A 53,024-nucleotide genomic window follows, 5' to 3' on the forward strand; every position below is an offset into this window, starting at 1 on the left:
ACCAGCAGAGTCTTTGCTTTCATGTGACTCCTTGTTTGTGTGGTTTGCTTGAAGTGGAGAAATGAGCAGAAGCTCTAAAGTGGACAGAGCTGTTCTCATGTTTTTCCTATATTCATATATAACTGCTTGGGGTTTGAATTGTTTGGTTTGGGTTCTAATGCTTGGTAGAGTCGTTTAGCTGAGTTTCTCCACATCATTTTGCTGCTTCCTGGTGTCTGCAAACATCTTCTGTAATGCACGGATCTCATGCTGTGTCCTATGCAGACAGGGTCAATCCCTTTAAGTTGCAAGTTTGGTCACGGTTCAATGTTTAGACTCAGTGGATAATAATTTGATGCTTTTTGATTCAGGATCCAGAGATCAATATTAGACATGTGCTGATTTAACACGATCTCTTCCATTCAAATCCAATCACAAAAAGTAACTAAAATATTAAAATGTCATTTTCTTCCTGAGCTTAATCAGACATTAAATGAAAAACAATCAGTTCTTTTAAAAACAGTGATAACTGATAATTGAATGAATGTATCGATGCAGACTGATGGATTGATCAACCTTTAATCTTTACATGCATTCATTGGAACAGCTGAGACTCATCAGTTTTGCCACAAAAGCTGAATTTAAAGCAGAGGCATGAAATAAATCAAAGGAAATAAATAGATTTACCTAAAACACACAAAATCAATGCACCAGAAATGAATAGTGTCTGGATGTGAAAGTCTTAACAGATATAATACTGTTCTGACATCTCTTCCTCGCTTTTTCTATTTTTTTTTATTCTCAACAATTCCTTTAGAATTACACTTGCACAAGCACACACACACACACACACTACCACACACACATACACACTACCACACACACACACACACACACACACACACACACACACACACACACACACACACACACACACACACACACACACACACAAATATGTATTTGCTAACTGATGCATCAGTTGAGGTGTGGTGTCCAAAGGGCAAAGAGGAACACTTGGCAAACAGAGCACAGTATCCTCCTATCTGCTATAGTGTGTGTTCATGAGTCCACACTGAGACCTTTGTCCTTCTGGGCCCACTTTGCCTCCAACAACAGTCCTATCTTAAAACTGATAGAAGCTATCTGTGTGAGTCAGTTGACCACAATGATGGGCAAAACGCCATCTTGAACTTGCTGACAATAAAACCTGTAATCCCAAAGAAATTAAACATAAAACAAAAACTGGCACAGAAACAACTTATATCTTTCCAAGCAGATGTTATACTCTAAATTTATGCATTATCTATTGAATAAATATATTTTGTTGTGTTTCTCCAAACAAAATAAAACAAATATCAAACAAGCAAAAAAAAAAAAAAAAAAAAAAAAAGTCAAACAGAAGTGGCTCAAGAATCAAACCCTGGGGAACTCCAGTTAATCCTTTTTTTTTTTAAAAATGTTATTTTCTTTAAGATTTTGTATTGATTAAAACACACATGCCTGTCCTATTTGTCATAAAATAAAAATACAATATTGTCTAAAATCATACAGATATAGTCAGAAAGGCGTTATTCTAGAAACAGCCTGGACTGAGAGTCAGGATGTTTAATTACAATAACAGAAGAACTGTATCAGAGGAGACATCAATAACACGGCTTCACATCCAATCCTGTAAAGACAGAAGACTAACTCCATATTCAAAGGGGAATAAATGATAAATTATGAGTCAGAAATCATAAATGATACATTTTTTTGTAGTTGTGGACAGTAGAGCAGTTAGTGTATGTCCTCAAAGAGTTTCTCATTTTTGCTTGTCTAATGTGAACATTGGTGTTTATAGTGCAAAACCAAATGTAGTTATTGGCATCTGTTGTTCTTCTTTTTACATTTATTCAATTACTAAGAGTTTTTACAGACTGGTTATTTGTTTCCATTGCTAGACCTTTTACAAGTCACCATCTTAATTCTTTTGGGAATTCTTTATATTTGCTACTTTTTACTACATGAATTCAGACATAAAACTATCTTTTAAAAACTTGAACCTTTAGCAAGTTAGGGCCCATTTACACTTGCACTGTTAAATCCACTTTAAACAAACCCGAGTCCGCTTCCACAGATATATGAGTTCGTTTTAAAGGCTAAATAAGTAGCATTTTTCAGTAAAAGTAATTTAAAATGTCTTCATTTGTTGCGAGGGATAAAAGGAAGCTTCCCTATAAACAATCTGTCTCTCTATATCAACAATGTCTTTGTCAAGCTTTTATCCTTTCAAAATAAGAATTATGTGATGGAATAATTTTGGTGCACTGTGTAGCTCTTTCCTACTTCCTGGTTCCTTAACCAATCATATGTGACTCCCCACGGTTGCCAAACAAGCAGCGTTTGGTATTTTATGTCGGCAAAAGAGCAGCAGTGTGCAGGTATGGAAGCTAGTAAAAGAAGCGGACCAGAAATAGTTTCAGAAAAACCTAAAAAAACTTGGCATCCTGCTAAAAAAGCAAACGACCAAAAACGGAATAAAACGAGGATCAATATTGGAGAATCTTTTGAAAAGTGGAGAAGTCTGAGCTGGCAAAGTTTCTCCTCAACAGGTAAACACCCGAATTTTGCTTAAATTAACTGAAAAGTTTATCTTGATTTACAAAGATTTTAGTCTAATTTATTTCTCGGCACTCATTAAATAAACTTTTGTGACTGTATGGATATGTTAGTGGAGTAAATTGGTTGCCTATTAGTCTACAACAACAAATGTAATGATGTTTTGGCAAAGTGAATACTGTGTTTGTCCTTATAAACTTATGAAATTACTATCAATTTAATTTGTTAAGTGAGACTAAGGGAAAACTGCTGCTGCGTGGCATTTGTTAATTAATGTAGCTTTTGTTTACACTCTATTTTATGCTAACGTAAATTAGCACGTGAAATTAGCGCTAGCATTGCAAAGCATAGCAACTTACTGTGTGGGAATCATCTTCGCTCGTCATCGTCATGCTTGCTGGTGCTATATTCTCCGTCCTCCATAGACTGTATATAAAAGAACCGTCCGCTCACAAACCAGCAACCTGCATAAAACTCTCCGAGGGGGAGGAGGAAGAGAGGACAAACACTCTCCGTATTTTTCTCTTTCGACTGCAGTTCTGATTTGAAACACTAGGTGTTATTGTTACTTATTTCGCCTTTAAGTAGTGTAATTACTTATTTGCTCACCAAACAGACTGACTGCATCCACTCTATAGAGAATGTGCACTAGTGTCATCAAAGTACAGAATTGTGGGAGTATTTGCCATTTTGGGTGTATTGGTGGTCTGTTTAAATTGGTTCAGCAGTGACTCTCGTCTTTTTAATCTGTTGTATTCCAAATGTTGGCAAATATTTCATTTTCTCACTTTTCTTTCTCGAGTTGTGTCCTTGGCTGCAACAACAGCTTTGTGATCAGTGCACAGAAAGGAAACTAACCGGCGAATTTTTATCCTCTGTTTAGAGCAGTTAATATGGTGGATGAACACGTCTCATAGAACAGTAGACATCTGCAGAAACTTCTTCAGCTGATGTGCTTCAGGTTGAGCATGGGTTGATATAAAGAACAGTTTGGGTTACATGTGAGCAGAAGATGGCTGCATTTCCAAGGTGTCAGCTAGATGAACGGGAGGATAAAAGAACAGGTGAGGTGGTACACCTGAGAATCCAGGTAGAAAGGATTCCTGCTGCAGGGTTTTACAACAGGATGAAACTCCATGTACAGATGTGAACATCACTTTCCTCCACCAAGTTGGATGTTTGTTGTTCTCTGGTTAACATGAGTCCCAGTCTGGTTCTGTCACACATTCAGGACTGTTTATTGGTTTCACTGGTTTCAGAGAAGATGTAATAAATAAATAAATAAACTTCCTCATATTTTTGACTGCTTTCATATTTTTACGGCTACGTTTTTTAGCAAGATGTTTAATTTTTTCATCCTATACATTTAGACATCTTTTCCATTTATAATGCCCAGAATACATTCATTTATCAGACATTTCTCCACACAAATGAGCAGATAATGTATTTGATTTTCTGATAAAAATATGAGAACATTAAATATTTAATTAGCATGAAAAATTTCAGTATGGTGGTATAGTTGCAGCTGACAGTTTGTAGTCTTGCAGGCCTTCATCCATCTTGTTGTAAAATGGCTGCATGGACATTTAATGATCAATAGTTAATAGATTCATGACAGGTGTAGGAACTTCCAGCAAACACCTGGTAAACACTGATGTCTAAGACTGAAAGAGAAGGCGGTGGTGATGTTAAATGTGCATTCTCTCTTCTGATAAAACTTCACTGGCACCTGGTTCAGTACTGCGTCCAGTATAAAAACCTCCTCACATATGAAGCTCACACACCCTCTGCTCAACCAACTAACCATCTCCACGCCACATCTCAGTACCATGGGTACCCGAGCCTTCAGCTTCTCTGCACCCATACTATGGAACTCCCTCCCCCCACACATAGTCAGACTCCATCACAACACTCAAATCCAAACTCAAAACCCACCTGTTCAAATTGGCACACTCACTCTGACTGGACACTGATCCCTACATTTGTTTTTAGGCTGATTCTTGGTTTTAATATTCTCTGATGTTGTGTTTTTATTCTTTTAATATCTGTAAGGGGACCTTGGGTGACTTGATAGGCACCAGCATATAAAATGTATTATTATTATTTTTTTTTTGCACTCTGGTGAGGATCGAAGAAGCAAAATCGCTTCTAGTGTGAAAGCAAACGGAGCATCCAGAGAAGCAAAGAGAGGGAGTGTTGTAGATCAACATGGTGAATATCTGGCTGTCTCTCCTGCTGCTCATACTGGACAGATTTAAGTGAAAATCAGATCAGGTTTGAAATTACCAGTTCCATCTCTTCATCCAGGATTAAAACAGTGTTTTGTTTACTCTTATTCCTTCTGAAGTCAACAATCATGTCTTGTTTTGTTTGTGTTCAAGATGAGGTGATTGTTTCTGCTCCATGTCACAAACCAACTGACCAGTTCCCTGTACTCAGCTTCTTGTCCATCACTGATACTCCCCACAACTGCAGAGTAATCAGAGTATTTCTACAGATAGCAGGACTCAGAGTTGTATTGGAAGTGTGAGTGCAGTGTGAAGCGAAATGGTGAGAGTAGAGTCCTTTGTGGTACTCCAGGTCTGCTGACCATCATCTCAGACACACAACCTTTCAGTCACAAGCTGGTCAGTTTGTTAGCTGGGTTTATGCACTTATACAGCATTCTTTATCTATCTTGTTACTTAAAGCCCCAGTGTGTAAGAATTACTCCCAACTAGCGGTGCACTAAAATAATGAACACATTATTACAACTACGGAAGCCGCAGAGATCATGAATGTGAAAATGTCAACATCTCGTACAAGTTCATGTATACAGACAAATAGTGGAGTTTTTATTTACAGTAAGTTTTTTAAATTTTAAGTTTTTAGGTTTCCCTGTGGCTGAAGGGGGAGGAGTTTCAAAGTTAGAGAGTATAAAGAACCTGAAGTCTGAGGTGAAAGGGTAAACAGGAATGGGGACAGGATCGTGCCTTGTGGCACCCCGTGCTGCTCACAATGGTGTCCGATGTGATGTTCACCAGCCTCACATACTGTAGCCGGCCTGTGAGGTGGTTGTGGATCCAGGCTGCGAGTGGAGCATCCACCTCCATGTCCATGTTCCTGTTGAGCAGGGCTGGTTGAATGGTATTAAAAGCACTGGAGAAGTCAAAGAACATGACTCTCGCAGGGCTGCCTGTCTCCTCCAGGTGGGTGTAGGCGCTGTGCAGCAGGAAGATGACAGCGTCTTCCACCCCCATCTGGGACTGGTAGGCAAACTGCAGGGGGTTCAATGATGGTCCAAAAACTTCATGACATGTGACATCGGGGCCACTGGTTAAAAGTTGCTATGTGTGCTCGGATGTTTCTTCTTGGGCAGTGCTCACTTTGAGTAGACAAAGACCTGGAGGTTTTCCTTCCTGGTTCTGGGGTAGGTTTTCCTTCCTGTTTCTGGTTCTGGTGGAGGTTTTCCTTCCTGGTCCTGGTTCTGGTGGAAGTTTTCCTTCCTGGTCCTGGTTCTGGGGGAAGTTTTCCTTCCTGGTCCTGGTTCTGGATGAGGTTTTCCTTCATGTTAAAAGGCAGATTTTCCTGTCCTGTCTGGAGATTATTTATTTATAAATAAACTGAATCAAGGATTTGATTTAATGACAAGTTTAGGAAGAGTAGCACATAAAATATTTTCCTGATAACCTGTCATGAAAAAAAAAAAAAAAAAATGTGTAAATGAAAGATTTACAATGTTGTTCTGACAGAAGTAACTAGTATTTCACCTTCATGTTTAACAGCCCTTCTGGTAGAAAAACTCATCCTCTTGTACATATGTATCAGTGTTCATATGTTTTTTAAAATGAATAAATTAAATTTTTAAACTAAATTTCATTGATTGAATCAAATTTAGCAGAACTGAAGATAAAGAGGATGTAAATTTGCAGTAAAAGTCTCCTGTTACTCAACGTAATGTCAAACACCGGTCTGGAAAGCTCAAAACGATGGAAAACAATCTGCAACTCGTGTGGCAACACAGTTAAATCCTGAAGGAAACACACATTTCCACATCTTTATTTCTGTGAAGCTAGAAGGTGAGTGCATCCACACTGTTTGAAGCAACAGCTGCTCGTGTCTCATTTTTAGGTAAACAGAAGGTAATGAGAGCAGAGCTGCTCCGTCTCCCTCTTCACCACCATAAACTTTATTAGGGGGTGGATGCAGTAAAAATGGTTTCACCACAGAGACGCAGTCATGTTTGTAGAGGAGGCGTGATGAGCTCTGATAGCAGCGATGATCGACTGGCCGAGGATTTACCGCTGGAGCCCGGACATGTGGAGATGCAGACATGCAGCTTACCTCCACACAAAGATCCATCAGTTAAAGCTTGAAGCCAAGTTAGAAGTTATGAGGTAATTCATTATTTACCCAGCATTCATGGTTCAATTTTAGAAAGTTGCAAAGACATTATTAGGATACTGAAAGTAAATATTCTAATTTAGGTTTTAATTTATCCCAAAAATGGTAGATGCTTGATGCAGTTTTTTTATTTGTGTACACCTGCAAAATCAAGTTGATTCCACGCCCATCAGCAACATGTTTATCCATCTTACAGCTAGCTAATGTACACACACAAAAGTCATGTAAAATATCCAAATAAATATCCAAATAAATCCAATTCTTGTATTAGGTCAGAAGGAATTTTGTTGGCTGAATTGAATGTTAGTATTCTGGGTCAGAAACAATTAAATGCCATTATAAACATGCAGCTCTTACCTTTTCATGGGCTCTTTTATTTTATTTAGACTTTTTAATGTTTATTGAAAGAAATGACATGTTTCTGGTGGTACTTTGTGTCTGGGCTGACAGGCGCTCATCTTGATGTGTGTGGATGTCAGACCACTGAGCTACAAGGTTTCAACACATCCATGTTTCCCCATCTCGTGTTCTAGTAGCATGTGACGCAGACTTTTTCACGCTAAGAGTCTTCCCAAAGACCCAGACTGAAAGTTCATATTTACCATACATCCCTCTGATATTACAGTTTTAGAGACAGTAAAGTTGATCTGTTGATCCATGAGTTGTAATTTTCAGACCCTCCATGTGAGACTTTAGGGCTGGCAAATTTGTCTTTCAGTAAAGAAAAAAGAAACTTTGCCCAAAGTTGAAGAAGGGTGCATCATTGTCAGTGAAATTAGCATGTGCACCCAGGTGTTATGTTTCCATTAATACTGATTCAAGCCTCTGACATTTAATCTTACCCATCCAGATGTCATACCTCTACTTTCTGCACATGTGCACAACACAATGGGGGTTAAGGACACGCTCATAAATCCGTGCTATACTGTCAGCTAAGAACAGCTGGACCTCTGTTGTAAGACATTCATGTTGTCAGTAACGTTGATATATTTTAAATGGTGTTCATAGAAATGATAATATAAGTTATTTAAACCATTTTGAGATTTAAATTACTATATAATATGTGGATATATAAACTGTACAATTGTACTTGCATAAATATCTATACTGTTGAGGCATCCTACCTGCATTTATTGATTTTTGAACATCCATGTTATTTTTTAAGGTTGTACCTACAGATCTTCATTTAGTTTAAACTAAATATTTTTTAAAGTGCAATACTGTGGCTTGTTAGAAAAATTTGCCTAAATCGACTGATAAATCTCTAAATTGTAGGATGTTTTGACCCAGCATTCATTTTGCAGACAATCCATTTGTCCCTCCGTCCGTCCATCCATCGTCTGCACCCACCTATGCAGGGCCATAGGGTGGAGCCTATCCCAGCTGTTGTCAGGTGAGATGTATGTCAGAAGAGTTGAAACTGAAAGATTTAGCCCCATAAATATATTACTGCCATAAATTGTTCTGCAGAGGATCTTTTTATTGACATTTAATGATATGAACCAGAGAAAATATAGAGAGAAAATACAGTAAAACAAATGTGTAATTTATGTAAAATAAATAAATAAGATAAAAAAGAGATTTTATGAATTTGCCAGATTACATGTAGGGTCGATACTTGCAGTGGAGTCTGATGTGTGGAAAATAGTCAAACTGGGATGACGGGTCTGATGTTCAGTTTGCTTTGTAGATTATGTAAGAGTTTCTCCTTTTCCAGTCATAAATTATGTCGACTATAATTTAATTTTTAGCAGCTGCAGCAGTGTCTATTCTCATATTGGATATGTGTTGAATGATTGATCAATTAAGCCACAGAGACAGGTTGAAATGTGGCTCAGAAACTAAAATGTTTCACAAACTAACTCCAAACTTTTTCATGTTTTCCAGTGATTGAGAGTAAAACTGCTCAGTGAGAAGCACAAACAGGATTTTATGACTGAGTCTGGTGGCTAAGTGCTCTGTGTGAGCTGTTAATGAGGAACAACATCCTCATCTGTTATCACTGAGGTCAAATGTTTACCTGGCAGTGAGTCGGAGGCCACGGGGGAGCAGGATGTCAAGGACGACACCGCTGCTCCGTAAAATATCACCTAACTGATGATCAACCAACTTACATAACCCGCAAGTCCTCAGATTTACTTTGTTTTTAGATTTTCTCAAATTTTCCTCATAATCAAAGTGAAATGTACAGTCAGGGAACTTTCCGAGTCATTTTCCTTCCTGGAAACAAAAACAAACAGTATAAACTTCCGTACATTGAAGGGACGGACTGAATGTGGCGGCCATTTCGGGACACATTTAATCTCAAACAAAATGGCTGCCAACAGAAAACCACACAGTTGACCTGCAGAGCTCCTACAGGGTGAAACCGGAACAAAATGTTTCAAACAATCAGCAGAAAGAGCCGGTGGAATGTTGAATTCTGCCTTCTGCAACAGAGTTAATCTGCAGTTCGTTAAAATGTGTTTGTAGCTCATCTGCAATATTTATTACATTATCTCTGTCAACACACAATAATTAGAGCAAATAAATGGAAAAGACAACCAAACTGAGTAAATAACTCATCTATAAACATTCAGAGAATTGTGTGTCACAGCAGCTCATCCAGACTTATACAGCCATGTGTTTATGGGTCATTTTACCATAAACTTTCATTTACAATATACTTACTGCCCCTAATACGCCCCTGTATTGGCCACATTGATTGTGGATAAACAGTGCAGTTGTAAAGGAGCAGTGCTGGAACGGTAGTACGCTGTAAAGGTTCAGATAATACTGAAAACATGGCGGGGACTACTGGTATTCCCCCGAAACAGCTTTGCAAAATGCTGCATTGCTCAATGAGGTTTGGTGGAGCCGTGACTTCACGCGATGGCTTTATATGGCGGCTCAAGGTGTGAGCAAATAATAATAAAAATGGCATAAATCCTGTCCCTGAAGTTCTTTTCAAGTTGCATTCAAGTGAAACAGGAGGTTTATGAACAGGATTTATAGTCTATCAGTTGGACACATTATTGTCCGTAATTACAGCTCGTTGTACAGTAAACGTCTGCAGCCAATAACCTAAACTAGATCACACACTTTAATGTTGCTCCTTATCAGGCCGTTTTCTTTGTTATTATTATTATTATTATTATTATTATTATTATTATTGTTATTATTATTATTATTATTATTATTATTATTATTATTATTATTATTGTTGTTGTTGTTACTATTATTATTATTGTTATTGTTATTGTTATTGTTATTGTTATTCTTATTATTATTATTATTATTTGTTTATTTGATTTATTTTTATCTAATTAATTTGTGTTATTTGCTTTTATTCAGTCTTACTTATATATTTATTTTATATCATGTACTTTTTAAATATATTTATTCATTACTTGTTATAAATTTATTTAATATTTTCCCACATTTTATTTATTAGAGTCAGTTTCTATTTTTTTTTTCATGATTTTCTTTCTCCTATATTTACTTTGTTTTCATACAATTGTAAATAAATTAAAGGGTAAACAAAGCTAAACTGGTCTCTCCAGTACATCACATTTTTTTTTTTATTAAATTGACTCTAAGTTAAAGTATGTAGAGTCAATTTATTAATTTATTAGTTGATTGGCTGTGTTTATTATTGTTGTAAAAATAATGAGTAATAAAAAAAAAAAAGAAAAAGTAAATTAAATTCTAATATTTAATGATTTGCAATGAGATGAGCATAAATAAACTAAAATAAAAATAAAATAATTTTATAGAATATAAAACAGGACAGGGACTAAAAAAGTATGTTGGTGTTCAGTATGAATATTTTTTAATTCGTTTTTAAACTTTTAAAATTTAAATAATTATATTGGTGTTCCATCATATATATGACGATGGAAATGTAAACAGAGGCAATTGATGGATAAATTTGTTTCATTCCACAATAAAATAATGTCTATTTCATTGATTTTTTTTTGTATTAAAAGTTTGTTTTATGCTTTTATAAATGACTCTTTATTGAATCAGAAATGATCTTTTATTGCTTTCTGTTTATTTTTCTACATGTTTGTTCCTTTATCTACTTTTTTTTACATGTTCTTAACATTAAATTCATGTGCATGTTTGGGCAATGTTTATTCATGTATTTGAGTAATTGATTAATTATTTAATGTTTAATTATTAGGATTAAATCATTTTTAATTGGTGGATTATCAGGTTTTAATAATTTGTTTATTTTTTGTTTCGTGTCAATTCATAATTAAAAAAATATTGTATTTACTTCAATAATAGCTAATTAACTACTAAATTATTGATATTTTTGTTCTACTATGTAATTTTTTTCCATGTTTTTGACTTATTATTTTCTTATTAATATTTATCTTTAAGAGACCTTTAAGTTATATTAAACTAATTTTGGGAATGTTCTGGAAAGGTTCCGCTTGTCTTTAAGGAATTTTTCAAAGATTTGGATCATGTTGAACCTATTATTATGGACATTTTTCCCTCTAAAAAACTTAAACATCTTTCAACAAAGTTGAATTATTGCTCATAAATGTGATGAAACTCTTCCAGTCAGCTGCTGCTCAAAGCTGAAGTGGGGTTGGATTTCTGGAATTCTGGATTCCGGTTTATTAGAAACTTTTTATGCTTTAATTTGTTCCCATAATGCATTTCTGCTGTATTTGCTTAATTATCAGGCACTGTGGGAAAAAGGAAGACGCTTCAGTGCACAGGACAATGTGGTGTATTCTTCGCTGTAGAACATTCTGGACCCGAAGCCATAAATACTGTTTATAAAGCAATAAATAAAAGAAAAACATGAAGAAGAAAATGGAGCTCAGACACAGCCTCTTTGTGCTTATTGCAAAAAAAATGTTTGAAGCTATGTGTTTTCTTAAAATATTAGGCAGAAATGTGACATTTAAATTTGTCTGTTTACACATTTAAAAGTGCAGGATGGCTAAAGTTCAGGTGTTGGGCGAACAACACCAATCCAACCTCCACCGCGGATCACCATGGTGACAGCAGTTCCCAGTGTTAATGAAAAGTTGGACATGGATTTTCCTTTGTGGTCTCAATAAAACAAAGAGTCTTTAAACAGCATCGTTTTCTCCCAGTAATTGTTTGTAATTTTAACTCCTAATTGATTCCCATCGTATCATGAAATATTTATGAGTCTCTAATCTGACTTTTAATTCTGCCCCCAACAAGTGCGACTGTCAGTTGACCAGGTAGTTGTAAATGTCAAAGTAAGGTCAATATCTCTGTCAGGTGGATGTTTTGGAGTTTTTTTTAACAGGAATTTGGAAAAATCATCTGGATTTTGAGCACCAACAAGTTTATCCAAAATAAGTGCTGAACTGGTTTGGAAAATGTTCTTTAGCGCCATCCCTGATGAGAAACAGTTAATAGTCACTATAGCGGGAGCGGGTCCCAGCTAGCTTTTTAATAATAATAATAATAATAATAATAATAATAATAATAATAATAATAAATTAGATTTATATAGCACTTTTTAAGGCACCTAAAGCCCTTTTACATTGTATCCATTATTCATTTGCTCCTCACTCATACCTGGCGATGCTATGCTAGGTGTGTAGCCACAGCTGCCCTGGAGCAGACTGACAGAAACGTGGCAGCCAATCCTACGGCCTCTCCAACCACCACTGAACATTCATCCACATTCGTAAACCAGTGATGCCTAAACTGGAGGTGAGAAGGGTGAAGTGTCTTGCCCAAGGACACAATGACAGATGACTGGGGGAGTGGGAATCGAACTACCACTGCCGCTGGTTTTTGACACCCAACTAGGCGGATTAAACAAACCTTGGAACGTCACTGAGAATGGTCCACATGCACGGGTATGGATGGTATATTTGTAAATCAGCCACTTCAGTGGACTTAAGTGACTCATTCAATACACTGCAACCCACAGAAAACAAATAAATATATCATTTAACATATCTGCATACACATGTCTCAGTAATAAACAGGAGAAAAGATACTGCTGTCTCTATTATAAAATATTTATAAATATAATCACGTTGTTTTACAAATTGTTTTAAAGAAAAGTTAAAAACAAAATAGATAAATAGTAAAATATGATTTTTAAATAAAAGCATGTATAGAAGTAAAGATGTTTTTTTTAAATAATCAATGTATACAAGGGTTAATTTAGGATAAATAATACATTAATTTATATGTCAAAATACTTTTAAATAATTTACAAGGGATTCTTTTATAGCTTAGTTTATGGAGGAAAATTAGCTGGAATTTCACGTTAATAAAAAACTCTTCATTAACCATTTCCTGGAGAAAAACACACTTATTCATACTTATTGTCTTTCTGGACAATGAATTATATTCATTCCCTTGAAATAAGGATGTTTTTACTTGCTTTAAACCTTTTTTTTTTACAGCGTACTTTCAGTTCATGGCTCTGATGGTAACTGAACAGGCACATGTTTGAATGAAACCAAATTATGTTAATGAATTTTAAGATTATGAAGACATTAAACATTTTAAGTGGTAAATTACACATTGTCGTAATGTTTCTTACATAAAGATGTGTCCACGCTGCAGCCGGTGACTGAGCGGGATTTATCTGCAGAGGCAGGTTTACCTGCAGGGCTGCTTGTCCTGCCCGTCTTACCTTCCCCCCTCATTAACCTTCGTCCAGGTGATAGTGTCGGAGGTTTCAAAACCACACTGTGAAGTCCTGATTTCTCTCCAAGTTCATGTTTGGCAACAACTGAAGAAACACAGATATGCTTCTCCTTCTTCTTCTCTTTCTACCTCCGCGTATAGAACTACAACATATAGAGCCGCACTCATCTTCAAACTCATGAATAATCATTCAGTAATTTATCAAACAAAAAATAATTATTATTACTCTTTTCAAAGCAAAATGGTAAATATCAATGCAAAGAATACGTTAACCAGACACTTTTTAAGGTCCACCTGCTCAATTTCTAATCAGCCAATCACATGGCAGCAACTCGATGGTATATGGACTGTATACAGCCCTTTTCCAGTCATGTTGAGTAATTAAGGAGCTTTACATTATATGTCACATTCCCCCAACCGCACACACCCTCTGACCCCGATAGACACATTGGGAGGCAACATGGGGTTTATTGTCTTACCCAAGGACACTTCGACATGGAATCAGGAATCTACCGACTTTCCAGTTGGTGGATGACTGCTCTTCCTCCTGAGCTACAGCTAATGCATGTATTTATGTAAACATGGTGAAGACGACTTGCTGAAGTTCAAACGGAACATCAAAATGAGGAATAAAGAGGATTTAAGAGACTTTGAATGTGGCACGGTTGTTGGTCTGAGTATTTAATGGGATTTTCACCCACAATCATCTTATTTTCTTGGCACACTTTGGGCCCCTTAGTACTAGCGTGGCCTGGTTTAACCAGCACAGGCTACCTGAATATTGTTACTGACCACGTCCATCCCTTTATGACCACAGTGTAGCATCTGATGGCTATTTCCACAGGTTTAAAATGTAAAACAAAAAGATGTCGTAATTGTATTTTTTTATTGATTTGACCCGCCCCTTGTGTCTTGTCTGTGTGTGTCGGATCTATGTGACTTCTTCTCCGGTCTGCAGGCAGTTAAACTAAGTCGATATTTAACCAATGAAAAAGTAAAAGCCTGTCATGGCGTACTGAAGGAGGTCACCGCCTCTCGTAATGTTTGTGTCCTCACTGTGACCCTGATCACGTTATGGATTTATATCTAAGCTGCAGAGGATCCACTTTAACCCTTTAAGGTCCTGATCTACCATCTGGTGGAGCAAATATTTCAGTGACTGTAATAAATTTAAATAAATATTTGTGAAAATAAACCTGCCTGAACCATCTCTAACACATGGTTTAATAGTAAGTGTTAATATGTTATTAATGTTTCAAATTTCACCCATTTCACTATTGTTATTAGATAATTAACTGTTATTGCAACTACACTGATTCCTATAACAAAAAACAAAAAAAACAACAATAAAAAAAAAAACAAAAAACAAAACAAACAAACAAAAAAAAACAAAAAAAACACGAATAACATTTTTCTTTTGGTTTTTTCTTAGTGTGAAATTTAAAGAGTTAGGTCTTTCACTCTTTTGATTTTATATTTTTATTTGTTTTAAAGGGACAATGCATATTAATTATCATAAAAATGTAAATATGCCAGAATTAGCCAGTGGTTACTTTACATCAGTAGTCCCTGGCAGATCACCATTGATCACCAGTATCAGTACACTAGTTTGAAGTACATTTTAGTTTGCCAACATCCTTTAGAAATATTATTTCTTTGTACATTTCTAGAAGATATTTTGTCCCTGAGGAAGTACAACTACTAATGTTATATAAAGCTCTTAAGCTGAAGAAGCTAAGAAACCAGTGCTAATCTAGTTCTATGCTAGCACTAGATTAGTTTTAAGTAGGGGTGTTAATGCCTTAATAATGATTAATTAATTACTAAACAATTAATGTATTTAATTGTAGTTTGCATTCCAAACAATGGGGAACTTTTGTCAGTGCACGGTTTTCTGTACACCGATTACACTGATGCACACGTCAGAGCTCGGCTAACACAGCGTTATCGACTTTGGTGCTTTGACTTAGCAAGTTTTTAGTGACTTCTTCTGGTGCTATTGAGGACTTTTGGAGGCTGAAGTTAAAGCATGTATAGTTTACTCTTCTCAATAAGCAGTGGATGCTGCCACAGGCCCATACCCCGAACAAAAACACTCACTAGAGGCTTGGTCCTCAGCAGGAGACGTCCCCCTCTGCTCCATGACCAGACTGGAAGCTACTGCTGGCTGACCCCGTCCTGGCTTACTGTTGGATATCAATGCCTATTAATGAAGAATGTGGACAAAAACATTTAAAGTGTTAAAAGGTCTGCAATATATTGTAGACTTTTAATCAGAGAACAGCTGGAGCTGCTAGTTAAAGTACTTAAGCTGGACTTATACTTGCGTGTGGTCTACTTGAGGTCGGCTACAGCGTAGCTGACGCTGGTGAGTTTGCTCTTCATCAACAGGATTGAGTTATTTTGATGGTTCACTAGTTCCTGTTTTAAAACCAAAATGATGTCCAACATGGTGCAGTGTCTTCATGAGCTTGTGGAAGCAAATGAAGAAATAATTCGATCAGCCTCTCACCAACTTGATCCACTGGTTATTGTTTTAAAAAATGGTGGTTACCACACAAATTCAGCAAGAAGATCCAGAAATCTGGAAATGCGTAATCCCAAACTGACCAATCACAAGGGAGTACTTTTACGTAACCGTCTGCATAGCAGGGGTGCATATACCCAATATGCTGGAAGAGGTGCATGTCGAGCTTCCGCGGACCCACACGGCGACTACGGAGGTGACGATGTGACCAAACTTACACAAATATAAATCCAGTTTTAAAATGACACTTTAACATTAGGTTTGTTCAGGTTTTGCTTGGGGAAGTTTCTATTTTCTCTTTCTACTGTTTTGAATTAAAATGCAATTAAATACATTTTCCAGACATTACTAGAACTTGAGTTTAAAATATTAATGATATTTTAAAATATATTTTAAAATTAAAATATTTGATTATGTCGTCCACTAAAATTTGGCTTTTTGGGGCAAAAGTTCTTTATGCAAAATAAATTTGATTAATTGAGTTTAATTATTTACAAAGCCTCTAATAAGTAAGATCTTTTTAAAATCAAGTCCTACCCCTAGTTTAAGGATAATGTGGGAAATTAGATCCTCCGTGTTTATAAATCTAGTTTTGCCACTGATTATGATTCATTTCTTCAAACATGACTGTTTTTAGCAGACATTAGGTTTAGTGATTGACTTGATTGAAAAGATGCCCCCTCTGTCTCCTCAAGTCTTTTCAAGAGTTTATGACGTGAGAACCAATCACAGCAGAGTGTTTGACCAACAGTTGGAGTCTGATATTTGTGGGGAAACTTTCCTTCAGGCTAACAAATTAATCTGAAAGAAAACATAAAGTATCTTGTTTTTATATTCTCAATGAATGAATGCAAAGTAATTCAAAGAATCACCTTTGTTCATTCTACCTCTTGTTCTCTCTATCCTTCCTTCCTCTGTCTGTTCTCATTCTCTGCCTCCCTCACTGTGTCTGCTTCCCGTCACCGTGGTGTTAAAACTCGCGCTGCATCACAGGTGCAGTCTGGGTAAACAATGGCGGGAGGCCACAACCAGGAAGAGCCGGCCATTAGCATGCTTTAGGAGAATTAGCATCTTTGTCATCAGAGGTGTGAGTCCTCCCCGGTCGTCTGGGGGTCATGAACTTTGGCCAGTGACCCCTCCCTCAGGTGAAGACACACCTCCCTGCCTGCTGACGACTCAGCTGCCAGTAAAATGTCACTGACGTTGACGTGCAACAGCTTTGATAATAAAATAATGATTAAGTCAAGAAGTGACACATGCAGTCACATTCCATTACCTGAGACTAAAGGTATGATCTATACAAACTGCTGCTTTATGACAAAGTTTTCAATAATTTGGCCGAAATGAAAACATTTAATTGCCTAAATGTTTGAGATTAACTTCACTGATCACTGATTGCTTAAAAATTCTGTATTTACAACTAAATTAATTTACCTTTAAAATCTTAATTAAATAATCTTATTAAATAAATAAACAATCCTAAGACTGTATATAAAAGATGGACGTGGCCTTCGTGACGTCACCCGTAGCTTTCTGATGCACAAAAGTGAAGTTCATTGGGCGGTTCCTACCATCGCCGGCTAAACAAACGCGTTTGTGCTACACTCTCCCTTCTTGCCAATTTACTTTTTCTTCAGTGACTTGCTGTGTATTGGATCATAACTCACGTACAATGAAGTGGCTAATTTGCAAATATACCATCCTTGCTCATGCATATACTAGAAAACAGCCTTTAAAAAATGTCCACTCTAGTGGAGATTGCAGCAAAAGGTTAAAAATTTCTATTCTAAATCAAACTAGAGTATTTTTTTATATACAAAAAGGCTGCACAAAGTGCTTTACATGATAAAAACACAGTTTTTGTATTTTGAAAAGTAAACCTTTACGCACATAAGTAATTTAGAAACACACATTTATACTCACACACACACCCCACCCTGCACAAACACAAACTCTTGTGCCAACTCACCGTCTCTGGCAGGATATAAACACAAATAAACACAAGGCTTTGTATTGCAAAACTAGGTAAGGAAACAATATCTTAGGGAATTCACAAAATTCACAGAGCTCAGGGCAGACTGGGACCCACACTGTTACCCCAACCATCCAGGCAAGAGCCATCCTCGGGCCCACAGCCCTGCAGGCCGTGCAGGAAGAGTTCCTGGTGTGGAGGATTAACGTCTCCACATCAGGAGTAAAACATGTTCTCAGACAGATAAAGTGTTTCTGATTGAGCTGAAGTTTAAACCTGTGGAGCCTCGCTGGCTGAAACACATCAGGGAGAGGCTGCTGCAGTGTCTCTGTGTGTGTGTGTGTATGTGTGTGTGCGTGTGTGAGCTAATCTAACAACATACATAAATCAGCTCAGCGACATCGCACATGGGGATGGGCTGCTTTGATGGAAATAATGAGTGTGTTCTTGAACTTCAGCCCGATTTCTCTGTGACATGTTTGCCATCGTGTTGTTACAACATGTTTATGGTTTACTGGCAGTCTTATCTGCTGCAGTTTTTTTCCCCCGTGGAGGAATTTTAGATGCTGCTGAAGGAGCTTTTAACCCCCTGATGCCTACTGTCGTAAAGCTGCAACAAACTGCTATTTTTTAAAATCTAACTGATTAATTCTATTTATTTATTTGTATTTATTCGTTACAATTTATATTTCTGTTTATTATTTATTTGTTTTTATTTATTGTTATTAATTTATCATTTGCTTAGTATTTTATTCCAGTTATTTAGTTTTTTTTCCTTATTGTTTTCCTGTATTAATATTGTTTTCATATAATTGTAATAAAAGTGTAAAATCAGGTGTTAAGAGATCAACATCAGGTGTGTGTCTAGTAATTTTTTATGTGGGGGCAAAGCTTGGGAAAAGATGACAGATGTAAATTTGACTTTTAGGAAATAATTAAGTGATCATTAAACTAAAGTAATCATCTAATGTAAAAATAATATTTTTAAAGCAAACAGCCAATGTTGTTTTTGTTATTGTCATAAACAATTTTTTATTTATGATCCTGCACAAACACTTATTCTAATAGTAATTTAAAATAGATTGCAAACACCATGTTTTGCAATTCCATGTCTGGATAACAACAGCTAAACTGAACTTAACCACAAGTTTAGGATAATTTGACAAAAAGCTGTTCTGTGAAGCTAGAGCTAACAAAAAACCAGGTTTAAGTTAAGTCAACCACCGTCATACTGATCAGTTTAGGTTTCCAAGTGTTTACGCGCTTGTAGGATGTTTTGTAGAAGTGAAGTTGTGAAAGTTTTGTGCAAATTTCTCATTAGTTGAACATGAACAGTAACACAAGAAGACTGTGTGACTGCCATGGCTGCAAAGCAAAGGGATGCCATGTTTATGTAGCCAAACTCTGTGGTTAAATATCCTCATGCACAGTTGAGTTGAGCTCGTTAAAGTTCAGCCTATTTAAGATTTATTATTGGACCAGTATAAACGTGCAGGTGAAGAGTCCAGTTGCTGTGGTGGAAAACACTGAAGATGTTCTGCAGCTTCTCCCCAAATGATGTCTTTAGGTGACCTGCATGATGATTTTGTCAAAAATGCTGTGGCCATAAAATCTGAGTTTTATTAGAGCAGAATGACAGTCTGGAAATGGTTTAAGCAACAGGTTAACCTTTAAAAGGCTGAGCCATTTTACTGCCCAATTAAAAACAGAAAAATATGTGAATTAAGCAAATTTATTGAGAATTCAGTTGAATTAATTAAAACATTTTACTGTTTTAACCTGAGCTTGGAGCTTTGATGTGAGTAGAACATCCAGGAATGTTTAAGTCTACTCATGTCATGGCCTGTGGGTTTTGGTTTAGGCTTTTGTTAGTTTTGCTGTTTCTGTCTTGTTTCCTGTTTTATTTTGTAAAATTTTCCCCTTGTGTTTTCTGTTTGCTTCACTTCCTGTCCATCAACGCACAGAATCAGAATCACGTTTATTATCATTGTTGTACAGCAACAAAATTTGAGGTTAATTTTTAAAATTTGCTTCACCTGCTCGTTGTTAGTTCATCCCAGTGTATAAATACCTGGTTTATTTTGTTCCTCTGCCAGATCGTCTTCATTTCACCAGGGCTATCTTTGTAGTGAGTCTGTGTATCTTTTTTAGTTTTACTGCCATGTTAACTTTAGTTATTTTCATTAAACCATCATTTCCTGCCTCCCAGTCCTGGGTTTGGGACCACATCCTCCACACATCGTGACAACTGTGTTTGCAAGTAGGAGTGATTATCTGGACATGTTAGTCCAGCTTTAGAGTCAGACTAACATGTTTACATACAGCTGGCTGACACAATATATGCTTCTTTTTCTAGTGTCATGTAAGTGTGCTGACAGTTTCATAATATTTTCTATTAAAAGCACATTTTACTAATGGTATCAGAAACTGTTTGCATAAGTTATAATATTCTTTTTCAGCCATGGAGGTGATGTGGATGGCTCGGACTTCCTCTGCTGATGACAGTGACGTGCGGTCATTGCTAATGAGAGAGAAAGCAATGGTAAAGTTGGGGTTTGGAGTTGGTATTTGCTTGGAATTTGACACCTAAACTGTGACAACAAGATGGATTAGATATGACTCAAGTTGACCCAATCTCATTCATTTTAAATATTGGGTTGAATTATATTGATATCCTGCAATCTCTTGCAGTTTATATTTCACTTCACAGTGACTTATGATGGGTTTTAGATAGGCAGAGCTTGTTCTAAAAATCAATAGTTTGAATTAATTCTGGTGGGGTGCGATACTGCAAGATTTGGCATCAAACATCACTGCTTTTATACTTTAACGCATCCTTTGCATCAGCATGGTTGTTATTCAATACGACCACCAGAGGGCAGTGCAGAGTTCAGAGGTCACCTCTGACCGCAGTTTCAGACAATAACAAACATGGTGTCGATGGAGGAGATCGTGAAGATGTTCACTCTCAGAAAGAGACAGTGGTAGACAGAGGCAGTGACAGTGGTCTGTATGCCCATGCATCACAACGACTTCTTCTTTGTAGCAGCACATCCTAGAGGAATGGAACTGAAACTAAAATATCCATGTTATCACATTAGCATATCGCTACCATCATTGGTATCAATATTATCAATACTTGGATCGATCTGCCCACCACTAACTGTCACAGAACTGAACAAATGTTTGACCCTGTTGTTCCATGGTTAATGTCAGAATTCAACAGTTTGAGTTTGACAGTGCGTCAAACTCTGAGGCTAAACTTCAGGCAGCTTTATGAGGCTCCACAGACTTTAAATCATGACTCCAACACAGAAAACATGTGAAAAATAACAACCTCAATTTAATAGACAAAATAGAAAGGTAACAGCTAGTTTCATGCTTTTTGATCTTCGACTGAAAAACATAACTCATTCCCACATCTTTGTAAAACAATATTTAAAAATCTCATTCCCATACATTAATCAGACATGGTTATAAAAGAAAGTTTTTTTTAAATGCATCAATAATTCCTGATAATAACTCTGGTGGTCTGACCATCACCGTAGTGGCCTCCGCAGCGTATCGCTGCGATGAACGGCAGCATCCCGTCATTTAAATGTTTATCTAAGAGCTATGTGTTACATAATCCTCTCTTTACAAGTCAAAGTTGCTCATAAACTTTAAAAGCTAAACATGCATTACAGTTTAACACTGAATCACCTGCACACACTCAATACACATAAAGTTTATATTTTAATAATTATAATTTATCAGCAAAGATATCTGCGTTTGTCCCTGAGGAGGTGGTTTGAGAAGCAAAAACTCTGTCCTCGTTTATGAGTTGAGAGATGAGCAGAGCTGAAGGAGGCTGACTGGCTGTAAAAGTTAATCATTTTACAAAAACACCCCCACACACACAGACATTCCATTCTGCACATACAGCAGCGTACAGTTAGCGAGGTGTCACGGTTCTCATGGCTTTATGACGAGGTTGTGTGTCCATAAACATCATGGGTAAATACAAAGACGAGCTGATGAATGATTTCTTTAAAACACCACGTTTAGAGGTGAGCTCCGTGGTGGGAAAACCTGGTTCATCTGGTCCGGTTTACACTCTGGCGGAGGACGGAAGCTAGGTTGTGCTAAAAAGCTAATAGCTTTTGGACTTTCAGTCAGTTGATGCTCAGTTCTGCCACCTTGAGTCAAATGTGCAATGAAGTTAATAGAAACTAAACAAATACCTTCTAGTGATGGTTTCTCAGAGGGGAAGACGAGCTTCGATATCACATAAGCACTACAAAGTGAAGCTAAAATAATTAGCAAAGCCTTATTATTAGCATGTTTCATGTACAGGACGAAGTGTTTTACATAAAACATTTAAAGCATCACAGATGGTGCAAAGAAAGCATTAAAAAGCAGTAACAGGCATATTAAGCAAAAATCACAATAAAGCTACAATATTTTTTTTTATTAAATTAAAATGAAAAAAAGCAAAATAAGTTAAAAGTTGTTATGCAGATTTCATGAATAGGCACATGAGTGATCACGCTCATTTAATTCCTCAGCTCAGTCAGTGATGTTCAGTCATAAAAGTGAAGTGATCACAACACGACAGACTGAATTAAAGGAAGCTGCATGTGTACACAAAACACCCCCATCAATGTTTAATTTCATTGGCTTTACAAACAAAAACCCATCTTTACTTTGAGCTTTTTATCATTATTAAAGTTGAATATGGGAACTTTTCATCCATCATACGACCAAATGTGTTCTTTTTAAAAAAAAAAAAGAATTTAACATCATCAAAAAATATGCTGATCATCATGTGTCTGGCAATGTGCTTTTAAGAAAAATGTGAACTTTTCTGAGCATTCAAAATCTGTTTTATGCCCACTAAGATCGTACATTGTAAAGTGGCTGTATTGTCTGTGTTTTTAGGCAGCACATATAAACAAATAGATCAGATCTTTTATTGTCGTTCAGGCAAATTACATCTGAAATGTGATGCAGAATGAAATGATAATACAGATGTTAACAGTAAAAACACACATAATTAATAACACCTAAGATAAATAATTATAAAATACTGGTGCAGTATGGCAACGAATGAAATGAATCTGTGTAAAGTTACTGCACAAATAACAAATAACTGTTTCTACAAACATTTGTGAAGAAATGGGTCGCTCTCAGGAGCTCGGAGAATTCCAGCGTGGTTCTGTGATAGGATGCCACCTGTGCAACATGTCCAGTCGTTAAATTTCCTCACTCCTAAATATTCCACAGTCAGCTGTCAGTGGAATCATAAAAAAGTGGAAGCGATTGGGAACGACAGCAACTCAGTCATAAAGTGGTCGGTCACTTAAAATGACTGAGCGGGGTCGGCAGATGCTGAGGCGCATAGCACGCAAAGGTTGGCAACTTTCTGCAGAGTGGATTGCTCCAGACATCCAGACTTCATGTGGCCTTCAGATCAGCTCTAGAACAGAAGAGAGCTTCATGGATTTTCTTGGATGGTTTTCTGGGCCGAGCACCTGCATCCAGACCGTACATCACCAGAAGCAATGCAAAGCATCGGATGCAGGGGTGGAGAGAACGTTGCCACTGGACTCTGGATCAGTGGAGAGCGTTCTCTGGAGGGACAAATCAAGTTTCACCATCTGGCGATCTGATGGAAAAGTCTGGGTATGGCAGTTGCCAGGACAACGGTACTGGTCTGACTGCATTGAGCCAAATGTAAAGTTTGGTGAAGGGAGGATTATGGTTTGGGGTTGTTTTTCAGGAACTGGGCTTGGCCCCTTAGTTCCAGTAAAGGGAAATCTGAATGCTTCAGCATACCAAGAGAACAGGAACAATTCCATGCTCCCAACTTTGTGGGAAAGGTTTGGGAATGGCCTTTTCCTGTTCCAACATGACTGCACCAGTGCACAAAACAGGTCTATAAAGACCTGAATGAGGAGTTTGGTGTGGATGAACTTGATTGGCCTGCAGAGTCCTGACCTCAACCTGATAGAGCAACTTTGGGATGAATTAGAGGGAGGCTGAGAGCCAGGCCTTCTCCCCCAACATCAGTGTCTGAACTCAACAAAACATGCTTCAGAGAAAGGGTCAAAAATTCCTATAAACACACTCCTAAACCTGTGGAAAGCCTTTCCAGAAAAGTTGAAGCTGTTATAGCTGCAAAGAGTGGGCCAAAGTCATATTGAACTCATTAAATTAAAAATGGGATATCTGTCACGTTCATACGAGACTCAAGGCAGGTGAGCCAAAACTTTTGGCAATATAATATATCTCCAGCAATCTAATAAGAAAAAAGAAAAGTTGTGGGACTTGCATGAAACAGTGTAAACACAGAAAAATATCTTAATTAACCAATTTTATCCAAGTAAAGGAGGTAGAGATGTTCTCTTATTGTTTATATTATCTTCAGACAACATTAGAAAGATATAAGTTTGATCAGATGCTCTTCTTGTTCATTTGAACCCACTCTGGTTTCACAGTGGCTGTTTTATTTCTTTTGTTGTGCTTAAATAAAATCTTTAAGGAACATCAGCCATCTGGAAACATGCAATAGTTCCTTTACTGAGTGTTTTATTTTGGAAGAAGAGATAAGATTCCACATGCAGCACTTTTTACAACCTCTACAAAAGATTAATCTTATCACATTACATAGATCCAAATACACACTTTCATTTATGCTCACAATAAAGTTCTAAATATAAATAGTCTGAAAAAAGAAGACCTAATTGTTTTAGAGGCTCATGCTAACATTGTACTCATGATCATTTTCATGACATGACAATGTTTAATTTTATTTATTTATTTTTATTTTTTAATGTTTCAGCATTTTTAACTGAACGTATAGAGCTTCAGTGTGGGGCAGTTGTTTGTGAGAAGCAGAGTTCATATGTGTCATCCTGCATCGCCCCCTGCAGGGCCTCTGTTAAACAAGCTCTGCTAGTTTTCTAGCATATTCATTAATATTTAAATACATGACTGCTATTTTTCCTTTATCTTTTTTTACACACACACACACACACACACACACACACACACACACACACACACACACACACACACACACACACACACACACACACACACACACACACTAATTATACTTTGCTTGTTTAACTTTTTAGCTGCTTATACAGAACATATATTCACCTGAAAACTTTAGTCATGAAGTTATTTGCTTATGATGAAACTGATACTGAACTGAACTGAAAAACTCACTAAGATGTGATCTGGTGGCAGCGTGTCTCTGCATCACATGACATATTTAATCTAAGATTTACGAATCATGGTGATTTCTGTAAATATTTATCACAACAGAGCAAAAGCAGAACAGTTACATTTCTGTTAAATTATAATAGAAATAAGAATTTTGATCATCAAAATGTCTTTAAAATTTTTTAATATTCAGAGTTCTTCTTTGTTATTTTGTAAAAGTGGTGAAATGAAAAGCCTAAAAGTATGAAGGAGATGAAAATCAGAATCAAGTAAGATATCATTGGAAGGAAATGAAGAAAAACGTAAGCATTTTGAATATGAATGAAGGCTAGAACCTATATATCTTAATAATATTTAGTAATAAATTACTATTGGGAGTATCAAGAAAAGTTAACATAATATAATAATACATTTGACTATTTATTGCTTAAATATAATTAATGTATCATTTAATAATAATAATAGATAATTAAATTATATATGTTTTAAAATAAATATTAGCATATTGTGAAAAACCTCATCTAAAATGTACCGTATTGGACTATTTTCATAACTATACAGAACATAATAGAGCAAGTGATTATTCTGCATGAATCTAAACATTTTTAAAACAGAATTATATATTTGTGATACATGAAAAAGTGTTTGATGAATCTTTAATATTTCAGTAACACATATTTATTTTGTTTGCTATTACATTCCCTACATTCCCTACATTTCCTTAGTCATTTCCATTTTTTTATATAAATTCATTTTTCTTGGTCCAACCATGGATCGTGGATCAAGGCATAGCATGAAATCAAAACTTTACGAACTTAAATCTTGTTTCTCGTCTTGTAGCTTTCTACCTGCAGGAGGCAGCGCGGAGCTCAAATGGCGCTTCTGCTGTTTGTGTTTGAATGATCTAAAACCGTAGAAGAAGAAGATGAGCAGGCGCTGCGGTGGAAATTAAAATGTCTGCCCCGAAAACTATCCCTAAAGATGCTCAGGTACCCTGCTTAAGTTAAACACGGCATTATTGTAATACAGACTGCAGCGCGATCCTTAGTGATATTTAAATACGTTCGTATACATTGACGGTCGCCGAATCTGTGCAGCACATTCGCCAACTTAGCTTGTCGGCTAGCTTAGCATTTAGCTATTCTACAGTTAAAACGAGCTTTGCTGACAGCTAGCATGTTAGCTTGGTTGTTAGCTTGTTGCTCAGTGCTCTTTGAGATCTAAACATGAACGTCTGTATGGATGTTTTGCTCGGGGAGTTGCCTAATATTGGACTGGTATTGGTAGACTCTGTTTTTATAAGTAGGGAAAGTATGTTTTCTTTCTTCCATGGCGCTTTAATAATACACAAACACCGCCGAGCAGTACATCTGGTCCTGACGAGTTTAATTTGTGTTTAGTTTGAATTCGGTTAAAACTACTAAACTGTGACTACTGTGTGGGCAAATGTAACTGAAAAGCAGGTATTACGTATTTAAAAAGAAGATGCTATGGTTTTCTGTGCTGATTTCTACCAATATCTCAGTAAGGAAAAAAAAGTTAATGTCATTTTAATAGATCCATTTTGGGTTCATATTCCATTTCATATTTCATCTTTAAAATTTTCTGTCTTTTTTATGTTACACAATGTAACTCCACATTTAGCCTCAGTATTTATGGTAACTGATGATTTATTTTATTTTATTTTATTTATTTATTTATTTTTCTTTTCCCTTTCCTCAGGTGATGATCCAGATCCTAAAGGACATGGGGATCACTGAGTATGAGCCGCGAGTCATCAACCAGATGCTGGAGTTTACTTACAGTGAGTCCTTGAGTCTTTCCTGACAAGCAGTTTAGTCTCCTCATTTCTTTATATTTTTCTTCCCAGGAGCTTAATTTTTAAGTGGACTTGTCCTGAGGACTATTGAAACTACAAGAAAGCTAAGAGGGCACAGACTGTGTTGAAGAATAAACATGCTCATACTAAATATTCAAGTTCAAACATGTTTAGTTGTATAAAGTCAGTATATTTATGTTTGCACTTATTTCAATACATTGCTGCACCTATTTGCGGTTTTCTTTGTAGTATATTAACAGATGATGCTAAACTTGTTTATGCTGATGGGCAAAGATTAAATCTCAAAGTTTTTCTTTAAGCTGCTGGCTTTTCTGTCTGTAGGATATGTGACAACGATCATTGAAGACGCCAAAATCTACGCCACACATGCCAAGAAGTCCAGCGTGGATGCTGATGACATAAAACTGGCCATCCAGTGCCGCATGGACCAGTCATTCACCTCACCGCCACCGCGAGATGTAAGCCTCCATCATCTTTTCTCTGAATGTTCCTTCCTCTCTGAAGCTGATATATTGAGATCCAACATCTTGTGTATCTCCGCCCTGCAACATCTTTTACAGATGATCTATAAATCTGTCACATTTCTGAGTTCTTTTATGTCCTGTATGCATCACTCTCCTCTGTCCCGCTCTTCAGTTCCTGTTGGAGGTTGCAAGGCAGAAGAACCAGACTCCCCTCCCACTCATCAAACCCTACACTGGCCCTCGACTTCCTCCAGACCGCTACTGCCTCACCGCCCCCAACTACAGACTCAAGTCCATCCAGAAGAAGGTGGGGACTCTTCCATCTTTATGTTTATCATCACCATCTCTTCTCTCACCTTCTGTGTAACTGATGGGTTTCTCCCTCCAGGTGTCATCGTCGGCTGGCAGGATATCCGTGCCTCGGCTGAGCGTCGGCGCCGTCTCCAGCAGACCGACCACGCCCACGCTCGGTGAGTCTCTGACGAGTATGGAGTGAGTATGGAGCCACAACAAGGACAAAATGTACCTGTATGTTCTGACTAGTGTTTTGTCTTCAGGAACTCCATCAGTCCAGTCGGTCACCACTAAAGTCGGAACTCCAGTGTCTCTGACAGGTCAGAGGTTCACCGTTCAGATCCCACCACCCTCTCAGACGGCCACAACCAAAACCAGTAAGAACCGTAATGAAATATGATGTCCTCATGGTACACAGAGTCAGTAGATTGAGAATCAGTCAGAACAGATCAGTGGACTTGTTTTTTTTATATATATATAACAAGAGTAAACAAACCACTGTGTATTTGGTGACATCCTCCAGGATCTTGTTTCATTCCAAAAAGCCAAAAATATTCACGTCTGCAGAGAAATGCTGGCGTTACAAACCGAAAACCACATTTGTTACAGATTAGAAAAGATTGATGTTGTTTTCAGTGGCAGCCGTACACAAGCACGAAAAGATGATACAGGTCATGAAAATGAAGCAGAATTGTGTAAAATGTAAACAGAACAGAATACAACGATTTCCAAATCTCATCAACACGTATTGTATTCCCAGTAGAAGATAAACAACATATCAGATGATGAAACTGAGACATTTTACCATTTGATGGAAAATATGAGCTGATAGTGAATCTGATGGCAGTAACACGTCTGGAAAACGTAGTTCCAGGGTGATGTTCAGCATCGTGTAGCATCCCTTCTTCTTTTAACACTAGAAGTCCCACAGCTCCGAAAATGTTTGTTAGGCTGAAGTCCATCAACACCTCATCAACTACGTGTTCTCATGCAAATTGCCGTTATTAACCCTTTCCTCCACACCCACCCCTCAGGTCTACCTTCCAGCTCAGGTCTCTGTTGTAGGTCTAGAGTGCACTAAAGGAAATTATTTTTGTTATAAAATATAATCTTGTACGCCATCAGTGTTTTTAGATCTGACAGAGGAATGATTTCACAAAGCAGCTGATCTGTTCTGTGGTTAAAAAATTAAAAAAACTCGGACACCGTCAGCAGTGAGGCAAATCCATGCAGCAGGGGCTGAGACCTGATCTGCTCTGGCTGGGAGTTCTAACTTGTTTTAACTCCATAGTAAATAGTGTGGAGTACCATGATATTATAAATATTTTCCTGTAAGAAACCGTCTGATTCTTTTATATTTTAAGGATGAGGAGGATGTATGCCCCCTCTCAGTTGCCGTATATAGGAAGACTCTTGCACAGGCTGGTGGGATTTGTAGTTCCAGGTTAAAAGTTGTAGTTCCATGATTCCTGCAGAATGGGATGTCACATCTCCTATTTTGTTATAAACTATTCAGTTAGGCGAACCCTACAAAGCTCAGTTACATTCTCTCTCCACACTGCTACCTCCTCACCCACTGCCATTGTGCGCAAAGTGTGCACATGGTTGACACTGCAGAGAGGAGCATGCGCAACATTTGAAACAAGCCGGACAGAGCTGCTGAATGCAGCCATGATTCCAGCAAATCATCTACATCCCATAAAATAAATATTATGCTAAGTCCAGAATCAAACTGTTACACGTAGAAAATAATTTTCCCCCACAAACAGATTAATGAGCATTTTCACTGCCAAATTCAGTTCAGACTGTATTTACCACAATAACCTAATATTCAGTTATGTCTCAACTTAGTTACATTTCAGTGTATACACATGAATGAAGACTGGGCAATATATCGAGTATAACTCGATGTGTCCTGAGACGCTTTACGTAGGATATGGCTACACCGCAACCTACTCCCTCTCCTCTTTAGTCTGCAGGACACGCCGTCCATGCTTTCCAGAAACTAGTTCACATTTTCATCCAGGTTTCCACTTTGCCTCAGAGCATTTTAAATGAGCTTTGGTCCAGAGAAGACGGCGCTGGTTCTGGATCCTGTTCACATCTGGCTTCTTCTCTGCATGATGGAGCTTTAACCTGCATTTGTGGATTTCAGGGTGAACTGTGTTCACAGACAGTGGTTTCTGGAAGTCTTTCTGAGTCTATGCAGTGGATTCCAGTAGAGAATCATGTCTGCTTTTAATGCAGAAGATCACCAGCATCCAGCCTTGTCCCATGCACACAGAGATTCCTCCCAATTCTCTGAATCTTCTGATGATATTATACAATCTACATTGTTTTTAATTGTTCCAAAACTTTTAGATTCAATTTGATTGATGAACCTCTGTCCATCTTTCCATCTGAGAGACTCTGCCTCTCAGAAATGCTCCATTTATACTCAGTCATGTTACTGACCTGTTGCCAGGTAACCTGATTAGTTGTCAAATGTTCCTCCAGGTGTTTCTGGTTTGTACCAGTTACTTTTCCAGCCTTTTGTTGCTCCTGTTCCAACTTTTTCCAGACGTGTTGCTGCATCAGATTCACTATCAGCTCATGTTTTCCATCACATGGTGAAATGTCTGTTTCATCCTCTGATATGATCTTTATCTTCTACTGGGAATACAAGATGGCTTGATGAGATTTTGAAATCATTAATTTCTTGTTTTATTGTTGTGTAATTATGAAATAAATGTTACCTTCTTTTTTCGTCTTTGTGCTTTCAACTCACTAATATTAAGAATCGGGGTCCATTTTAACATTTGGACTCGTCACAGCAGAGAATTATTTCTCTTCAGTCTTTAAATTAAAAATAAAAGAAATAAGAACAGTCTGGTGATAAATAGAGATGGGGTTTCCATGAAGACATAGAGAACACTAAACAAATTTTTATCTCAACAGCAACGCCGTCCACACCTGCTGTGTCCAACGTCCTCATCAATCCATCTCTGATTGGCTCCAAGAACATCCTCATCACCACCAACATGGTGTCGCAGAATGCCGGCGGAGAGTCGCTGAAGAGGAAGCACGAAGACGATGATGACTACGACGCTTTATGACGCTGAAGACTTCAGCACCACCCTGTCTATAACCCTTTAAATCCACAGAAAAAGACTCATGCCACTCCAGACTTGTGAAAAACTTCAGTTGTTTTGTAGAAAATTAGTTTAAACTGAGAAGAAGCAGTTGGTCAAGCAAAGCTTCAGGACAGCTGAGGAAACCTGCTGATGTGATCGTCAGTAAACAACATTTGAATAAAAACTGTTTTGTTATGATAACTTTGACTTGTGTTGGACTTTTTTTTTAACACTCATGGTGAGGTTGAATAAAAACAGTCCAGGCATGAACAAAGTCCAAAGAATTGGGTGATAATGAAAGCTGAGGTGAACACATGGTGTTTGATTGGGAAACAGATGGTCAGACTGGTGTGCTGCCAGGACTTAGTGACGACCCTGACAGCAGAGTTCTGGATGTGTCGAAGCCTTTCATAGCTTTCCTCGACTTCCCTACAGGACTCCCTGGACGGGAATGGTCAGAGCAGGTCTGTTTACTATCGGGAACTCCTGAGGACCTTCTATGACTGTGGTGCATCAGCCATCCTGTACGATGTCTGCAGGAGCAGCAGCATCACAGAGAGAGAGGAAGAAGCTGGACAAAGTCATCAGGAAGTCCAGCTCTGTTCTGGGCTGTTCTCTGGACTCAGTGTAGAAGGTAGGTGACACAAGGGTCCTGGCAAACCTGCCCTCCATGCTGGACCTTGAGTCCCCCCCTGAAAGACCCCTGTCTGCTCTGGAGAGCAGCTTCAGGAACAGACTGATCCATCCTCGCTGGGTGAAGGAGAGATACCGCAGGTCTTTCCTCCCTGCTGCTGTCACACTTACAATGATCACATGGAAACTGTCTTTACATGTTTATATACAGTACATACTCACCCTGTCAGACCAGATACTGGACATATTCTTTGTGTGTGTGTTCTTGTTTGAAATCACTTGTGAGCTTCTGCTTACTGCACTTGTACTGTGGCAACAAAGCAGTTTCCCCTGAGGGACTAATAAGGTTTTTTTATTGCTATTATTCTTATTCCTCTGTGTCGTATACAAACAAGCTGCTTTGAAGAGCTGATTATTTGTAATGAATGAAAAGAGTTGACTTTTGGACTTTGTAGACCAGGATCATATCATAATGTGAATTAAAGAAAGGGGGTTAGAGTGTGGTGATACAGGCCAGATACACAGTGTTGGTGATGGGAAGCAGGATTTGAGTTCCAAGTGTTAGAAAAAAAAAAGAAATTAGTTAATCCAAAGAGTCATATTCAGATTCTGGGATATATATATATATATATATATATAAAATTAACCATACCCACTTAAAATGTCTGACCTATCACAATTGTTCTTGGATGCCTAATTGGAAAACGTCCTGCAATGGGCAATGTGTCGAGAACAAGCTGCAAGAACTCACTAGACAGACAATAAACACAGGAAACGGCATCCGTGAGACATGGCTGGAGTCTGTGGATGTGTTTGAGGCTGATTTGTTGGTTGATTTGACGTGTGACCCAAAGGAGAAGGTGGAGTCTCGGACGACTCCCAGGCTGCAGACCTCAGAGGACAGATGGATGCGCAACAATACAACAATGAGCTCTGTTTTGTTGCTTTTTGATTTAAGGAAATTGGCAGAGATCCTTACTTTTAGTTCATGTAGTGACTATAGGCAGGGGGAGCAGTGGAGGGTGGAGTCAGGATGGTTATGTGGTGTACAGTCGTCACTGGAGGCGTAGGCCATTTTGGCGAATAATTTATCCAAGTGATAACATGCAGATGGTGAAGAGAGGGGACCCAAGAACAGAACCATGTGGAACACCTTATGAATGTGTAAAAGTAGCACTATGTAACTTTCTGACTCCAGTCAGAAAATTACATCCCAGTTTCTAAAAGTCTGTCTGATGTTGACTCTTGCCTTATCTTTTGCTCTGTCCATTTCTCTCTTTCTTGTCTTGTTGTCCTCCTAGGACCGAACCATTAATAGTTTTTAATACAAATGGCAATTTAATACATTTAACACAATTAGCAAACCATAAAGGAGAACAATTTTTATGTTATATGGCGCCTGATCCAGGTTTTAACACTAGAAGTCCCAGGATTTCCAGTTTCTCCTGCAGTCCTCCCTCCATCAACCACACTGAATCACCTCACTTACTGACCTATTGTTTTTCAAATCAGCTACTCAGGCAAGTCTTCGGATCCAATGAGCAGTTATTACTCAACACAGGCTTTTGACTCTGCACCTCACAGAAATGAGTTGAAATCTGCACTGATGAATATCTTTGTGCTAAATCTTCACTTTGCATACATTAGATCCACTTAGTTCTCTGTCCACTGCCAGAATAAATGTAAACATCCACTGTGAACACATTTATTATGTGAAGAGAAGTCACTGTGCCATCACAACAGATCAAATCAAATTTAATTTATAGAACACTTTTCATGCAAAAAACAACACAAAGTGTTTTACATAATAAAAACAGAGCACATGTACACTCCCCCCACACATCCATACCCTATTCTGTACAAACATGAACTCCCATCCCTAGTTACTGTCTCTTAACTGAATGTAAATATAAAAATATCAATAGAATGGAAACATCTGGCTCGACGCTGCGGTGAGGAAACGGTATCTTGGGGATCCAGTCACACCGGAAGCCAGCCCACCCATGATTCTGCACTGAACAACATGGAAATAAAACAGTGAGTATAACAAGTAAATGGGTTGTTAAAAACATTTCATGCTCATTCATATGGTTACCTGTCCTTTTTATGCATTTTACTTGGAAATTACAAATGTTGTCATTTGCTCCCCCACTCCTCTTCCAACCAACACTCAACTTTCTCCTTTATTCCTTTTTATCGTCTTCTCTGTTCACGGCCAAAATGTGAAACATAAAAACTAGAGAATTAATCATGTGTTCATGTGTATTGAAATGTTACCAAGTTGGAACATAACTGATTATTGGATTGTTCTGGTAATCAGCTGATTTCATTTTTATCTCACTGATCTGAATTAGGAAGTAAAAAGGCTCATATTTGCAGGGAAAATAATTTTGGAAGTCTGATCTGGATTTATTTCCTGTTTATTTTCTGGGATGCAGATGATTTGCTGGAGTCACTGACTGCATTCAACATCTCTGTCTTGCATGTTTCAAAGGCTGCATGTCTTCCTCTGCTGTATCAACCACATGCACACTTTGCATAAGATGGCAGCGGTGTGGAGAGAGAATGTAATCGAGCTTTGTGGGGTTTGACTTAACTGAATAGTTTATAACAAAATTGGAGACAGGACATCCTGTTCTGCTGGGATCACAGTCTTTTATTTACCCTGAACAACAGTCTTCCTTTTTACCGAGGAAGACTGTTGTTCAGGGTTAATAAAACCAAGAGGGGACACGCATCCTCCTCAGTCTTAAAATACAAAAGAATCAGATGGTTTGTTACAGTAAGAATTAATTATTATCATGGCACTCACACCTTTTACTATGGAGCTAAAACAAGTATTTAGAAGTCACAGTCACTGTGCGTAGCAAAGCAGACTACAGGTGGTGTACATAGGGAAAATTGGAATTGCTATGCACAAAAACTTCCAGATTTATAAAAGAGTGCACACTCGCGTCCCACACCTGTTTCAACTACAAAATAGCGGAGCGCCTTGCCACGCTCCTATGATGTCTATAAAAGGTCAGGTTAACGCCTATTATAAATTGATATAATTTCTATGATGGCTCTGGAGGGAAAAGAATGAAGAAGCAAATTTTTATGGAATGTGAGACTTAGATCGTGATGGACCACCTTGCAAAATGTAAAAAGGTTTTATCTGGTGGGGACTGTGTGGTCATCACCAGGGTCTGAAAGGCAGAGGAGGGCAGAAGGTAGCAAGAAATGTCTGGCATAACATGTCTGAAGGGTGGCTGTTCCCTCTGGAAGGTGCTGGAAGGACCTCTGTAATGCTGTTGGAGCTCTGTCATGCTTTGGACCTCTGTGATGCTTTGTCCTCTGTGTTACAGGAGGAACAGGGCGTGCCAGTCCCTTTGCAAGTGCTGACAACACTGGGTTTTCTGGCAACCAGCACCTTCAAGAAGGAACAGATTATTTAATCAGTGTACTGTGGAATTAAACAAGCGTCTGCAAACAATGTTTTGAATGTTTGTTACAATTTCTATATTTACCTTGATATAGTTTTACCTCCACAGCCCTTTCTATATCGAGAAAATTCGAGTGAAATGTAGACTGTATATGGACATGGCAGTGAAGAAGCTGTAGATTATTCTGATTTAATGATGATTTAATCATCAACTGTCCTTTGATATTTTTGGCTTTATAAAAAATTCATTGCTGAATATATTTGCAGCATGAAATGATCCAATGAAATGAATTTTTTGTTCCTGTTATGACTATAAAATTACTACTGAACACATTAAGACTGAAGGAGGACCTTTCTATCGATGACGTTTGCTCTGACCAACTGGTCTCTATTACGTCCGTAGATTACAAATAAATACAGAGCGATTGCGACGGGAGTTTGTATTTAACTTTGTTCAAGCAAAGAGAAACAGTCAACATGAGTGGAAGAGGCAAAGGCGGGAAAGGACTCGGTAAAGGAGGCGCCAAGCGTCACCGTAAAGTTCTCCGTGACAACATCCAGGGAATCACCAAGCCCGCCATCCGTCGTCTGGCTCGCCGTGGTGGAGTAAAACGTATCTCTGGTCTGATCTATGAAGAGACCCGAGGCGTGCTGAAGGTGTTCCTGGAGAACGTCATCCGTGACGCCGTCACTTACACCGAGCACGCCAAGCGGAAGACCGTGACTGCCATGGACGTAGTTTACGCTCTGAAGAGGCAGGGTCGCACTCTGTACGGCTTCGGAGGTTAAACTGGTTCTGCACCAATACCCAAAAATAACGGCTCTTTTCAGAGCCACCCACGTTTTCTAATGAGTTGTATTCCGTGCAGATATGTGATGCTAACATAAATTCCATATTCAAGTATTTAATACTTTCTCAGAGATCATAATTCACTGAAAATTAATGGCTCTTAAAATGCAGTTAAATCATACAGAATCCCTTAAACGCTGAAATCAATTTCCACGATCTTAACTGAGTACTGCATACACTTTAACCAGTAGAGATGGGATTTATGGCTCTTTGAAGGGAGCCGGATCTTGAGGAGCCGTTCCTTTCAAAGAGCCATTCAAAAGACTGGCTCGTTCTCACAATATCTTACAAAATTTCACAATATATAATGAATGACAAACAATCAAAATATGTACCTATATAAAATCTACTATACAAGATTAAGTAATTATAGAAAAAATATAGATAAAAAGGATAAACATGAGCAGTCAGTGCAAATTCTAGTAAATGTTTTGGATAGAACTCACAGTATTTGTTTACCAAACAATACTCTCTGCCCATAGATGCTTCACATGAACGGAGTGTGTTGGACATCAGACTTCTATGATGTCACATTTTATTTATTTTATTTTCATTTTACTCAACTGTACTACTTCTTATTTACTTATTTATTCATTTATTTATTCATTAAGTCAGTCATTTTTAGCTGGAGGGGGGTGGGGGGATTGGGCTTGGTGTGTGTGTGTGTATACGTGTGTGCGTATGACTGTGTGAAAGATTTCATTGAGTGTTTTTATTCTTATGTTTTTAATCATGTAAAGAACTTTGTGTTGCCTATGGCATGAAAAGTGCTGTATAAATAAAGTTTGATTTGATTTGATTTGATGAAGGCAGTGTCAAAAATTTGTATATAAAAAGAATGGCTCACAAATGAACGGCTCACAGCTGTGAATCGATTCCCATCGTTCATTTAAAAGAGTCGTTCAAAAGAATCGATTCGTTCATGAACGTCACATCTCTATTAACCAGTAATAATAGCACACAAATGTCAACAGTAAAAGCAGGTACATATTTTGTATCAACACAGTGGTGTCAGTATTTTAAATGAAACATCCCAATATCTAATTTAGTATGAATGACAGCTGAGATTGCAAAGTATTGATAAACCCATACCTTGTTCCAATAGGCTCTTTTTTTTTTATTAAGAATCACACCAAAGAAAAAATGTATCAAAACTATTCCGCTTCTAGCATTATGTATAATCTGAGAAAATAGATGACTGTAAAAAGAAAGTTTACATTAAGTATCAGGCTGGAAAAAAACAGACCTTCTCTGTCCACATGTATTTCCATAAGCTGTCACCACCCGAGATTTGCTGTGGATTTCAGAAGTTAGAATAATATTATAATAATATAATAATATAATAATAATAATAATAATAATATTTATTGAATTTCCCTTTGGGATTAATAAAGTATTTTTCATTCATTCATTCATTCATATCAATAAAAGTAAAATAAATAAATGTCAGCAGCTATCACTGAAGGATTTAAGGAGTTAAAGCAGATAGAAAGGACTGGAAATTTTTTAGATTGGCCCATTTGGTCTTTTCCTGGTTATTCCCAGTTATTTTCCTGCACCAGAACAAAATAAAACAGTTGATATTTGCAGGTACACAGAAAATGCTGATGTTGCCTGTAACACATGGTTAATTTCAAATAAGCCTTTATCAAGCATTATCTATTTTGCATTGTGTCTGTGGTAAAATCTTAACTTACCTGTAACAAAACAAAACAAAAACCACCTAGTTTAGTTTACCAACCCAATCAATCAATCAATCAATCATTCAATCAATCAATCAAGCAGACTTTATATAACACTTTTTGTACAATTTTGCAGCTCAAAGTGGGGGAAGAAATATCTACACAAAAAGAAAAAATGCGTCCCTCTCTCTCTCTCTCTCTTTCTCACACACACACACACACACACACACACACACACACACACACACACACACACACACACACACACACACACACACACACACACACACACACACAGAAATCATGTGTTTTTTAACCCACACTATAAACTGTACTGAGTTTTAGATTCCACAATCTAAAACTATTGTGGAAAATTAGAGATGAGGTAAATAATAATAATATTAATAATAATAATGATAATGATAATAAATATAATACATTTAATTTAATTAGTATTAAAAATTAAAGAAAGGAAAAGAGGGCTTTTACTTTGTTGAGTTGTATTTATAGATTTTTGTGAAGACAGACTACTGAGAATGATTTTAAATTATGACTTGCCTTCTGCACGGACCCCAACGTTCATGAGTTTAACGGTTGAACCAATCACATGCCGGGGACGGCGCAGGCATCTTTGCATACAGACGGTTTAAGACATGTCTCCCTCCGCCCTCTCTCTCACACTCGCTAACCAGCACTCACTACGATGCCTGAACCCGCAAAGTCTGCGCCCAAAAAGGGCTCCAAGAAAGCCGTCACCAAGACGGCAGGAAAAGGAGGAAAGAAGAAGAGAAAGACCAGGAAGGAGAGCTACGCCATCTACGTGTACAAGGTTCTCAAGCAGGTCCATCCCGACACCGGAATCTCTTCTAAGGCCATGAGCATCATGAACTCCTTCGTCAACGACATCTTCGAGCGTATCGCCGCCGAGGCGTCTCGTCTGGCCCACTACAACAAGCGCTCCACCATCACCTCCAGGGAGATCCAGACCGCCGTCCGCCTCCTGCTGCCCGGTGAGCTGGCCAAGCACGCCGTGTCAGAGGGAACCAAGGCTGTCACTAAGTACACGAGCTCCAAGTAAACTTTAGTTTACCGACAACAAAGGCCCTTTTCAGGGCCACCCACTTTTAACTTGGGAGCAGATGAAATGCTTTGTTTACTGTGTATGCAGTAACAAATTTATGCTGGAGAAGCATGGTTTTGTCCAGCAGATGGCCTGCGCTGGGTATTTCTCTTGAACCGTCAAGTGTTCCAACAGTGGACAAATGACTTAAAGGCCCTTCTTAAGGCCACCTCCTGTAACTAGTAGTGGGTGACTGATATGTAATGTCAATGTGATAAAACAACTGAATGTATTTGTAGTGACGTGTAATAACTCAAATTCATATCTTTACAAATATTTATAAACGACTGTCAGATGCTTAAAATAATAAACCGATACTAAAATATCCGCCGGATACTTGTCTGTCTTTTGAAAGAAGAGATGTGATCAACAACGTATTTTATCATTTATCACTTTTTCAGTCAAAAATTTGGTTATAAAATAAAAGACTTTATAGCTCGAAGAACAAAAACGCCATGTTAGAGAAGATTGTCCCTGTTTTTCTTTAAAAAAAGATTTGAATCATTTCTAAATGAATGAATACAATTTATATCCACATTAAGTCGACGTGCTTTCTTTCTTTTCTGCAGTCAGGACTGGAGGAGGGATTACTTTCAAAATTTAAAATTCATGCTAGCCAATAGCTTCTCGGATACAAATCACGTGTCGCTCCAGTCTGGACCAATCAGCACTGCTGCTACTCCGGCGCTCTGTATATAAACTCGCCCATTGCGGCAGCTTACGAAAACGTTTTGTGTCCTTCCCGAGACAGAAATGGCAAGAACCAAGCAGACCGCACGTAAATCTACTGGGGGGAAAGCTCCTAGGAAGCAGCTAGCGACCAAAGCTGCTAGGAAGAGCGCCCCCGCCACCGGCGGAGTAAAGAAACCCCACCGCTATAGGCCTGGTACTGTTGCTCTGAGGGAAATCCGCCGCTACCAAAAGTCCACCGAACTCCTGATCCGCAAACTCCCCTTCCAGCGGCTGGTTAGAGAGATTGCCCAGGACTTCAAAACTGATCTCCGCTTTCAGAGCTCCGCCGTCATGGCCCTGCAGGAAAGTAGTGAGGCCTACCTAGTCGGCTTGTTTGAAGACACCAACCTGTGCGCCATCCATGCTAAAAGGGTCACTATCATGCCTAAAGATATCCAGCTGGCCCGCCGTATCCGTGGCGAGAGAGCTTAGATTTAACAGACCATATCATATGAACAACGGCTCTTTTAAGAGCCACATAACTGAACTAAGAGCTTAATATCCTGAACAGGGAAGTTGATTTCTATATTTAACAAAAAGATAAGGTCTGCATTGCTAGAATATAGGAAACCTATGGCAATGTTAAGAATGGTTTATCTTCTTGAAACATGCTTAATTTAGACTAATTACAAATATTTCAGGTTTTAGTCAATAATTAAGATCTGTGATGTCTATTTCACTACCACAAATTTGACAACAAAAGGGGTTTTACATCTCCTATAAGAACTAAACTGCACGAATCCCTTTTTTTTATAGGCCAGTACAGCTAATAGAAATTTAAATACTTTATTTACCCTTGAGGGAAATTTCAATGTAGGTTTGTCTGCTCAATGAAAATAATATTGACTAGAGGATAACCAGTGACTTTTTTCAGTTGGGATGGCTGCTGGCAGGAAAGATCTCTGGTATCTTTCTGTCTTGCATGAAGTCTTTCTGCACACACTTTATTTCTTTACTGTGTTGTGTAGAGGATGTGAAGAATCATTCACTATTTACAGCAGCTTGTTCAACAAAATAGTGGATGATTATTATATTTTATATATTAACAATATATGAAAAAAATAATGGATGATATAGAAGGAACAGCTTCATGTATAAATACTGCCATGACACAGGGAAAATGAGAGGCTCAAAATCAGGATTTTCTATGAGGGAGACTGTGCTACTGAGAATACTTGAATTTATGTCTTAACACTGGGTCCTGCTATTTAACTACAACAAAAGAGTGATATGAAAAGTTAACCGTATATTAAATTATGCAATACAAACTGTAGAAGAAATTTCAGTTTTATTTTACTTCACTTATTAATTTACTTCACTTCTGCAAGGTATTACAGGCTGTTGTGATAAAGATCCAAGGGAGGGGAGGTAGTCAGTCTTATCTGTGATGACCCCTGTGAACAACACAGTGGTAGAAAACTACCCACTATAACTCTGGTTTTTCAGGCATTCCGAGACTTTCCATGAGTCTGATGTGACTCTTTCCTTGTGCAAGTGTTGATTTTCTTTTCTGTAATAAACTTCGTTACAGTGCACTCATCCAAACGCTTGATAATTCATTTTTCTACAACAAAACAAAAACAAACATGGTACTCAGTGTGAACACAGACCTCAATGTAAAAGATAAATCACTAATAGAAGTCTACTAACTACACATAAATCATTCCCTGGCAATGAATAAAGTATCTCGATGTTTTCAGTGTGGTTTATGACTTTGATGTGATTCGATTAAATGTTTTTATTCTGTTTAAAGCGGAATCAATTTTTCCATCCATGTTTTTATTTTACTTTGAAATGTTTCCGGATTGAAGCGGAAGTCTTATGATAAATGACGGCATTTGACTAATCTATTCTCTGATTGGACAGCCACATTTCACGTTCACAGTAACCAATGAACAAGCATCTGCTCTCCTATAAAAGCGCTGGCGTCCTGGTTTGTTCTACAAGTTTCTTAGAACTTTTCAAGAGAAGCTACTAAAATCCCAACATGTCTGGACGAGGAAAGACCGGCGGCAAAGCCAGAGCTAAGGCCAAGACTCGCTCTTCTCGCGCTGGGCTGCAGTTCCCTGTCGGCCGTGTCCACAGGCTACTTCGCAAAGGAAACTATGCTCAGCGCGTTGGCGCCGGAGCTCCCGTCTACTTGGCGGCTGTTCTGGAGTATCTGACCGCTGAGATTTTGGAGTTGGCCGGAAACGCTGCTCGCGACAACAAGAAGACCAGAATCATTCCCCGTCACTTGCAGCTGGCTGTCCGCAACGACGAGGAGCTGAATAAGTTGCTAGGTGGAGTGACCATCGCTCAGGGAGGAGTGCTGCCTAACATCCAGGCAGTTCTACTGCCCAAGAAGACCGAGAAACCCGCCAAGGCTAAATAAAGACTACTGCGTCTGTAAACACCAACGGCTCTTTTAAGAGCCACCCAAATAACTAATGAGCAACGAAACTCTATTACCGAGTTATTGCAGTCAAAACATTTTTATGTAATTTTACTACCTTATACATACACCATTCAAGATACTAAACTATCAAGTTGAACTGAATTTTGAAAGGAGCCATTTTAACTAAATGATTATAAATTTTAACGTAGGGTTATTTTTTTTTATTTAGAAGAAATAAAGGCAAGGCTAGACTAAAACAAACAATAAAAGTTAAGTTCACTGGGGTTGACCACTGCTATTTAAAACGCTTTAGGTAGCGTTTATTTACATGAATGTTTAACTACTGATACGTACAGAATTTGGATTTATGAACAAAGCACTAAATAAAAAGTAATTTGGTATTTTAAAGTGCGTCATTCTAAATAAAGATGTGGGTGGAGCTACATGTTGACGTAAAGCACGTATTCTTCTAGAACTTGTTCCCCTTTACGTCCGTGGAGCATATTTAAGTAGTGAATCTCATGGCTGTATCAATTCATTATCGTTCTGAAGACGAGAAAAGGTTGAACTGAATTATGAGTGGAAGAGGCAAAGGAGGGAAAGGACTCGGTAAAGGAGGCGCCAAGCGTCACCGCAAAGTTCTCCGTGACAACATCCAAGGAATCACCAAGCCCGCCATCCGTCGTCTGGCTCGCCGTGGTGGAGTAAAACGTATCTCTGGTCTGATCTATGAAGAGACCCGAGGCGTGCTGAAGGTGTTCCTGGAGAACGTCATCCGTGACGCCGTCACTTACACCGAGCACGCCAAGCGGAAGACCGTGACTGCCATGGACGTAGTTTATGCTCTGAAGAGGCAGGGTCGCACTCTGTACGGCTTCGGAGGTTAAACTGGTTCTGCACTAATACCCAAAAATAACGGCTCTTTTCAGAGCCACCCCCGTTTTCTAATGAGTTGTATTCCGTGCAAAAATATGTGATGCCAACAACAACTTAATATTTATTTGAATAGTTTTGAATAGACCACTGTTTTATGCGATTCCTAGTGATTTAAATTAATCTAGTTGATGCTTGTTCTCAATATATACTTTATTCAAAGATGTGTTCAAAAACTAAGGCAGCAGCCTAAGTGAAATCTTTATTTCTAAAGCACCTTTATACAAAAATGCAGCACAAAGTGCTTTCAATGATTAAAAAATGCATACACACACACACACACACACACACACACACACACACACACACACACACACACACACACTTGCACATATTAAAAGACTAATGTGAGGTTGAGCACAGGTAAGGAAACACTATCACAGGGAGCCGCTCACAGGCTACGACCGCCAGGACACCGGCCAAGTGAGAGGCAGAGGAGCCACAGCAGATGAAAGCCCCCGGTGCAGAGAGCCCCCTCTGAGGAAACACCGGACAAATAACCCAAAAAATAATATAAATGGAATAAAAGCATAGAATAAATAAAAATGGGTTAACATAGAAAAATAAATAGGCTAGGGGAATAGAATGAATAAAAATAAAATGAATAAATATTACGTAAAAGCTAAATTAAAAAGGTGGGTCTTGAGCCTGCTCTTAAAAACATTAACATTCTCTGCAGCCCTGAGCTCCTCCGGCAGGCTATTCCACAGACGAGGACCATACCACTGGAAAGCTGCCTCTCCGTGAGTATGTGTCCTGACTTTAGGTACAGTCAGGAGGCCAGTACCGCAAGACCTCAGGGGCCGCGAGGGTTCATAAGGTAAAAGCAAATCTGAAAGATAAGAAGGCCCAAGACCATTAAGACATTTAAAAACCAGTAAGAGAACCTTAAAATCGATCCTGAAACACATGGGGAGCCAATGCAGTGACTCTAAAACTGGTGTAATGTGGGCCCGCTCTCTGGTCTTCGTCAGCACATGAGCAGCTGAGTTCTGTAGAAGTTGTAGAGGTGCAATACTCTTTTTGGGAAGACCAGAGAGCAGGGCATTACAGTAGTCAATACGACTGGTGATAAAAGCATGCATCAGCATCTCCGTGAAAGGGGGAAGATAATTGTGTGTGTGTGTGTATATATATATATATATATATATATCTATATATATATATATCTATATATATATCTATATATATATATATATATATATATATAGATATATATATATATGCATATATATATATATATATATATATATGCATATATATATATATCCATCCATTATCTTGACCCCTTATTCCATTACGGGTCGCGATACATATATATATATATAATGTTTTATATAGTAACTCAGACTGAAACTACCAGCAAAGTACATAATTCTAATTAAGATATGTAATACTAAAGAGCATAAATATCTAACCTTGTTTGGTTTCACATCAATTTTGAGATAAAAATTTAAACTCTAAAGACTTGTTTTTTAACAATTAGATATTTAAGATTTTGACTATAAAATTAATTAAATTCTACAGAAATAATTGCATTCACTACAGTACAACCATTTTACTAAAAATTTACATAATTCTTAATTAATATATTTTTGTATAGCCTAGTACCAACACTAAGCCCCCTCTAAGTCCCCTCTGGGTTAAAGTATTTTCATTTACTTTATGTTGAATTTCTATTTACAATACTGCAGTATTTTAACTAAATCATGTTTAATTTCTGCTTTTGTTACATCTGCATCTGAAAATGGCAGGACAACAAATGGTATATTATATACCATAACAATATAATGTAAATTTTATATTTATATATTTACTGTAGATTTTGTATTTCTAAATAAACATTTTTAGGTCCTTCTGTTGTTCAGTCTCTTGTCAGACAACCTGCCACTTTCTATTTTCATTGGAAGAGATTCAGATTATTTAAACCAATCACATGCCGGGGACGGCGCAGGCATCTTTGCATACAGACGGTTTAAGACATGTCTCTCTCCGCCCTCTCTCTCTCACTCGCTAACCAGCGCTCACAACGATGCCTGAACCCGCAAAGTCTGCGCCCAAGAAGGGCTCCAAGAAAGCCGTCACCAAGACGGCAGGAAAAGGAGGAAAGAAGAAGAGAAAGACCAGGAAGGAGAGCTACGCCATCTACGTGTACAAGGTTCTCAAGCAGGTCCATCCCGACACCGGAATCTCTTCTAAGGCCATGAGCATCATGAACTCCTTCGTCAACGACATCTTCGAGCGTATCGCCGCCGAGGCGTCTCGTCTGGCCCACTACAACAAGCGTTCCACCATCACCTCCAGGGAGATCCAGACCGCCGTCCGCCTCCTGCTGCCCGGTGAGCTGGCCAAGCACGCCGTGTCAGAGGGAACCAAGGCTGTCACTAAGTACACGAGCTCCAAGTAAATTCTTGTTTACCGACAACAAAGGCTCTTTTCAGGGCCACCCACCATAATGTGAGAGCATGACTCCTTTCTGTAATGTTGTTCACACTAGTATAAAAACTGTTCAGTAAGGCAATAAACCAAAGTACTGAACTAATTTGCTCAGGTAGTGAATTTGTGCTCAGATATTTGTTAATCACCAGTGAGTTACTGATGACAACCAAGCATTTTATTTTTATTTTTTTTATTTTTATTTTGAGTTTTTATTATTCCCTGTTCAGCTGTTTGAGATGTTTAAACCATAGGCAGGTAGGTAATGTGTTTAGTCAGTATTAGTCAAGCTTAGAGATGGGATTTATGGCTCTTTGAAGGGAGCCGGATCTTTCAAAGAGGCACTGAAAAGACTGGCTTGTTCTCACAATATATTACAAAATTTCACAATACATAAGAATGACAAACAATCAAAATGTGCCTATATGAAATCTAATTTCTAAAATTCTAGTAAATGTTTTTGATAGAACTCATATTTGTTTCCAAATGATAATCTCTGCCCATCGTGTGTTGGACATCAGACTTCTATGATGTCACACATGTTATTTTATTTTCATTTTACTCAACTGTACTACTTATTTATTCATTCAGTCATTTTTAGCTGGAAGGGGGGGAGGGGGGATTGGGCTTGGCGTGTGTGTATACGTGTGTGCGTGTGACTTTGTGAAAGATTTCATTGAGTGTTTTTATTGTGTTTTTAATCATGTAAAGAACTTTGTGTTGCCTATGGCATGAAAAGCGCTTTATAACATTTGATTTGATGAAGGCAGTGTCAAAAATTTGCATACGAAAATGAACGGCTCACAGCTGTGAATCGGTTCCCATCGTTCATTTAAAAGAGTTGTTTAAAAGAATCGATTCGTTCATGAACGTCACATCTCTATTAAGCATATCATTTGGAGGAGTGGAACTTGATTAAAAAAATGATTACAGGCTTTGTAATTATTAAATTAAATTTAATCAGGGATTTGCCCCATAAAGCTTTTTTTTTTTTTTTTTTTTTTTTTTTTTTTTTTTTTTTTTTTTTTTTTTTAGTGGATGTAAATTAAAATAATTGACATGAATATTAATATTGTAAACTCCAGCTCTATTCATGTCTGATAAAAAGCATTTAATTGCATTTTAATTCAAAATAGTAGAAAAAGAAATAGAAATATATTGTTGCAGCCCTCGTCTATGGAACAGCCTGACGATCTCTGCAGCTCTGAGGTGCAGAGACCGTTTGTTTTTTTTTAGCTTTTAACTGAATTTTATTTGAATTTGAATTTTTACGTAATTTTATTTCCTGTTATTTAATTTTCATTTTACTCAACTATTACTCTTTAAAATTAATTTATTCATTCTTAGTAGTTCTTATTGTTAAAGTCATTTAATCTTTGTTTTTAATTCCAGTGTTTTCCTCATGGGGATCCTCCACGCTGGGGGTTTTGCCTGCTTGGTCTGAGGGTTGTTGCCGTGGTGATCGTCCTTGTCTGGGTGGGTGGGGCCCTGCACTGCAGCCTTATGGCTGTGGTGTGGGGCCCGGTCTGCCCTCATTGGGGTAGTTGCCATGGCAGCAGCTGCTGTAGGACATGGGTAAACTGGCTCCTGGTGTAGATGGATCCCCACGATATTGTTTCCTCATGGCAGCATCAAACCAGGTGTTGGTCATTTTTAGTATTTTATACCTACATTCAATTTAGAGACAGAAATTACGGAGTCGTATTTGTGCAAAAATAAAGTTTAATTTGATTAGATCTTATTTGAGAAAATATCCCTGCCCAGAAAATGATCAGATCTAAAGTTAGTGTCATTTTAAGTTCTTTAACTAGCAGCTCCAGCTGTTTTCTCTTTAAGAGTCTACAACATGTTTCAGTACTTTTGACTTTTAAAAAGGTTTTCCTCTACTCTTCATTAACAGGCATTAAGATGTGACTGTAAGCCAGGACAGGATCAGCAGCAGCAGCTTCCAGTCTGGAGCAAGAGGTGGAAGTCTCCTGTTCTGACTGCAGCTGTGAGCGCTAAGTTCGAGAATATAAAAAGTTGATATGGGAGGAATTGATATTTCAGTATCAATTCGCACATCACTGCTAATTAGACTTCTCAGATTACCATGTTGCTCACAAGCATTTATTTTATTAATTTTATTGCATACACAGCAGAAAAATACCGATGTCCAGACCTCGGTGTCCTCAATGGTAGCTACAGCCTTGCACATGATTAAAACCACGTTTCATTTCACACTTATGCAGCTTCACTCCCTCACTTATTGCCATATCATCCAGGCTAAGAACACACTCCTTCTCTGGTGTATTCATGCCAGCTGCCTTAAGTTTTAGTATGTCAAACACCTCACCCAGTACTCCTGGCTCTAGCTTGATATGTTGCATCTTCTGCTGTAAGGTTCAGATGCTTGGCAGTAGGATGCCCGTGTCTTGTGTGGTTTTATACCCTGTGGGGTCAGCAGCAAACTGTAGTTGTATGCCCTTTTTAATTGTTTCATTTTCCCAATGAGTTTCTTGATCATTAGGGCTTGAATTTGGTCCCTGTCAAGTATGGAATGAAATTTCTTTTGGAGAATTGTTTGGCCTTTTCAGCCTGATATTTATTCTTTTTTGTTGGGTCAGGTTTATTTCTGCTTTTTTCTTCAAATATGTCTCCCATTTCAGTAGGTTCCTCAGATATTCAATCTCCTGGTCTGGCCCTTGCACTGGTGGTGCTGGCTGTCTTTTCTCTACAAACGGGGTATTTTCAGCCCGTACACCTCATTGTGTTCCCCTGACTCTAGAAAAAGAACCAGGTATTATTGATCTTGCACTATGCTACTTTTACATAGTATAACATATTTTTCACTCCTTATTTATCGGTACACAACACTAAGAGAGAAAGCTATAGAAATTCTGGGATCAAGGATTTGATAACCAATATCAAAGTGTTTGCAATGGCAAAATGGGAATTTGTCAGTAAAGCTGCCAGATCCTTCTGTGTACATTACTGATGCCTGAGAGTGTCAAACTTGAATCTTCATTGTTGTCTTAGGAATATAGGTTATCCTCGAAATGTAAAATGTGTTCAGTTTTATCATACCAGAATGTGATTTACAATATGAATGATCATCAGGTAGGTGATAAACCCCTGCAAAATGTGTCCTCCTTGCTGGACTTTTCCTCCTCCTTGGTGCAGGACGATGCTGGAAGATGTTGGAATGGCATCAGGTCTCAGCTTTTGTCCACCTCTCCATGTACAACTGAATTGGTTTTCATTAAAGTGTTCCTGTAAAGAGGGTTATTGATTTGATATGAAGCACTTGGAACTGTTAACAAGTAATTGTTCTGTCACATCTGTAGATATAACGTACCTTACACAGTTTCTTATTGTTGCTCATTCGTGCAGCTATATTAAAATCCTTCCTGCTGACCATTACAAGCCACCTCTTCCTCTGTTCTAGGTTCCTCTGGAATCCATACGTTGTGAAGCCCCTCTCAGACCGGTTGGAGCATCCAAATGTTGCACAGTTCACCATGATTGTTTTCTTGTCTGTAAAATGTTATACATAACCATTACTTATAATAGAAAATCACAGAGTGGGTGACCGGTTAGGTAATTATCCAGAGCCTACTGGCTTTTCTTCATTAAATTTTATTTAAACTGTTTAAATATTTATTGAAACTGCCTTGTCCCCTTTTGCTTTTCATGTTCCACCAACAACTGACTAGTGATCACCTAAATTTGGTTCCTAATTAACTTATATTTCACCAATTCCCTGTGCATCTCTATTCACTCACTATCACTCTTTTATCTTCCTTCTTTACTCTTGCATTGCTTTTTAACACTTGTTAATTTTTTTCATAACACTCATTAATATTAGCTTATGTTACAGCTGTTCTACACTTATGTTCCTTAGCTAATTTACCCATTACTTGGGGCGGCGTGGCACAGCAAGGTAGAGCGGTCGTCCTGTAACCCGAGGGTTGCCGGTTAGATCCTCGGCCAAGTCGTGTTCATGTCGAGGTGTCCTTGGGCAAGACACCGAACCCCTAGTTGCTCCTGATGGGTCGTGGTCGAGCGCCTTGCATGGCAGCTTCCGCCATCAGTGTGTGAATGTGTGTGTGAATGGGTGAATGTGATGTCTAATGTAAAGAGCTTTGGGTATCCTGGTACAGAAAAGTGCTATATAAATACGGACCATTTACTGTCATTTAAAAAAAATGTTCAGGAGCAGCAGACAGGAACACTGACATCCATCAGTTTGTCATTTTTCCTTCCCCAAGGTTTATATTTTATCATTTTAATATTCACACTTGATTTATTTACTTAATTGCCTTGCTCTGTTGTCTTATGTCAATAAAAAGTTTGTTTTTAAAAGGTTTCACTTGTTTTCTTGTGCCTGTTGGTGTAAGTCCCACCAGTAGGTCAGGTGAGTTTTTAGGTAAACCAAGTTGTTACTCAGTGAGACATTTCCTTTTACATTCAATGAAAAGCAACTTTATTTGTACAGCACAATTTAACAACATAGTGATTAAAAAGGCTTTACAAAGACATTAAAAACATAAGAATATATGAAACATAATTTAAAATGAAGAATAAGACAAAAAGGGAAGAACATAAATTAAGCATGATCAAGTTTTTGTTTTTTTTAAATCCAGTTTAGGTGAGAGTGCAGATTTGGACTTTTAAATACAAACAATTGAAATGCAGCTGAGAGACACGGTCCTGTCTCCATACTGCTGGGACATTAAATGTTACCACATGGCAGGCTTTCATAATTAGATGAAAGTAAGCCCTAACAACCTAATCATTTAATTAAAAAGGTGAATTGTAAGGAATGATTAGCAGTAAAAAATATAGAGGCTAATCAAGACCATCATGTTTGATCTTTAATAAATGCTAGCTTGTTGGTTGGTATTATTATTTCTCTCCAAAAATGTTTGAAATTATTGTGCTGGTTACACTTATTTAATCTATTGTCAAACATGGCATTAACATAATAATGCATGCAGTGACAAACGTGTATGTGCAGTAATAATATGTTTATTTAGTTTTCACCCTCAGTAAACCGATCGCTGCTGTCTGATCCATAGTAGAATCTGACAGTGTGGGGTTTGTTTGGATCTAATGAAGACTCCATGACCTACGTGACTGCATTTACAGTGAAGTCAACGGATGTTGCAACTCTGACTAATATTAAAGGCTCTGCATCTATCGAGTGACCACTGAGCTGCTGTGTGTAATTAATTTCTGTTACACAAAAAGTAGGGAGTGGAGTTACACTTTAAAGCTTAACTGCACCCCCTACTTTTTGCATAACTCCACCCACTGCCAAATTTGAAAAAATGCCTGAAACTGCAAGGGTTGGGTAACGTTGCGCCACATCAAAGAATGTCTCCTCTCTACCCTGGACCCACATCAGTTTGCATACCGGCCCAACAGATCAACAGAGGACGCCATATCCACCATCCTTCACTCAGCACTCACTCACCTGGAGCGGCATAACAACTACGCCAGGTTACTGTTCATAGATTACGGCTCTGCCTTCAACACTATAATCCCAGACATCCTGATCCCCAAGTTATCTAACCTGGGGATCTCACCCCTCACCTGTGCCTGGATCAAAGACTTCCTAACCAACCAGCCACAACGGGTTAAACTTGGTCCACACTTTTCATCCATCTGCACTCTCAGCATCGGCGCCCCCCAGGGCTGCGTGCTGAGCCCAATACTCTACTCTCTCTACACATCCGACTGTAGCCCCGCCCACCCAGAGAACATCATCGTCAAGTTTGCAGATGACACGGCAATTGCGGGCGTGATATCAGGGGAGAACGAGGCAGCCTACCGGGATGAAGACCTGCGCCTGGAAGAGTGGTGTTCAGTGAATAACCTGTCACTGAATGCCACCAAAACCAAAGAGGTCATCCTGGACTTCAGGAAGATAGGAGCTGCCTTTCCACCCCTGTTCATCGATGGCCAATGTGTAGAGAGAGTGGAGTCCTTCAAATACCTGGGAGTCCACATCGCAGCAGACCTCACTCGGACTGTAAACACTGTGGCAGGGGTGAAGAAGGCCTGGCAGCGGCTCCACTTCTTGACGGTTCTTAAGAGGGAGAAACTAAACACCCAGCTGCTGGTGACCTTCTACCGCTCTGCCATTGAGAGTCTGCTGACCTTCGCCAAGTTGGTTCTCCAACTGCACTGATGCAGAGAGGAAGAGGCCGCAGAGGGTAAGAGGGTAGTAAGGACAGCAGAGAGGATTATCGGCTGCCCTCTCTCTTGCACATTTACAACTCCCGCTGCCTCAGTAGAGCCAATAAAATTGTTAAAGACACTTCTCACCCTGGCCACCACCTTTTTGACCTGTTGCCCTCTGGCAGGCGCAACATGTCACCGAAAGCAAGGACAAACAGATTATGCGACAGCTTCTATTCAAAAGCTGTTGCAGCACTGAACAAAAAATAAACCAGGACAACAAACCCACTTCACTCTGCACTTTACACTTCAGTCACTTTGTTTTTATCTGTGCAATATAATCTTCCTTTATATTTTTACTTTTATCTTATAGATTGCGTATATTATATATGTATGTACACTACTGTTCAAAAGTTTGGGGTCACTTCCCTATTGAATCCCATGGCAAAGTGACCCCAAACTTTTGAACAGTAGTGTACATTGCTTATTTTAGTTTTCATAAGAGAGATGCGAATTCAGTCTCGTTGTTTCAACTGGTACAATGACAATAAAGGCTATTCTAAACAGCTGCTCCTCTATAAAAGCGCTGCTGTTCTGGTTTACACTATAAGTTTCTTAGAACATTTCAAGAGAAGCTATTTAAATCCCAAAATGTCTGGAAGAGGAAAGACTTGCGGCAAAGACAGAGCCAAGACCAAGACTCACTTTTCTCGAGCAGGTTTGCAGTTCCCTGTCGGGCGTGTCCACAGGCTGCTGCCTGAGGCTGGTGTACTTAATGATGGCCTTGGTCAATTTGGATATGGTGTGCTTGGACAGCTCACTGGGCAGCAGGAGGCGGATGGCGGTCTGGATCTCATTGGAGGTGATGGTGGAACGCTTGTTGTAGTTGGCCAGATGTAGTTGGCCAGATGAGAAGCCTTGGCAGTGATGCGCTCGAAGATGTCGTTGACAAAGGAGTTCATGATGCTCATGACCTTAGAAGAGATTGCGGTGTCGGGATGTACCTGCTTGAGGACCTTGTACACGTAGATGGCGTAGCTCTCCTTCGCTGGTCTTTCTCTTCTTCTTTCCTCCTTTTCCTGCTGTCTTGGTCGCGGCTTTCTTGGAACCCTTTTTGGACTTTGCAGGTTCAGGCATTTTTTCCTCTCCACTCTGAATAATAATGGATGCGATTTTCTGTTGAGACGGGGAAGTTATTGAGACTGGATGTTAATGTAGCTGTGCCGTCTCCTCACTTGTGATTGGCTGAGCTTCTCGGGTGGTTAACCCAGTGTATAATAGAGTTACAACACGCCTTGAATACGTTGTCACGTGGATCATTTAGTTCTTAAAAGTTCCCAAATGGCCATTGCTGTCAGTCGATTTGAATGGGTTCTGGTGTGATGCAGTGCAAAAACATCAATTTTCCTCCCAATTTTCCCTCAGTATTGACAATAATGTGTACTGATTAATATACAGTCTACGTATTTTATCAAAGCTTTGTTTTAGGAAGCAGCAGAGAAACGTTTATTACAGTTTTACATTCTTGACAGAAGTGAGACTGTAAACAAGCTAGTAAATACATTTTCAGGTCATATTTAGTGATCAAATATAAATAGTAGTTAAAGCAGTACCTGTAATGTGTCTCTGTAGTTTGACA

The 53,024-nt window shown here is 38.3% G+C and overlaps 4 protein-coding genes and 2 pseudogenes across 6 annotated transcripts; 5 read left to right on the forward strand and 1 right to left on the reverse strand.

The window, feature by feature from the left end:
- Window positions 1-26,211: 26,211 nt before the first annotated feature.
- taf9 (TAF9 RNA polymerase II, TATA box binding protein (TBP)-associated factor) lies at window positions 26,212-31,231 on the forward strand. Its single transcript, XM_042009340.1, has 7 exons — window positions 26,212-26,311; window positions 27,045-27,126; window positions 27,484-27,620; window positions 27,799-27,933; window positions 28,015-28,096; window positions 28,184-28,297; window positions 30,858-31,231. The coding sequence occupies exons 1-7, from the start codon at window positions 26,276-26,278 to the stop codon at window positions 31,013-31,015; spliced, it is 744 nt and encodes a 247-aa protein (XP_041865274.1). The 5' UTR covers window positions 26,212-26,275; the 3' UTR covers window positions 31,016-31,231.
- Window positions 31,232-35,563: 4,332 nt separating this feature from the next.
- LOC121654961 lies at window positions 35,564-42,738 on the forward strand (annotated as a pseudogene).
- LOC121654960 (histone H2B 1/2) lies at window positions 38,308-39,007 on the forward strand. The gene is made up of 2 exons (XM_042009345.1): window positions 38,308-38,865; window positions 38,908-39,007. Exon 1 carries the CDS (start codon window positions 38,326-38,328, stop codon window positions 38,698-38,700), a length of 375 nt encoding a protein of 124 aa, XP_041865279.1. The 5' UTR covers window positions 38,308-38,325; the 3' UTR covers window positions 38,701-38,865; window positions 38,908-39,007.
- Window positions 41,435-42,279, forward strand: LOC121654959 (histone H2A-like). The gene has a single exon (XM_042009344.1). The coding sequence runs from the start codon at window positions 41,462-41,464 to the stop codon at window positions 41,846-41,848; it is 387 nt and encodes a 128-aa protein (XP_041865278.1). The 5' UTR covers window positions 41,435-41,461; the 3' UTR covers window positions 41,849-42,279.
- Window positions 42,739-44,811: 2,073 nt separating the features above from the next.
- On the forward strand, window positions 44,812-49,131 carry LOC121654958 (histone H2B 1/2-like). Of its 3 annotated transcripts, XM_042009341.1 has the most exons (3): window positions 44,812-45,123; window positions 47,869-47,999; window positions 48,648-49,131. In XM_042009341.1, the coding sequence occupies exons 1-2, from the start codon at window positions 44,817-44,819 to the stop codon at window positions 47,979-47,981; spliced, it is 420 nt and encodes a 139-aa protein (XP_041865275.1). In that variant the 5' UTR covers window positions 44,812-44,816; the 3' UTR covers window positions 47,982-47,999; window positions 48,648-49,131. The 3 variants fall into 3 exon arrangements, with proteins under 3 accessions (XP_041865275.1, XP_041865277.1, XP_041865276.1); XM_042009343.1 differs by lacking the exon at window positions 47,869-47,999 and having other exon boundaries at window positions 48,648-49,130; XM_042009342.1 differs by lacking the exon at window positions 48,648-49,131 and having other exon boundaries at window positions 47,869-48,632.
- A 2,384-nt stretch (window positions 49,132-51,515) lies between these two features.
- Window positions 51,516-52,522, reverse strand: LOC121653975 (annotated as a pseudogene).
- Window positions 52,523-53,024: the final 502 nt, after the last annotated feature.

Source organism: Melanotaenia boesemani, chromosome 15 (assembly GCF_017639745.1).
Source record: "Melanotaenia boesemani isolate fMelBoe1 chromosome 15, fMelBoe1.pri, whole genome shotgun sequence".
Lineage (NCBI taxonomy): Eukaryota > Metazoa > Chordata > Actinopteri > Atheriniformes > Melanotaeniidae > Melanotaenia > Melanotaenia boesemani.

What these genes read in the sequence shown, in the direction of transcription:
- LOC121654958 (XM_042009341.1), top strand. Translation starts at nt 44,817, where the DNA reads ATGCCTGAACCCGCAAAGTCTGCGCCCAAGAAGGGCTCCAAGAAAGCC. An exon ending in CGTCCGCCTCCTGCTGCCCG is followed by an intron (nt 45,124 to 47,868) that starts GTGAGCTGGCCA and finishes CTCCCATTTCAG; the next exon opens with TAGGTTCCTCAGATATTCAA.
- LOC121654959 (XM_042009344.1), top strand. Translation starts at nt 41,462, where the DNA reads ATGTCTGGACGAGGAAAGACCGGCGGCAAAGCCAGAGCTAAGGCCAAG.
- taf9 (XM_042009340.1), top strand. Translation starts at nt 26,276, where the DNA reads ATGTCTGCCCCGAAAACTATCCCTAAAGATGCTCAG. An exon ending in CTATCCCTAAAGATGCTCAG is followed by an intron (nt 26,312 to 27,044) that starts GTACCCTGCTTA and finishes CCCTTTCCTCAG; the next exon opens with GTGATGATCCAGATCCTAAA. An exon ending in GACGGCCACAACCAAAACCA is followed by an intron (nt 28,298 to 30,857) that starts GTAAGAACCGTA and finishes TTATCTCAACAG; the next exon opens with CAACGCCGTCCACACCTGCT.
- LOC121654960 (XM_042009345.1), top strand. Translation starts at nt 38,326, where the DNA reads ATGCCTGAACCCGCAAAGTCTGCGCCCAAAAAGGGCTCCAAGAAAGCC.